This window comes from Coffea eugenioides, chromosome 2 (assembly GCF_003713205.1).
Source record: "Coffea eugenioides isolate CCC68of chromosome 2, Ceug_1.0, whole genome shotgun sequence".
Taxonomy (NCBI): Eukaryota; Viridiplantae; Streptophyta; class Magnoliopsida; order Gentianales; family Rubiaceae; genus Coffea; species Coffea eugenioides.
The window spans coordinates 25,223,086-25,293,677 of NC_040036.1; the positions used below are offsets into that span (position 1 = coordinate 25,223,086).

The following is a 70,592-nucleotide window of genomic DNA, read 5'->3' on the forward strand; positions in this document are numbered from 1 at the left end:
GTTATTCATCCTAGCATCTGTACACTTGTTTTTTAGATGCATATTCAGCTGCTCTTGTTTTCTATTTTCTACTCCTAACCATTCAGAATCTTCATCAATATTTTTATCATAATCATTATCATCTGAATTTTGATCATAATCCGTGTCTTTTCCTGAGAACTCCCCCAAATCAGAGCCTGAACTAGGCATATATTCATCATCACTTTCATCCTCTTCATCTTCTAACACAAAGTCCCTATCCTCAATGTCAGACCCCCATTGTGATGATAGTAGATCATTAAGGGAAACCTCTACATACAAATCAACCACCCTACCACAGTCAAAATGATCAGTACAATATGCATGCAATTCTCTATCATGTCTTAACAAATGAAATCTGTGTTCCTCGATTAGGATATGGTACTTTTTGTCACCAACAACTTGAAGTTGATTTTCTAGCATTCTATCCATTTCAAATAGACTAATGCCTGTGGCCTCTACATGATCAAAAATCCATAATTCTCCTCCCTCATAATGCACATCAGGTTCGGTTTCAATTTTTCCCCATATATAACACTTCATAGTCACTTCAGTGCTTTCACTATCTGAATTTAGGGACAACAAAATAAAACAAACACAATAAACAACTACCATAAGTGACAAATTAGATTATATAAGCAGGTAATTTGCACTCAATCTGCTTCAAGACACTTCAATAATACATCTCCTGCCATATAAAAGCAGGGAGACTTACAGACATAAAAGCACCACAAAAGCATGTTACGAAATCAGATTCAAACCAACATTGTCTATCATGACAACCCACACCAGAGAGACATACAGAACCCCATTAAATGGTAGACAAGTTTTTTTATGGCTTTGCCAGATTACTTAAAAATCCAAAATTGAAGACATTCTTGTCTCCCAAGTGAAAATATTGTCTCCTAAGTGAAAATATCACCTTTGATAATCACATTCTTACAATATAAGCATAAATCAGTTGCATGCATAATGCTACCAGAGTCACACAACACATACCGTAATCTGGTGGTGGTGCTCCATTCATTTCTTTTGGTCTTAGAGCCATTTCCTTCCAGATTCACAAACAACTCCACTATCACCGAGTTCTTCGAGATTTTTCTTCCGATCTGCTGGTTTTATGCACAAAACTTAATCTGGTTTTTTGTTCTCGTTTCTAGAGCCTGAAGAGAAGAAGGGGGACAATTAGTGTGTTTTGTCTTTGCTAATTAGGAATGGGGGCACCGGGAAGCAGGAAATAGTTTTTTATGAGTTTTCCCGCTTCACAAAATGGAAAAAGGATTTTAAGTACGGGCACATGCTCTCACGTGACTTATTTCCGTCAAAAAATGATGAAAACCCGTCAATTGTCCACTTTTGAGCAAAATTGAATAGATTGGGGACTACATTTGTTATGTGCAATCGATTGGGGACTAGTTTCGCGCGTTGGTGATAAATTGGGGACCAAAACTCCAATTCGCCCTAAACTTTATACATGTCCAAAAAGTTCCCTGATAGCGTTGACCCAGTGCAAGATGCGCTATGCATGGACCATGGTATCTGCTGCTCACAGTTTTGAGCACATGATACAAAAGAGGGTCATTAATTATAAAACCTGAATTTGGACGGTTTGAAAAAACTCCCTTTGATTACATCCAAATCAAGCACGTAAGCTCTTTTTTAACAGCTGACAATTCACGAAAAGAATTGAAAGCAAACTTATGTAGGGCACTAAAATTTGAGTGAACATATTATCCTTAAATTAATCCTACTTTGAACCCCTTTTTTTGTTTGATTTTTCTGAGCAAATCGTTCTTTGAACTTATATGGCAGTCATACTAGAATAAGAGAGTCACAAATTTGCTGTTATATGTAAACTATGAGTTTATTTTGAACGTCAGTTAGAATGAGTTTATGGTACAAAAGAAAATGTACAAGGGGAAAGATCAATCCAATCATTACCACATAAATTAAGTTAGGAACAAGATTATTGGGATTTCTTGGATTGAGAACTTGAAACTTTACGCTAACAATATCCTCTATTAAACACACGCGCACACTATTTAAGGGAAATCCACAGCCCAACCCAAAAGGCATGCTGACTTAAGTCAGGCCACACTGAGGACCTTAAATAGTACACACACACACCACTCTCAATCGATGTGGGATAGAGGAAACGGGGGAGGGAAAACACCAAGACTATTGCCAAATAATTAAGCTGAAGCCACTTGCCAAATAATTACACCAAAGCCAGCAAGATGTTTATCAAGTAAAGCTCTCTTCCTGTGATATTCCATTCCTGGCGACAACTTGCCGCAGGCATCGATGGCGCTGCTTAGCATTCATTCTTGGTCAAACCAAACCATAGGCGTTCAAACAATATAATCTATAGCTAACGCCAACGTTTTAAGATCACTGGGAGAATTAATTAATTTCAATGACATCTACAGCAACGGATATGCACTACAGCTGTTGAGTCACAATTAATGGTAAATTGAGTACAGACAAAATAAATGCAGGAATTAATTGAACATTTGAGATCTCAGAATTTAGAGATTTTGGATTTAAATCATCTCCTTTCTTCATTTTTTTTAATTCCATTCCTTTCCTGCTAAAAAAAAAAGGAAATTAATTGAATATCAGTATCATTTCTTCTGAAGCCGATAAACTACCATGTAACTTTTGATTCTTTTATCTTAAATGAATTTTTTCATATCTTATATTAGTATTGCATTTATCTTGTGTATACATACATACATACATAAGTACGTACCGATTAAAATTTCAAAATTTTTTCGATAAAACTTTAAAAAAATTTTCTAGTATAAATGCCTATTCTAACGCTAGGACATGTATGGATGTGCATGTGAATCCCAACGACTAACTTGCCAGACATGACATATTTGGTCCATTCGATCAAGATAAGCATCAATTTCAAACAGATCAGATTGCTTAGTTACCAATGTACTTGTACTTAAATCATGGTTTCTGCTGCTGCTGGAGCCCTATTCTCATCAGCTTCCTGGAAGCTCCACGCGCATGTGCATGGACCGGATATTTAAAACCCAAAACGTAAAGAAAATAGTGTAGTAAACTTTAAGCTATGACTACACGAGCATGAGTTGTGAGACTTCTATATAAATTCTCAAGTCTTCTCACATTTTCCCATCACGAAAACCATTGAATCAAATCGTGCTGGATTTTTTTTTAAAAAAAAAACATGGCAAAAATTAGCTTCTCTTTCCTTCTCCTCCTCTCTGCTATCTCCATTGCAGCTGCAATCGAGCTGACTTCAAATCGAGGCTCTGGTTTCAGGGATTTCATCGAGCAAGAATGCCGAGGCACCCGATATTTCGAGCTATGCGTTCATTGCCTTTCAATTTTTGCGCATTCCACTACACAAACACCAGAGCAATTAGCCCAAGTTGCATTGAAGGTGAGCTTGGTGAGGGCAAGATATGCAAGAGCTTATATAACCAAAGTTGCTCAAGATTTGAGGCTAAAGAAGACCAAAGATTACCAAGCCGTGCATGATTGCCTAGAGCAAATCAATGATGGTGTGGATCAGCTCACGAATTCGGTTAAGGAGTTGGGAAGAATGTCTATAGCTACTGAAACTGATTTCTTTTGGCATCAAAGCAACGTTAATAGCTGGATGAGCACTGCAGTCACAGAAGCACTAACGTGCATGGATGGGATCTCAGGGCATGCAATGGGAAGTAAAGTGAAATCTACCATTAGAGCGAAGGTCTTGAACGTGGCACAGGTTACTACCAATGCTCTAGATTTTTTTAACCGATATGTGTCAAGACATCGAGCCTCTCAATCTCATAACCCCAATCCCTGAGTATAGAAACTCCCCCCTATCTTTTTTTTTTTTTTGGGTTATGTTTTTCTGAGTCCAAAGTCCCTGCCTTTTTTTTTTTTGGTTTTGTATTTTAACTCAGATACGTGTAAGGTGAAAGACATCTGTGAATACCAAATTTTGTACAAGAAATGGAATTATAGAGGTTCTATTTTTTCTTGTAATTGATTAAGGGAATTCTACTTAATTATTTTACATCTTCGTGTCATCATGTTCTTTAGAACTTTTATTATAAGTGGTATTAGAAAATTATCCTTCGAGGTTTCTTTTTCTTCCAATTTGGAGGTAACAGTCTCAACTCGACAAAGCCTTAATAGTTTATGATGGCAACACAATTTACTGCTAAACTTATATGTGGAGTTGAATTGGATCAAAGGAATCAATAGAACCAGTCAATTATTCGTACTATTTTCCTGTCCACGTGATTACCGAAACTAACTACGAAATTCAAGTGAATTTGAGATCGTTGTCAAAGATGTTTGCGAAGGAAACTTAGATCAGCAGCAGATGGTTATGAAAGCTGCAATTTCTTAATTCACCTTTTTATAATTTCGAAACTGTAAAAGATCGAAAAATTAAAGTTAAGCTTTGTAAATTCACACTGATACTGGAAGCATGCCTGCTTAGTGCGTGAAGGCGAAAACTAAGAAGACCACTCAATAGTTTGATGCCACATTTAGATTCCGTTTGTTTGGTTTCAGATCATGAAAGGGAGTTGCATAGTCTAGCTACAAGAACAATATTAATCTAGAGACTTCCATATGAGACGCATAAATTCCTGGTGCCCTTCGCACCCTATCAGGTTACGAGTTACGACACCAATATTTCTCTCTTTTCCACCCCACCCCTTTCCTTGAAGGCGAATCATCATGTTTCCTGATAGTGTTTTACATGCTTGTTCATAAATAATAATGCGCATGCAAACGATATTTTGATTTGAAAGAAGTCATCATCAGATCATTTCTCTTCTCCCATCATTCTTACCCTCCTTTTTTTTTTCTCATAGTCCGTGGAGCTTAGTCTTCGTACCACTGGCTGAAGGTACCGACAACCAATACAGCTAGGTTATAGTCAACCGCAAAAAATTCAATCTTTTGAATACAAACCTCATTAATTATCTGGGGCTTATGCCGATCACATGAGTAGGATTTTCACTGCCTTATTCATCATGTTCATTACTACCTTAGTTGGGGCCGTTCGGTGATATATATCATGGTTTTTCTGGATCATCGTCAAGCCATCATGGCTTGAAATCTCTCCAAAACATGTGCTCTCTAGACAGTTAGTCTTGGTGGAAAGCTGTTGGTTTCTTGCATTATGTGTTTTTATATGCTCCAAATTTGTACAAGCGACAGCTGTTTGCTTAGCTTTAGTTGGGATATTCCGCTAGTATTTTTCTTCAAAGTTGATGGAAGTAGTTTAAGAGTTTAGCTGGAAGTAGTAGTATATTTTATATAGCAGGCTCTCTCTCTCTCTATACTCTTGTGTACATTCACAGCGATCTTACATTATGCCTTGATATGTCAATCAGTAAGAAGATCTGCTATTTTAGTGCTTAATTACTTTCACCCTCGGCAGTTGATAAATAGGTATGAAAGGAAAGAACAGGTATCTAAGATTTTCTTTAATGATTTTTAGTGGCAATTGATAGTGTGAGAAAACTCTGCAACAATGGAAATCAAACTAGGAAGTAAAGAAGTGCTACTCAAAATTCTCATAAATATTGACTCACAAGCTAATAGCTCCACAGCATTTGCAAATATTACCACGTTTCCCCTTCGTTTGCGTTCCTCAAGTGCCACTAGAACCTTACTGACATCAGTATCCCGACACAGGAAAAATGTCATTATGTCAAAAAGTGCTAGTGAAGTTTACATATCAATTGGCAATTCTAAATGCTATTAAAAGCCAAAATTTCTTGTAGTCTTTATCTCCAATTTTTGCAAATTATAACCTTAATTAATTCACACTTATTTGGGATGAGACATTGACCTAATGATCAAGGTTGAGACCCCAACATTAAATCTCTTGAAAACTAAGCTTTACAAAATGTGAGTTTACCCTAATTATATGTTAGTTTACATATAATCTGCCACAGCTCCCTTTTTCAGTTATAACATCCTTGAGCCGGTGGAAGCAGTCTAGACCCGCCTCTGCTAACTGCTGAAGTGCTCACTAGTACTAGACAAGCATCTTCGCATGGTTCATTCTTGTGGACTATTACAAGTATGTTAGTTTTCTATGTATCTGTGTGAGTACAGATAATACAATATCAACAGCATATAATACCATAGGCAGCTACGTTATATGCCAGGAGATGGACCAACTCTAAAGTACGTCATTTTTTCTTTCCCTTTTTCTTGACGATGCAACAATCTATACTGCTCGTCTTACGAGGGAGAGGGAGTTCAACTGGAGCTTGTATGAAGGTTGTGTTGCAGAAGCTCTACCAAATTAAGGTACGTATAACGAGTAAATTATTGTACCTAAAATTGCAAAATAGTAATTCCCAGGAAATATTTGGTGAGGCGCACTGCCTACTTAAGTACCAATTTTCTAGACAGAAGCACCTATATATGCAATTAATTGCACCATAACTCACTACAAATATAGCTACTAAATAGACAATAAAATAGATCACCAGAATTTAACGAGATTCGGCTAATTTACCTACGTTCTCAAACACCATTGACAACTTAATATTTCACTAAAAGAAATATTACAAAGAGAGAGAAGGAAGCAAGTTATAATTTTCTTGATTGGTATATTTTATCCTATCAAAGGATCCTTCTATTTATAGTTTACAAATGAGAGAATTCCTAACAAAACTAACGATGTGGGATGTAGAGTTTGTGCACGATTGTCAACAATTGTAGCTTTACACAATTGACAATTGTGGCTATTGAACTAATAAGTCAACAAATTTTCACCTTGGCAAATTCTCTACATCTTCAATGCTTCACTCTTCTCCCAACATTCGATGGTGTCTTCAAATGCGCTGTCAAGCGTCAATCTTCAAGTTGTGCATAACATTTATTAAATTCAAATAATGTTGGAATTTGATATTTGTTGTGCACAACTTGAAGATTGGCGCTTGACAGCACATTTGAAGACACCACCGCATGTTGGGAGGAGAGTGAAGCATTGAAGATGTAGATATTTTGCCAAGGTGGAGATTTGTTGACTTATTGGCTCAATAGCTACAATTGTCAATGGTGCAAAGCTACAATTGTTGACAATCGTCAACAAACTCTACATCTCACATCATTAATTTTGTTAGGAATTCTCTCATTTGTAAACTATAAATAGAAGGATCCTTTGATAGAATAAAATATACCTACAAATATAGCTACTAAATAGACAATAAAATAAATCACCAGAATTTAATGAGGTTCGGCTAATTTGCCTACGTTCTCGGATACCACTAACAACTTAATATTTCACTAGAAGAAATATTACAAAGAAAGAGAAGGAAGCAATTGTTGCGGAAGTTCTACCAAATTAAGGTATAACGAGTAAATTATTGTATCTAAAATTGCAAAATGGTAATTCCCAAAAAATATTTGGTGAGGTACACTGGCCTGCTTAAGTACCAATTTTCTAAACAGAATCACCTATATATGCAATTAATTGCACAATAACTCACTACAAATATACTTACAAATATAGCTACTAAATAGACAATAACGAGTCGCATTTTTTATCCGAGTAATTCGATTGAACTTAATAAAGAAGGACGTATATGTCATTTCACAATTCAAAAAAATAAAAAATAAAAATTATAGATTTTTATTGTGGTTAAACTCGTGCAAGTTCGGCTCGTTTATGATAAACGAGTCGAACTCGAACTCGAACTCAAGTCATATGTCTCATTTGGCAATCTGACTTCGAAGTTCGAACATATTTTAAAACTTGTCGGCCTAGTCGAGCGGAGCTTGAGTGTGATTCGAGTTAAGCTCGGCAATCAAATTCTAGGCTCGATTGACAGCACTACCTTTGAACGAGACAAGTACCCTTTGGCGCCGGTTGAATTTGGAGAAGTCACGTATGCCAAATTATGTGCTCGGCCCATACTGATAGGAGGCAAATTAATACGGACATGAGAAGGCATCATAGTTGAGTTGTGTCCTGGTGGATCCGGGGATATAGAATCGGAGCAGCAGTGCTAGCGGGAAATTATATACAAATCAAATCACATTTCAGATTTTCTCTTTTCTTCAGTTGCTCGTTCTGAGATTAGAATTCAATTGTCTCTCCCTCCCAAGAAAGAAAAAGAAAGGAAAAAAAAAGAGAGAGAAGTAAAGAGAGAATGGCGGGGGCGACTAAGGTAGCAATCGAAGATGTAGTGAAGCAAGTGGTAAGTGAAGACGATGACGAACGAGATACTTGCCACATCGTTATGCAGAGATACTTCCTCCAAGAATGGAAGATCGTTAAGTCCCTTCTCGACGGCATCGTTGCTGCCGGACGCGTCTCCGACTTCTCCTCTGTTCGCAAGATCCGATCCATTGTAAATGCTCAATGCTCAATGCTCACCTTCACCTCACACTCATCCACACACTTGATTCATATTATTAGAATCGAATTAGATTTTTTTTTTGGATGGAATCAGCTGAAGTATTCAAAGACAATCTGATATGGGAAATGGATGTAAGAAAGTTTTTTTTTTTTCTTTTTTGGGTCTCGCAATTTTTGGGATAATAACTTGGGGCAATAAAGTGGGAATCTTTCGTTGAGATTCTCTAATGGAATGATTGTCATTGGTACAAAGATTATTACTTGGGCAAAATTTGTAAGTTTCGAAAATGTAGATTAATACTTATCGACTAGGTCCTGCTATCCTAGTTGGATAGATGGTCAAGTGCTGCTCTCTAATTGATAACGGGTGATTAACTAGTATACATAATTACTTATGCACGTCTATCCTTCTTACAGCTTGTTTTTGGAGGAGATTGTCATTTGCGATTACAGCTAATTTCTGTTTCAGCTGAATAATTGTATTGCTGCGTTCTTTGCTGCAAGTAGCCAACTTTCAGAAGCACCCCAGAGCTGCTTCTGGAAACAGCTCTTAGTTTTTTTGAACATTTAAAGGAAAAATGTGGTTTCATTTTGTTTTCCGCAGATTTTCTGTAAACTTCTTAGTCTATTAACCAATGGACAGGATGTCTTCACATATTGTACCATAGTTATGATTATAAGTAAAGTGCTTTCTACAAGATTACATGAACTTGTTTGGGAGAAGGGGTAATATTCAATGTGAAGATTCTTAAGATGGTTAGGATAAGGCGGTGAAGAGGATGTTCTAGGACTATCTGAATAAATGTGTTAGAATTTCAGTTTCTCAAAAATTTGTTACTATATGCTTCATATGTTTTGTACACATAAGGAGAAGCTTCTAGTATGGAGTTTGTCGATTGAATTATAGGAACTGTGGTGTACAATCAGTGATAAACTCTGTCAGAAAATTTACTCATCTATTGGCTACTCCAGTTTGCGGGAAAATCAGTACTCTGTCATCTTATGTCTATTTAAATTTTTTTGAAGCTCTTGTAGTGCATGGGTGTAGCTATTCCTTGACATTCTCAGAATGTGCGCTTTTGCAGCTGGACAAGTATCAGGAACAAAGTCAACTGGTAGAGCCTTATCTGGAGCACATTGTTCCTCCCATAATGTTTATTATTCGCTCTCAAACCGCTGAACTAGGGGTGGCATCAGAGGGAATTCTTGATGTGATCAAACCTTTATCCATCATAATTTATTCCGTCGTAACAGTCTGTGGTTATAAGGCTGTCATCAAGTTCTTCCCACACCAGGTTTCTGATTTAGAACTTGCAGTCAGTCTCTTGGAGAAATGTCACAACACTGATTCTGGAACATCACTGAGGGAAGAAAGTACAGGAGAGATGGAGGCAAAATGCGTGATTCTACTCTGGCTTTCAATTCTTGTGCTGATTCCTTTCGATTTATCATCTGTTGATACTAGTATGGTCGATGGTAATAATGTTGACAGAGGAGAGCTGCCTCCCCTTGTACAAAGGATTATAGGGTTTGCAAAAGATTATTTGTCAAGTTCAGGTCCAATGCGTACAATCGCTGGATTATTGCTCTCAAGGCTTTTGACTCGCCCTGATATGTCAAAGGCTTTTTCCAGGTCTCTTTCTTATTTATAGTATCTCCACCCACTTGTGTCTTAATTAAATGAAATGGTTTAGGCTGCTCATTAGATCAAGTAATTACCATTGCAGAGCTCTTGATTTATGCCTCTCTTGAACTCTGTAAACAAAAGGATTATAGAACTTGGATGAATTTTTTTTTTAATATTTATCAGGTTAAAGGCATTTAGTATCTGAGATTAAGAAAGCTGCACAAATGGCAAACACTCTTAAAGATGTTATACTGGTTGATAGTGGACATGGCAAAGGCTATAGTTAACCTTTTATCCCCTTTTTTGACTTAAAGGTTTATTGAACACTAAAATAGATCTAATTATTTAATCTTCTAGACTAAACGAGGACAGTAAATGATTATAGTGAGGTTTACCAGTTTATCTGTTTAATTTGGTGTTTTGAAGAGATTTGTTTCATCTTAGATTCAATCAACTTTCTACAACTTTGTTGCTTTTCTTAGTTATTCATTTTTTCAAATTAATTAAGTTGGTATTCTTTCTTTGTTTCTTTTCTTTTCTGTTTTTATTTTATTTATTTATGTATTTATTTATTTGTTTGCAGCTTTACTAATTGGACCCATGAAGTTCTATCTTCTCAGACAAACGATGTTACTGATCATTTCCGATTATTAGGTGCAGGAGAAGCTTTGGCTGCCATTTTTAAGGTCTACTTTTGGTTCTCTTTGTCACTATTCTGCAAATAAATGATTTCTGGTTTAAATTGGGAATAAAAAAGGATGTTTTTAAAAGTGTAACTGATGTTAGCTTTTTGGCATTGATGTTTCATATGTATATAATTTCCATTTGATTTTGTTTATGTCAGCTAGATGTATTAATGCTATTTTGGTTTTGGATTTATCTTACATCAAATCCTTGGTTGTGGTTCATGTCCTTTTTTCCCTTTTTTTTTGGGGAGGTGGGGCTGTTGGTAAGAAGGGGTTGGAGGAGGCTAAATTTTAGCTTGTCATTGGCTCCTTTCAACTTAGTATCTGCATCTAAGATGTTGTCCATTTTTTGGCTAAAAGTCAGCTTTGTGTTGTCCCCCTTTACATGGCATGCATGTTTCAAGGCCTCATTCAATCTTCTTATTACCAAAGCAAGGTACTAAAAAATTGGACTTAACTTCACTAACAAGTAGAAAGTGAATCAATGCATAACTGGGGAAAACACCTGAAGAACTAAATTATTTGTTTTCACTAATACATCTATCTCAACAGGAACTTGGACGTTAATTTTCCATAGTATCCTTGTTTGTTAATAACTGTTTGTATTTTTGAGTCTTGGGAGTCCTATTTTCAGAACTTTTTTGAATATGCAGACTGGCAGCCCTAAACTGCTACTTGAAGTGGTTCCAACTGTTTGGAGTGACACATCAGCTTTGATGAAGTCGAACACTGCAGTTCGTAGTCCTTTACTTCGCAAATTCTTAGTGAAGCTATCTCAGCGGATTGCACTTGCTTGCCTGCCTAACCGTCCACCATCATGGCACTATGTGGTTAGATATGCTTCATTAGTTTTAAAATCAATCTATTTACATCTTACAGTTTCTTCCTTATGATTGTCTTTGAGTTTATGGTGTCACCTCCAACTTTTCTTTCCATATATTCCATTCTCGATGTCCAGAATTGTTAACCTTTTCAAACAATCTATGAAACCTATTCTCATCGCTTTCTTGAATTGCCTCCCATCCTTTGATTAGTAAAAGATGAAATACTTCAAATAAATGTATCCCATATTAAGATTGCTATGTGGTAAGGGATCAGAATGCCTGATAATGTGTTGAACTATTCAGGGGTGGCTTCTTGCACAAGTCATTGATGTGACAAGGCATTCTGCTTCTGTTTTTTGTCATTGACTACTTCATCATTCTTCCAAAAATGACATCTATGGTGGATCTTTAGAGGCTTTAATGGTTTTGGGAGCTTTAGATCTTTTGTCTTGGTTTTTTTTTGGTTCTCTATTTATGCTAGTATTCTGCTCTCTCTGTTGAAAACAAGCTATTATTTTTAAAAAAATTCTAAAGTTTCTGTGTAGAAGAATCATGTTTTAACTAAGACATGTTTTGTGTGTAGGGTAGAACTAGCACTCTTGGAGAGCATATCCCTTCAGGTGTCCCCAAAAGTGATCAAGGCAATGATTCTTCAAAGATTTTTTCTAACTCTTGCGACCAAGATGAATGCTGCCCTCAAGAGGAAGATATGGATGTTCCAGAAATAGTGGAAGAGATTATTGAACTACTGCTTTCAGGACTGAGAGACACGGTATGTTTGCAGGGTGAGATTCTACCATAATCTAACAATTCTTTAAGAGCTATCTCCAGCAGTTTGTTTGATGATGACCTATAATTCAGGCAGCGGCTGAGACTGCTGCACTGAGGCAGCTGTTTTCTGCCTTCTCACTCATTTCCTGAGAAGCTGTAAACACCATTTAAGTATTTTCCAATCATGAGGTCCTTTTGTTGCCACCCAAGTACTGGCAATGTGAAGGGCTTGCAACTCCTGTTTATATCCTATATTCTCTTTGCTTGTAATGTTCCTTGCAAAGATTGTTGTAACATGCATTTGAAACCGAAGTTTGTGTCAAAAGTTTATTATGCTTGACCCCTTACGCTAAAGTAGCTGTTCTTTTTCCAAAGTGAACAGTAGATGACTTGAGCTGAGTTTTCAGACTCCCTATGTAGCTTATGTACCAGCATTGAATGATGTATTTCAAGCAGACAGTCATGAATGACAACCTATTGGGTTTTTGAGTGGTTGATATGTGCTAATTGTTTTAGTGGCTGGGATTCTGTAATTGGATGTATGACCAAGCTTCTTTCACACCTTAGTATTTTCTCACCTTGTACACGTGGTTGTGGTAAAAACTAGAATGAGCAGAGTGGATTCATGGTTGACATTAAAAGTAGAAACACCGAGTGAAGGTTGTCTGGCCTGCTAGATAGATTCCTGGTATTTCTCTCATACTTGTGACAATTGTGAGCTTGTTTAGATTTGATATGGTAAGTCGGCAAATGTTGTTTTCTGTTACAAATTAGGGCATTTGCAAGGTTTGATGGCAGCTTCTAGAATCAAAGGTTCACTTCTTTCAATGCATTGTGTCGTATCTTGAAAGCATGCTTAACAATTGTGACTGCTGAGTAATAAGCATCTAAATGAATTTTGAGATAAATTGTTGGGAAATTTCCAAAGAATCAAGTTCTTGATGAATAATGTTTTTATATGAAGGCCCCAAAAAAAAGTATTGAATATGAAGTCTTGTGAGTTAATGTATCCATTGAAATGCTCCGTAAATTTGTTATCTGTTACAAGTCATAGAAATTGGATCCATTCTCTTGCTTCAAAATTTTGCTGTGTTTTGTTTATCAATTTTCCTTTAGTAGATTGCACAAAGCATTTCAAGATGTTGACAAACAGGTAACATTTATGGATAAAGTAAGCCTTGTGATTTCTGTTTTCAATGATGATGTGAATGAGTAAATCTCCAAACCATATTACCAGCCAAAAGTGCCAGCTATTAGCATGTTGGAAACTCATAGTTACTAAGGACAACAACATTGGTTTTGCATGAGAGTTATAGCTTGACCAGTTTCATGCGTTTGCCTTGTTAGTTGGCCTAGATGGTCAAACCAAGAGCTGGTTATTCAGCATCCTACAAAAGGAGTTAGTAAACTTCCTTTACCTTCAGGTCTACGGGCCCAATAGTGGGACTGGTTGCCTGCCCACAAACTGAGAAGGTTAAGTGCTGAATAAATTCCTAGGTGCAAATGTTAGGAACTTAATTTGCACCTGATGGTTAAATTGATAACATGTATAAATAGGTATACAACATTTTATTATAATGTGTTAATAGGATTACTTTTTTCTAGTCTATTACAAGCGAACCTGATAAAAGGATTTCACTGGTGGTTGCATGGTAATTATCCCGGCTTGCGTGTGTAAAGAAATTTTTCCCTAATGATGTGTTTGAGATTTATTTAATGCTTTTATGAATACTAAGGAGCAACAACATAAATGGTTTGCATTTGTGGGCTAAGGCTGTCAGGCGTTGCTTATTACTTTGGTATAAAGGTTTTACACCTTTTACTTTATCCTTTGATATTCATGGCTTAGAGCTTCATGATATTCTTGACTATTGCCTTTGAGAAATAAGCCATTTTATACTCTGTAACAGGGTATATTTTTTTAATCTCTTGGCTTCTCATGTACACAAGCCTTAAGTTTGTGCTCCTTTATTCAATTTATTAGTGCTTTTATGTGGTTAAGTTTTCTGCAATTTAAACATTCACATTATTTATATACAGAAATTACTTATCCTTAGTTTCTTCCAATCGTTTGTGTAAGTCAGCTCTCATCAAGTGACAGTTTTGACATTGGTGACTTTTTATGATTTTTATGATGTAGGATACTGTTGTGCGCTGGTCTGCTGCGAAAGGTATTGGTCGCATTACTTCACACTTAACTTGCACACTTGCAGATGAAGTCCTTGCATCTATACTGGAGCTATTTTCACCTGGCGAGGTAAGCTGATGCAGTGTTATTTAGTCTGTTCATCCACAATTTAATAAGTAGGAGCAGTTTTTCAAATATATTTTGACAATACTAAAGTGAAATTGTAATGTAAATATAAATTAAAGGAAAAGTATAGATATGTCAACTAAAAGTTTGACTTCATTAAGGCTTTGTTTGGATGGAAAGTGTATCCCTAGGTTATTTGAAGTGAAGCAAATAGTTTGCTTTACTTTCGGTGCTTGTGTAACAAATTGTTGGGCATTCTCATGGTAAAGAGTATGATCCTTGATGGCTTTCTATAAAATCTTGAAATTCTGAAAGACACAATGTATAGCAATTTTCTTTTTCTTTAGGAAATTAACCATTCTGGTAATGTATGAAACAATGGATAACAATTATTAAGTTTGTGCTTGAGTGCTTACCTCCTGGTAATGTATGAAACTAAGCAAACTTTGCTTCAGTTAATCTCTTACTTTTATATGTTATACTGTGTCCTCATTTGGTAGGGCGATGGTTCCTGGCACGGTGGTTGCTTGGCCATGGCTGAATTGGCACGAAGAGGATTACTTTTGCCCATCAATTTTTGTAAAGTTGTGCCAGTTGTTGTGAAGGTTTGCAGCTTCTGTCATCTCATATTTTTCTCTTATTGCTTTTTATCAAGATTGTGAAGTTGTTTTTTTGCATTTAACTTATAATCTTGTCCATTGTAACTATTGTCCCTATTTGTAGTCCATTGCTGTTAAAGGAGGATAAAGAACTACTCTCTCTGTCCCACTTTGATAGTAAGCTAGATTTATTCTTCCAACAAAGTTAACTTTTCTTAAACTATGTGAAAAAAAAAAACCAAACCTATCAAAGTGGGATGGAAGGAGTATATTGAAAATGCCTTATTCGTCTAAAGAGGAAAAAATGAAGCTGTTTGTGCTTCATTAAATTTGCAAGGAGGAAATAAACAGCTCAGTTATATTTGTGGTTATGTTATATTATTTTTTTAAAAAACCCAATATTGCTAAGTGTTATCCCTTCTTCTGCCCCATGTAGATAGCTAAGTGTTTATCAGCTGGAAGCTGTATGACCATTGTCGTCCATGTCAGGTTATGTGAGAATATTGCTTAGCGTTTGTGATTATGTACCGCTTTCTCATGAATATGGGTCTTGCCACTTTCTTTATTTGTTATTCTCTTGCCTCCTTTTTTTTTGTTGTTTGTTGGGGGGGGGGGGGGGGTGTGTGGGGGGTGTTGGGGCCTGGCTTTACGGCCTGGCTTTACGGAGGGGAGGGTGGAATGTGGTTGCCAATTTAGTAAATATGGCCCTGCATCTGAATTTCTTGGCGCCCTTCAGGAGGCTACTTTTGTGCATTTTTATGCAATATGTATATTTTAAGCCTTTAAGGTGTAGAATGATGAGAAACAAAAAAAATTCCCGAAGCAGTCATTGGAAAATTAGTGACTACACCTGAAAACAAATGAAAATAGAGCCTGAAAGAATCCTCATTGCAAAGAATTTTGAATCTTTTAAATTGGATTAATTGTGTTTATTTGTTTGGAAGTTTGGAAATTGAGCATGAAGAACAAACTGTAAGTGTGTGCTTGTGTGTGTGTGAGAGAGAGAGAGAGAGAGAGATAGAGAGAGAGAGTCAAGGAAAAAGAGAAATGGAAATAGGCCAGCAGAAGGTGCTGAGAGCAATTCTTTTGGGGTTTTGGAAGTGTGTGGGCCAGGGTTTGGGGGATTGGAACAGAGGAAGAAAGATATTTTGTTTGATTATTAGATTTACAGAGGTTGTCATCTCTGCTGACAAATTTTCATGCTGTCAAAGTTGAACCGTGTAACCTATTTGTTGGTGAGATTTTATGTCAATCTGATAACATTCTATGCTATTATAGACAGTTCGACCCTTTTGATTTTAAGTCAACAATCAGACACTTAGTAGTCCAAAATGATTATTTTGAAGAAGCATATGCCTGAAATTTACCCTCTGCTCAATGCGCTTCAGTATGACATGTTTTCTACGGCATTAATTATTCTTAATGATTTGACCTCAGAGTTTATTTTACTTGAATTTTTCTTCTTCTAATTCATGCTTTGACACTTTAATCTTGCTACGCTCAATTCAGACCATACTCACTGAATTATTGTTTTGGAAGAATTCTACTTTAGTGCAACCTTTACACCATTTACAAGATCTTATTGGGGGCTTGTGAAACCATCATGTGCTATGTTCCTACTATTCCTGTCCCTGGTCTCTTGTTTTTCCTTTTTGTCTAAAGTGTATGACTTTCCCCAGGAACTTGGAGTGGTTGTGCTATATTAAATGATTAATGTCATTGATAAAAATACTGTGTAACAGGCATTACATTACGACATTCGAAGAGGTCCACACAGTGTTGGATCCCATGTACGTGATGCTGCTGCATATGTTTGTTGGGCATTTGGCCGCTCATATTATCACACAGATATGAGAAGTGTACTTGAACAGCTGGCTTCCCACCTCTTAACCATAGCTTGCTATGACCGTGAGGTGCTCAAATCATGATACTGTTTTCTGCTTTTCTACTGTATTTATGTTTGTCCTAAAAAGATACTTATTCATTTACTAAAGATGGTAAATTTATGATTCTATTAAAAGGTTAACTGCAGAAGAGCAGCAGCAGCTGCTTTTCAGGAGAATGTAGGGAGACAAGGGAATTTTCCCCATGGCATTGATATTGTGAATACAGCTGATTACTTTGCACTCTCTTCAAGGGTAAACTCCTATCTCCATGTTGCTGTCTGCATTGCTGAGTACGATGACTATCTTCACCCTTTTGTGGATGAATTGCGGCATAGAAAGATCTGTCATTGGGTATGCTATATCTTTCTCCATATCAAAAGTTGGTCTTCAACTATCATTTGCCCTATTTCTTTATTCTAAAAGTTAAATCATGAAAGTTCTTATCTGTAGGCCTCTTGTATGTTTTTATTAGATTCCAAGCTTTAAAAGATTAGGACAAATATAGTAACTTATTTTGATCAGAGCTATATAATCAACAACCTAGAAAATTTTCTTCAGATCTTCTCCTAATGTTTCCTTGTGCTGCTGAGTTCATCACAATTTTGTAAAATCAGCCAAAAATCTCATCCTGATCGCAATATATTTTTATTGGATAGGCCTTTGGATAGAGTTCAATCTAGGCATTTAAAGCAAATCCTTATTGTAGGGAGTGGGCCAAATGCCTTCCAAAAGAACAGTTTAATATCATTTTTTATTTCCCAAATTAGTCTTGCATTGAAAACTAGAGGACATGTTCAGTGTTAGTTGCCTTGTTTTTTCACTAAACTAACTGACATTCCAGTCTCCTCCATTTGAGCACACTCATTGGTTTTGCCTCGATCACTAGTGCTAAGTTTCTTATTTAAGTATTTCATCTTCTTTGACTCCATTTTGTTCTCCTGAGTACATTGACCAAAATGAAAATTAAGCAAAGTGGAAAGGAGAAGCCTTAGTCCTACAACAGTGTCTTATTCTACTTGTCTAAGTGGGACAAGATAGGGATTTTGCAGATTTCCTGTAATTTCCTGATAGTGCTATTGTCCATATCGAAAATTACTGACAACTAAGTTGTCTGTTTATTTTTTTGTGAACTTGAATCTTGTTTGAAGAACTTAATAGCTGTTTTGTGCCTCATATTGTTGCTTGGCTGGATATTCCATAGAAGCTCAATTTATCATTGCTATATACAGGACAAAGGTTTGAGAGAGCTTGCAACAAATGCTCTTTCTGCCCTTGTAAGATACAAGCCTGATTATTTTGCGGGTGTCATTGTTGAGAAATTAATTCCTTGCACCTTGTCATCTGATTTATGCATGCGGCATGGTGCAACTTTAGCAGTTGGAGAAGTTATTTTGGCTTTACACAAGTGTGGCTATCTTCTTTCAACAGGTTGGTTCTCATCTGCTGATTTGAACCTCACTTTGTCTAATTGGTTCTTCGCTTTGTCTAATCGGTTCTTATCAAGTGTTACTTCATAGTTTTCTTAATGCAGTTTTCTTTAAATTTTTTGACTTGCCTTCAAGTACTTTTGGTGTTGGTTTCTTTAACAATTTACTTCAATGCCCATATCTAGTTAAAGTTATGAAGAAAAATTTGTTCAAAGAGTTGATTTGTCTCAATAAATATGTGTATCAATACCGAGAAGTTAGTGGCTGATCAGCGATGAACGGTTTATTGTCATTTCTCCTTTTAGACTTTGATTCGACAGACTAATAAATAGCCAAACTTAACTGATACTTGTCTCATTTGTACTCAAAAGTTGAGAAGCATCAGGGGTTATGTTAATTAAGAATTAGTAGGAGATATGGACGTTCCATGGCTATCTGGGGATTTGTCACACTATCTTTATAAGTGATACCATCATTTACATTGCTTAAACGATTGCATGAGAACTTCAGATCTGTTAGTTCATAGGTGAATTAGTTGGTTTTTTACCTTAGATGATGGGATAAATTTCTCCTAAATCTTTTTAATTACGTAGAGCTTGTAGTTTGTCTTTAGTGTGTTTGTGCTCACAAAGTTATACCATAAAATTGCTGACCCTGCTTCATTAATATGATGCAGATAAGCAAAAGCAAATTGCTGGTATAGTTCCTGCAATTGAGAAAGCGCGTCTTTATCGTGGGAAAGGTGGAGAAATAATGCGCTCTGCTGTTTCACGCTTCATTGAGTGCATTTCCTTGGCTCATATACAGTTGACAGAGAAAATAAAGCGAAGTTTTCTTGATACTCTTAATGAGAATCTGAGACATCCTAATTCTCAAATACAGGTTTTGCAACTTGTGGAAGTATTTTCAGTGGTTTTACGAAAAGTTAATTTCCTGTATGAACTCTCTTCATTGTGATGTATAGCATGCTGCTGTTGAAGCCCTGAAGCGCTTCGTCTGTGCTTACCTTGTTGGATTGGGAAATAAAAGCATTTATGACATTTTGCCGAGATACCTTGAACAATTAAGTGATGCTAATGTGGCTGCAAGACGAGGATCTGCACTTGCACTAGGTGTTTTGCCTTCAGACATTCTTGCTAGTCAATGGAAAGTTGTACTTTTGAAGCTCTGTAGCTGTTGCGAAATTGAGGTAGAGATTACTTATGTTGCCTCAACTACAGAAAATCTATAGAAAGCCATACCTGTGATTGAACAATTCTTGATGTGCAGAATAATCCTGAAGATCGGGATGCTGAGTCACGGGTGAATGCTGTCAAAGCACTTGTCTCAGTTTGTGAAACTTTAACTCAGGAAATTGAGCATTCTAGTTTCTTCTCTAGTGAAGATGCTGTTTCTTTTCTTTTATTTGTGAAAAATGAAGTTATGCAGAGTCTGTTTAAAGCTCTAGATGATTACTCTGTGGACAATAGAGGTGATGTAGGCTCTTGGGTTCGTGAGGCTGCCATTGTTGGCATTGAAAAGTGTACATATATTCTATGTCGTAGAAGTTCCTTGGTCTCTACAAGTCAATTACAAGAAAGTAAATCCATTCCAGAATGGCAGAACGAAGATAATATTCCAGATGATGGGGTCCAATCATATTTTGATGCAAGTCTTTCAACTAGTTTGGTTGGTGGCCTTGTTAAGCAAGCGGTGGAGAAGATGGATAAGATAAGGGAATTAGCTGCTAAGGTTCTTCAAAGGATTTTGTATAGCAATACGGTACCAGTTCCATTTATAGCTTGCCAAGAGAAATTAAAAGATATAATTCCTGAAAAAGCCGATTCAGAATGGGGGGTAAGTAAAGCAAGTTATTTTGAAAAATTCAACTTCAATATATTTTGCCAAACATGCCATTTTATTTTTATTTGCAGGAACCAGCTTTCTTATATCCTCGGTTTATTCAGTTACTTCAGCTCAGTTGTTACAGTAAATATGTGATATCAGGGTTGGTTATTTCTATTGGTGGACTGCAAGATTCTTTGAGAAAGGTGTCACTGAGTGCTCTGTTGGATTATCTTCAAGGGAAAGAAGCAAAGGATAGGGAGTCGAGTCTCGCCTCTGATATTCTTTGGGTTCTTCAGAATTACAAAAGATGCGACAGAGTCACAGTACCAACTTTAAAGGTACTTAGGGGGTTAAGGTTCTCAAAAAATGATGGTTATATTTTGGTTTATGTCAGTGTTGGAATGGTCAATTTACTTTCTGAATTATGTAAAAGCATCTTCTAATAGTTTGTGTACAAACATGGCTCTCAATACTTGAACAAGAAAATAAACATTCTCAGATTAAAAAAAAAATAGATGCCTAAAATAATTCTCAGGTAGGAGTGCAATGAAACAGATGTGGACCTCTTAGTTGGAAGGCTGGTATATTTAGAATCATCTGCACTTCTATTTTTTTTCTTCTTCAAGAAGTAAGAGTAAATAAAGCTTTTGTATGATAGGCATGCTTGTATGGAGTCAATAACTTTTGTATGATTCAATTGTAACTGCTATTGAACCATGAATTTAATTTTATGCTAAACAGAAGAACATCATTTGTTAAAGAAAAGAATATGAATAATTTATTCTTTTATTCATTCTGGTGCTAGAAAACACTCATCCTCATGTTCTGTTGATGTCCTGAGAAAAGTGGAGTTGTTTTCTTTTCTTTCTGCAGCTTATGGTTAGAATCTGGAAGTTTTTGTTACCGTTATGTTTTAAATTTTTAAAAAACTTGAAGAAATTGAAGAATGAGACATTTTGTTTGTTATACCTGGATCTGAGGTAGTCTACCTTCATTTCATCATCCTGTCCCATGGTGGTATTGCTGGTTATAAATCATGGATGAGTGATCCCTTTAGTAGGCTCAATTGCTATGCTGATAAATGTGTTGCTGTTTTAATTGTTATTTAAAGTGCGATGAGTTTCGTACTGCAGGCATTAAAAGAGAGTATTTAGCCCTTATTCCCCATAAGACACAGTTGACATCTCAATTATTCAAATTTTCATTTCCTTTAGAAAATTGCTTTTCTTAGCTCTAAATCTGTATTAACTCCATTTTGTGTGTTTGAGCGGTCAATCTTTTGCACTCATGATTCATTTGGCTGTTTTCTTATCTCATAATTTCTCATTTTTCATGTTTATAATTTTTCTTTTCAGACTATTGAGATTCTTTTCAGCAAAAAGGTGTTCTTAAACATGGAGGTCAGTTGATTCTCCATAGTGAAATGACATAGCTTTTGGTACTTCATTTGTAAATATACTTTATTTCTCCCTTCTCCCTAATAAAATGGCTTTCTTCCTAATAATCTTTTAGGCATATACTCCAATCTTTTGTGCTGGCATTCTGGATTCCATCACAGTAGAGTTGAAAGGATCTAAGGATTTTTCGAAGTTATACTCTGGGATTGCAATTCTTGGATATATTGCTTCGCTTTCAGATCTCATTAATAAGTGGGCCTTCACGCATCTTCTGACTTTTCTTAGCCATAGATACCCCAAGGTATACAGCACTAGAAGGTTCTTAAGAAATGGTTCTTAAGAAATGGTCTATGATGTAGAATTCTCCTACTGTTTTTCCCAGTGTTGATGTGATTTCTTCTGTGGCTGTTTATTCATGCACTGTAATCACCTTGTGTGTGCAGATTCGTAAGGCTACTGCAGAACAAGTGTATCTTGTCCTCCTGCAAAATGGGAGTTTGGTAGCAGACATAAATTTGGAGAAAGCACTTGATATTATTTCAGAAACCTGTTGGGAAGGTGACTTTGATGAAGTAAAACGTAAAAAGTTAGAACTCTGTGATATGGCAGATGTTGAAGCTGGTCAGCTTCCTAAAGCTACCAGTGAACAAAACAACACTGTACAAAGGCGTGAAACACTTGATGAAAACGCGTCATATTCCTCATTAGTTGAATCAGTTGGGTTTTAGATAATTCAGTCAAAACCATTTGAGGAAGGAGAAAGATGGTAGGGGTGTTTATTATGTAAGAAAGATGCTGCGAGGAATTGAAATCTATTGCGTGTCTTTTCTTTTTCAGTATGTGAGTGCTCATCCGATCAGCCACCTTTTATTTCAAGAATTCTTGCTATTGCTAGGACTTTGCATCAGTCTAATTGCAGCTTGACCTGCAACTCTGTCATCTTGGCATATTTAATTTCCTCGTGTTCGAAATGACCTTGGCTTGGGTACCACTTTCTGAAAATAGGCTTCAACGGGCTGTTATTGAGGCTGTCGCCGCAGATGGTGTGAGAGCTGTTATTGAGGTAACAAAAACTTTCATGCTGGTGCGTTAGGCAAGATTCTGAGACTGCAGTAGCGCGGATGGCAATTTGGCTGGCAGAGCCTTCTGTTGTGTTAGGTTTCGAAGGACAAGCTGATGCTCTTAATGTGATCTATATACTTCATCGGTCATATTGCTGAACAAAATTAAGGGCTATATTGTATGGCTAGAGGTTAGCAAAGTGTAAATAACTGCACACAGGAGTAATGGGAGTGCATTATAACAACGTAATTATCGAATCAGCATCTTTGAGCTTTCTAAATCACATTATAAATCTACATAGACTGTATTATTAGCACACAGTCATTTAACTCCTAAGCAAACCAATATTAAAAGCGGACGCTAGCAGATTCTTAAGAAAAAGAGAACTTAGATCTTTGAGTGGCTTGTAGGTGCTTTCTACAGCCAGATACATTTCGAACTACAAACCTTCTTATCAAAATTTTCAATCCAATAGATTACAAATGCAAGTCAATTTGATAAAGTCGTGTAGAAAATCCAGCAAAAAGGTATGATATTCCCCCGACAATGCGAAGCGGGTACCACTGGCTTCTTGTCAAAGCTCTAAAGCACAAAAATAGGTTGAGATTGATCTGGCTGGATGATATCGGTTATGAATGTATCCAGGGGAACACGTTGGGGGATGTTGGCAAGCGTGCTGTGAGAACTTCAACCCCCGTCTCCGTCACCTGCAAAATTGCACTTCATTATATTGTGCATCACTCGTTGAAATTATATTATCCCAAAAAAAAAAAGGGTTAATCAGATGCACGACTTTTCGTTGCACTTGGCATACATCAGTTTCCAAGCAAAGAAACCATGCTAGAATGATAATCCTAGAAAACTAAGTTGTTCTGTTGCAGGGATGTTAGTAAACACCACAAATGCCTTGCAACTTTTGTAAACTTTGAAGACTTCTTAGGAGGTGAACCTTGGGTCTAGTCTATTGCCACTAAATTAACTTTAGCAGTGATTCACAGAGGTGGCAAGGTACTTAAGGAATACAGTCAAGGTGGAAATGCATTGAAATTATGGATGGAAGTAGCAATACATGCATGAGATATTGTCCCTCTTGAAGGAGTCTAAATTCTCATGTGGTGTACGAACTCATTGCATCACTAAAATGGACCAATTTCATCAGCTCCCAAGTATATGAAAGAATATCCAAAGACCAGTAGCAAACAAATCAGTGTTAATGTGTTCAACACTAACAGAATCTCACCAAAAGAGTGTGTTCAAACTGAGCACTGCATTTTCCATCTACAGTAACAGCTGTCCATCCATCAGGCCACATCCGGTCACGCCAAACACCTGTCAGTGGGAAGTAGCTCAATATATAACATTGAGAAAACCTAAACCTATACATATCGGTTGTGATATCATGTGAATGAAACTAGTACCTGCATTGATCATTGGTTCTATAGTAAAGGTCTGGCCAGCCTTCATTATACCAACTGCTTTATTTCCTGCTCGGAGTTAAAGGGCAAAACCAGAGAAATGGAAATTCAACAGCAACGGCAATCAATCCTTTCTATCTTCTATAATTTATCCATTTACTACCATTCAGATTCACTGTACCCAAAGACAGATTTCATGGAGAAGGCATATTTCAAACCTAAAACTGGGAACCAGAAAGTTTCAAGTGAAAAAGATTTCATAATGTCAAGCAGCTTTTCTCAAGGATACTAGCATAATGCGGAATATTTGGTGCACAATGGAATAGCTCTCCAATACCATGACCACAATAAGATTTGACCTGTTTTACATGCCAGAAACGTAAAAAATTTTAAAAAAAATGAAATTGAAGAAATATTTTAAATTCTTTAAGCAAGACGTGGGGAAAAAGGCACTAGCAGTTTACCACAGAGAAGCCTGACATCAAAGCGTGTCGATTGATGACCTCTCCAACTTCACGAAATCGTACCCCAGGTTTGACTAGAAGTAACAATACAAAGTAGTTTAAAAAAAAAATGATACTCACTGAATCTACAACTTAACTTCCCAAGAAAGTTGGAATCTTGTAAGCGACAGCATTCCAAAACCGAAAGTAATATCAGAACCTTGTGGACAGATGCAAATTGAAACATGCAAAACCGGGATGAAACAAAGCACATGCAATATTACTTCTAAATAAATCACAACTTTGTATCTCTCCTTTAAATTAACAATATTTTTCCAGATGGAAGAATTTTTTTTGCAAAGAAATGAGATGCATCAGAAAGGAAAGAGTACACGTCACAGATAGAAGGAAAAGAGGGAAGGAAACTGCATAATAAGGCTACTAGAAATGTCAAGTGATGGTAAAGTTCAGCGCTGATCTCTAAGAAACAGTTCTGGGGCTGTCAGGAGATAGAATACAACTTTGATGTACAAAGATCTCAAAGCAACACCCACCAATAGATATTGCCTTCTCCAAACACTCATATGTACATTGCACGAGCCGCTGAGATGCTTCATCAACGTTGCCCACAAAGAATGTTTCATTGAGATCACCTGCATACTCAGCATAACAGACCAGTTAATCTTGTAAGTTTATAGTAATCAGATTAACACAACAAAAAAATCAATAGTACCAAGAGTTTACCATGGACCCCTTTATAGTACACAGTTACATCTACATTTACAATGTCGCCATCCTCTAATTTCCTGAGAAGATTAAGTATATAGCATAATGTATAGAGGCTCAACCCAACTTTCAGAGAGGCTTAGATATAAAATATAACAGATTGTTACTAGATCCTCCTTTCAGACTGTATTACATAATAAAAAGCAACATGATCCCAAATTATATATATATATATATATATATATAAGCAAGCATGAAGCACCTCATAAAATGGAACATAAACTAAAGAAAGTAAGACAAAAATGCAATGATCAGCAGCATTCTTTTACCTGCCTTCTGATATTGTGGAATGAACAGAAAAAAGAATTTCATATGAAAAACTAATTGTGCAGAGAGAACATAGTCACACAATTTTAATCGATATGTTAAATTCAGAAGTCAAAAGACATGGTTAGGATCAGCAAAAGGACATCAAAAGAATGTACGATGTTTAACAGAAAAACAGAAGCGACTACCATGAATATGCTTGGTTTCAAGCAGGAGGTACCTTGCATCCGGAATTCCATGGCAGATTACCTCATTAACTGACCTGTGACCACAAGGCAGAAAAATGTCGAAAATGCAGGATGATAACAAGGAAGCATGAATGTACCGTGCACAATGTGGAAGTACCTACGTGCAGCAAGATTTTGGGAAGAAATGATAGTTCAGAGGCGATGGATATCCACCTGCAGTGGATAAAACTGAAAGTGTCAAGAAGGTCACAGATAGTTGCCATGTGCAATATCATATGAAAGAACCAAGAATAAGAAACATAAAAATTGCTACAAGTCAAACAACAAGATAGGACCACCTGTGCAATAATAATTATAGTACCTAACAAGAAAAGAGAAAAGAGAGGGAGTGGTAACATCTAAGAAGGGGTAAGAATTTCAAGAAAATTTTACTATCATAAGAAGGATCTCAGACTATCTACATCACTGAGAAAACTAAAATGACTAATCCTAATGTACAATTTCAGACTTGTTTGCCTCTCATATCAATAGTTTATCTAGATAACCACCAATCAAAAGAAACAGGTAAGTTTTCTAACAAGATGTCTGCCTTGCTCAAATGTGGTAGAAATACATGCCAGTGATCTAAGTCCAAAAATTGGCTTGAAGCTAACAATGCAAAAATGTCTTCCAAACTAAAACAAGGCAGAGAAACAAGTTGGATTGTTCGCCAACACACATCTGGAAAAATAAGTAGCCCAGATGACAAATTTACAGTGTACCGACAAATTCAAGTTCTCAATATAAAAATTCTTCTCAAAACACAAACATGAGTGTACAAAGGCACATGAGAGAGAAGGAAAAAGCAATAAATTTGAATAGCATCCTAAAGGAAAAACACCTGCAGAAACAGTAGCTTCATGAACCACCGCATCAATTTCATCAGTAGTTATGCCAGGTCGAATAACACGGGCAGCTGCATCCAAAACTTCTCTTGCAATCTGCGGGTCACAAACAATACTCATAACCAATTCAAAAAACTTGTGTGTTCAACTAGCATCTATAGTAAGGTTAACGTCAAATTTTATCTTTGTCATAAAAGACTGAAGTTCTTCCACGAGGATAAATACATAGAAAATAAGATAGCAAGTTAAGCAAAATATGAAAATTGCATGGAAGTCAAGATGAATCCCCCCCCCTCCCAAAAAAAAAAAAATTTTTTCTCAGTCTCAATCAAGTGTAAGATAATTTACTTTTCTTCATCAGTTCCAGACTACCTTCTTCCTTGACCGAGATAACATAAAACATCATATTCATATTTCTCTCTCTAACTTCAGATAATGTTTTCCATGATCAATTCCTTGCTTTGTCCATTTTTTTGTTCTAAAGAGCCATTGTGCCTCTTGCTTTTTAAAAAAAAAAATTTGAGGAATGGGATTTAAGAAGTGGCGAGGGGGAAGGGGGATCAGAACCCAGGACTTCTAAGTCGTGAAGCCTCAACCTCAGCCACTAGACCAAGGCCTCTTTGGCTTACTGTGCCTCTTGCTTCTTAATGCAGATTATTTATAAACAGAGACATAAATTCTGCGGCATGTACTTGGTTGATGTGATTCACAACTTATAACATAATAAAGATTGATATCTCAAACCACCAAATAGAACAATGTACCAAGTTAAACAAAAAGACAATTACTTACTCGACAAGTTTCTCGCATTCTCTCAATTTGGTCGGGAGTCTTGATCTTCAAATTACGTGTATTTGCAAAACATAAACAAAACTAAGTCACAACTCTCTCTTGTGCAGAAATTTGAGACTAAAATGTTTAGCTTCAATCAGAGGATACCTCAACAGTGTGCTGCAGGTCACTATTTGGCTCAACCTTTGGGATTCCCTGCCATGTTAAACATACGAAGTTAAGCAAACTCAAGAATTATAGCATGAAGTTCCAATGCAAAGTTAAAATTACAGTCCACGAGCCTAACTGAAATAAAGGATTACAATTTCCATATAACAACCAAGGAGATAAATTAGTAATGAAACCAACTGATCATTAAAATCACATTCATTCAAATAAAAAAACTCTGCAGAATTTCTGCTCTATACTTCAAAACCTATAAGACAAAAACAACATTTGAATTGGAAAGTGGCACACTCACATCACTCGCCCAATCAGGTTGTTCAATGTGAGCAGGAACTTCACGCTTTTTTGATATAGGATACGGCCTTAGTGTCCTGAGCCAAAACAGAAGAGATAATTCAAAAGAACATCCCCAATATTGAGTCCCTAGTTAATCCATAGCTCTCATTCTAACACTTTTTCTTTACATGAAAGGATTACAATATTCCAAAATTTTTGGCAAACCTGAATCTCAAGCAAAAATTACAATGACTTACGAGAGAAGTTGCTATCACAACATACTTAATTGCACTTGCATAAAACACATAGAAAAGGAGAAATTTTTCCTCCAAGATCCCAACTCTTTATTCATTGGAAACAATTTATGAAAAATCATCACTAGGAAAGGCAACTTCTTTAGCAAGAGGATGAGAAGAATTGGCCACACCAAGAGTCAAAATTGAGTAAAATACCCTATCCAATCAAAGTTTGGCATTTTCAGTGTACGAGCCTGTCCTTTCTTCAAGCAATAAAGCCAACTGCTTGCAGGAGAGGTAGCATCTTGCTCATTGCCAGGTGAAAGTTCCAATAATTTCGCCTTCAAGTGAATTGATTTATGAGAACCCCAGGATGCCTTGAAACAGTCCTGTGTGCTAGTAACAAATGCATCTCCGTCAAGGTAAAATATAAGCCATGCCAAAATATTAAATGTTTGAATACATTCAGGCATACATACATGTTTCAGCGGCACTTTTATTGTCAAATTTATAAAACTAAAGAGTAGCTGTTTTCAGAAGTCTTCCTTCCTTTTTTTTTTTGTTTCAGCTCTATCTTTGCTAATTGACTCTTTCAGGAAGTTAAAACCCAGAAACATGAATATACAATTCACAGGTCAGAATTACAAACCAGAAAGCAGCACCTTCACGAGGAAGCTTTAGCTCTACACATTTGGGGCACCTGCAAGGGAAAATCCCACTGCTTATTATCTATGAACCACCAAGACAATCATCAATTTAGTGTAATATACACATGGCCCATATAAGATTACTTCAGTAAGGAAAAAAGAAAACGCATGAGTTTCTTCACCTTTTCACCATTTTTAAACAAAAATGCTTTTACAGCGATGTGAATCATTGTACAATTTTGAATTTGTACGGCAGAATGAGTAATGATAGTGTAAACAATTTAAGAAAGTATATAGGATAAAGATCACTAACTGAAGATGAGCTGGCTTGCCACATTTAGCACAGCACAAGGCTGCAGTTTCAACAGCATCTGCTCCTCCACCCGCCATCAAAAAAAATCTGATTTTTCACAAATTATCAATCAGATTTTTGAATATTTTTCAATCAGATTTATATGGGTTCGAAAAAGATTGCATCTTTTTCGGTTGTTGTATATGAATAACTGACCTGGAATCTGGGTTCTGATCGTTTCCAGTAGGAAGATTTAGGAATTTAACGGAGGGAGGGTTGAGCTAGGGTTTTGAGCTCCGTTTTGAAGTTTGTAGAAAAAGGAAATTTAGTAGCAGAATAGCAACAAAACGTTTTTTTAAAAAAAAAAAGAAAAGAAAAGAAAAGTAGTTGAACAGGGCCTCTCTTTTCTCTTTCTAATTCGGGTGTGGAAATTTTTACCATATACATATTAGGATTAATTTCAATAAGGCCCGCCTCAAAGAATGGCCTTTTACTCCATTGTTTTAGGAGAATTTTCACTTGTTGGACCCTCGCTGTATGAAATTATTATTTCATCCTAATTTTGTCCCTTTTGTTCAAAATATTAGGACATTTGATAGCTTATCTTATATGAAAAAAAAAAAAAGAGACTAAAGCGCATTTCCCCCCTCCATTCTGGTTAATGGGCTGCAAAAGGAGGGAAAGAAACAACTAACATGAAAGAGCGGAGGATTTTATGGGTGAACAAACCTCATTGTTATTTAACATTCTACTCTTACTAATATGCTACTACCAATTAGTAAGGATGCTTTTGCGAAACAATTAAACAGTCAAAATGTCACACCTGAATCATAATATCGAAACAATTTATTGCATTTATTAGATTGACGTCTCAATTCTCGTGCAAAGATGATCGCCTGCCTGCCTCTCGTTTACAGATTGTGATTCTTGAAGCAATAATAAGGGGCAGTTTTCACTTTTGTTTTTCCACGATTCATTGATTCGTTATATACTACTCAGTTAGGTGAAATGAAAACTGCAGGAAGGAGAGATTTTAGTTCGGTTGAGGATTTTGATTTTTAGGCTAATGAAATCCAATTAAACTAGCCACGTTCCGAGTGGAATATACAGTTCTAACTGCCAAAATACAAGTTAAACTAGTAGGAGGCATATTGTCAAAGCTCTCAAAATTCAAACATCAAGCGAAGATGGTACTCCGGTGGCAGAAAGCCACAGGTCCCCCTGGATGAAATTTCTTACAGAAAACCAACTAGCCTCACGGGGATCGTACATTGGATGAAATCCAGGCCATTTCACCCTGTTTGCAGTAGAAGCTCCACGTCCTGTGTTCATATACTCCCCATAATACAGTGTTGAAAGAGCAAAATTTCCAGCCCATTCGCTCCATCCCCGTGGATGAACTAAGCCACCCAAGTCCGTCTTAAGAAATACGGTTCTTGAATATTGCTTCCACGGCCGACCAAGGTAACTATTGAACCTCCCCGTAAAGGGGCTGAAATCAGAGGATGGTGCAACTCGACAGTTTATTATTGAAATCCCCGTATTCTGATCAGGGTGATCCCTCCCTTGTGCAGTTATCATGTTAGACTGGTCATCCATTGGCCTACGCACGAAAATGTCGCAATTTTGGAAGACAGCTGATGCATCACCAAAGATGAAGTCGATGGTCCCATGTATCTGGCAATCGCGATAGAATTGTCTTAGCGAATGAACCAAGAGGGTGTCTTGGTAACCTTTGAAACTGCAGCGATAGAAGACCGCGAGGTCTGAGCCTACCCTAAGTGCCACGGCCTGCCTTTTTTGAGGTCCTGCTGTGTTCTCAAACGTTATGTCTCTTGCCCAAAAGCCGTTTCCAGAAATACCTACGTGCAGAAAGGGTGATCATTCAATATTTCTGAAGCTGACATACAACTATGTCAGACATTTTACGTATTATCTTAATGGAAAATCGAACATCTTTAGCTGGATCAGCTTTTAATTTATCTGGCAAATTCAGAATCTGGTTAGTAAAGTCTTCATGGGAATAGTGAACATTAAGAAGAATAATAGTTTTCAAGCTTACCAAAGGTAGCAGAGCTCAAGGTACTTGCACCATCAACGACATTTTGATTGCCGGTGACAATTGTTTTGTCGATACCATCCCCAACAAACATGACATTCTCCAAATTTCTCGGGATCTCCACCTTCTCATGGTATAACCCCGATTTCACGTATACTACTGCTCTTCCTGGCCTATTATGTTCTACCAAGAGCAGCCACTGCCTCCTTTATCGTCTTAAAGTTTCCTGATCCATCTTGCGCAACTACAATATCAGCCTTCGACGTTGCTGGACTCCATGATGCTAATAGCCCCCAATATTGATCAGTGCCCCGTTTTCTTGGAATCCCTGAATAAAAAATTAGTTAGCAAAAAGGATTATAGCGAGCATCCCCTGCTTAGTGTAACTTTTAATGAAAGGAGCGATATTTCCACTCAGAAACAGTAAATATTTCACCAATACATTTTGTTCGCACGTTACTTTTTAAGTGATCATGCCCTGTTTTCGTGTTTGTTAGGTAATTTTACATGAATATAGACACTCACTAACCATTCTGCCAAGACAGGTACTAGACGGATAAGTTGCACTAATTACCAGAAGCTGACCATGCTAATAGCCCGTAGCCCGAATATTGATCAGTGCCCCGTTTTCTTGGAATCCCTGAATAAAAAATTAGTTAAAGCAAAAAGGATTATAGCGAGCATCCCCTGCTTAGTGTAACTTTTAATGAAAGGAGCGATATTTCCACTCAGAAACAGTAAATATTTCACCAATACATTTTGTTCGCACGTTACTTTTTAAGTGATCATGCCCTGTTTTCGTGTTTGTTAGGTAATTTTACATGAATATAGACACTCACTAACCATTCTGCCAAGACAGGTACTAGACGGATAAGTTGCACAAAAGGCCTAATTACTCTGAGAAGCTAGCTTACCATGCCTTATTGACCTTCCAAAATTGCCTCGTAGCTTTACCGAAGCCAAAGCTGCGTGAAGCAACAGAGTTAAGTTTTGTGCTGCCTGCGTATCAAAAGACAAACCCTTCTCCTCCAAGCCATCCAAACAACTTCTGTGGCTAGCCAAGGCCGCACTCAACCAGGTGACTGCATCAGCTTGGCTGTAATTCTTGCTAGACAATTCTAACCATGCAAGCAATGGCTCAGACTCCTCATAAAGCTTCAAGCAATCAGCAATAGCAATATCACCAAATCGTGAGCCATGATCCAAGTGATCATGATATCTTCTCAAGCTTTGAGCCCAGTTAACGGCTTGCAAAATGCCAAACCTGGCCGCTCGGACTGCCTCAAGTTCTTGCTCGCAGGAGATATAGCTTGGTACTGCAAAGACAATGAAAAGGAAGATCGCAAACCCTGAAGTCATTTTGAAAAAGCAGACGGCGGTGAAGTTTGGAGATGTTGGTTTCCCACTATACAAGGCACTTTGGAGAATTCTTAGATATAAGCGGTGCCGCAGCATGTATCACTGAGATGGAATATTTTTCTGATCCGTCCTCCTGAGTGAAACTTATTTTTGTGTCATAGTAACCGTTAATCATTTAGAGGTGCATAAATAGGCCTACTACTAGCTGCCAATATAGGTTGATACATTCTGATTCTCCTACTCCTCATGACACCTAAATGTATTGCACAATATATATATGGCACTCATGGTCATGTATATGTCAGTTCAGAGTTATTTCATATATATTGTTTCCTTTGCTCTTTGTTTTTCTGTTTTAAATTTTGGCAAGGATTCTTTATATTTCTGCAAGGATTATACTTTTCTCAGGCTTCTTGGCATAAGTACCCTTTTCTATATTTTCCATTTTTCTTTTTTGAGGAACTTGGGATTAATGTCTTTCAAGGAGTTATTTAAGATGATTAATTGACCAACCTTTTTTTCCATTTGGGTGATTGCAATTTACATGCGTTACTTAACCGATTTACTGGTGGATATTAGTAAAATGAGTTAAAGATTTTTAGTAAGGGAGAAATAAAACCAAATTATCAAATAACTAGTGACAAATCAAACTAGCATTAAATAAAACAAAAAACAAATCCATTGCCGTTTTATCAAAAAAAAGGTGGATGATTATATATAACCGTTGGCTCGTTATGGATTAGATGTTTTTAAAAAACTTTATTGTAGCATTCTATTTATAAAAAAAAAAAACCTTTTCTATCATAAATGGTCCATTTGAATTGTGTGTTTTGGGATGTTTTAAAAATTTATAATTTTATTAGGGTATTTTTTTAAGAATTTGTTAAACATTACCTACCACGACCATCCACCAACCTTACCCTCTTCCCTTCTCTACTGCCGCCACCTCCCTCTCCTTCCTTTTTCTCCCCTCTCCTCCGCTTCTCGAGAAAGAAGGAGAGGAGAGGAAAGAAAGAGGAGGAAGGGGATGGCAGTGGTGGAGGAGGGAACAGGGGAAGGGGTGGTGGTGTGTGATGAGTGGTGAACTAGTAGATTGAAAAAAATAGAGGGTTAGATTTATTTTACTTATTTATTTTTTGTTTATGTGTATTTGAGATTGTATGTATTTAAAGCGTTTTTAGAATATTTTTAAAGTGTGTTATTGCAGGTTTCAACAATAAAAACTATTTTGTGAATAACTTGTCAATCCAAGCAGAGCGACGTGTCAAAGATACTCTAACTTTAAAGCCCCGTTTGGGGTTGTGATACTTTTGGTAAGATATCATTTTAGGTGCTAAAAGTACTTTTAAAGTGTTTGGTGAAAATCATCTCATAAAATTAAGAGGAAAGCTTTTAGTGTTAAAAGTACTTTTAACAAAAACTCAAATTTGGTGCTTCTAAAGTAGCTTTTGTGATTTTTAAAAAAAAAATTCAAATTTAATCATTTTATCATATATTATAAACCAAATAGAGGAATAAACACTTATAAAAATTTTTAAATTACACATTATCCAATACAATAAGTATTTATTGAATTATGACTCCAAACAATATATTTGAAAGCACTTAAGTAGTCAATAAGTATTTTTATTAAAAACTCTACTAGGGAAGTACGTTTCAGTAAACTATCGCAGCTCCAAATGGACCCTAAATCATTTTTTATCGTCAGCGCTCAAGGTCACATGACGACAAAGGATTAGCCCACGGCTGCAGGCAAGGATTAAGCATGTCCAACATAGGACCCGTAGGTCTGCTGGTTGTGTAGAACATGCTGCAGGCAAGCCCAGGGATGGTTGTGAGACCTAAGGGAGTGACATCTGTCAGATAAGTGAAGATCCACAGATTTGGGCCTTTGGGCTTTGACGTCAAATTTATTTTACAGTGGCCTAACGACACTTTTGGGTCTTTAGCTAAGTACGGAGTTGCATTTTGGGACTTTTGTTTTAAATGTGCTATAATCGGGTTGTGTACTTAGTTTGGGTGTCAAGGATAGAAAAGAAATGTTAAGTTATGACAGGAAAAGAAAAGAAGAGGAAAGGAAGGAAGAGATTTTAATGTTGTTTAGAAGTTTAGAAATGAAATGAAATGATTTGGAACATATATGCCATTAAAATTTTGTTCAGTGACAATCTAGGTACAAAATTAGTATTTTAAAAAAATTTATCAAGCTTCTGCTACCTTTCCTTAGCTTTCCGCCCATATTTGGGAAAACTTCCTTCAATGATAGTTACAAAACTCTCCTTCCAAACCAGTTGGTTTCTCTTCTCTTTTCCTTACTCTCCTTACAAAAATCTCCCAAGTAACATAAACCTTTCTCTTTTCCAAATGAGTTGTTGGTGTCAATTTTGTAGCTTAAAGATTTTTTGAGTCAATTTATGTTATATCTATTTTTCTTCTTATAAGTAAAATCATTTGTTTTATCATAATTACCTTTTCGTTCTGCATTTTTTTAGTAGGAAAATGGTAGAATTTAAGAAGCAGTGAAGGAGAAGAGCGAGAATTTCTAAATTTAGCCATTAAATTATTAATGCCTCTTCGGATTGATAAAATTGTTTACACTATTAAGATCAATATATGTTAAAAATCTATTGGATTTGTGTCTGAATTGAATAATATATACAGCAAGATCCATATTTGATCCTTTTTTATTTGGTCAGACCACCCGGTATCCGGAGCCACTGCTCCAACTAATCCGGATTCGGCCCGGGTTGCGCCCGCAGAGTCCGACTCTTGCTCGGGGGCAAGATCCATATTTGATCCTTATGCTTAAGCAAATTTGCATCGAATTTGAGTAATCAAAATTAGGAAAACACTTGTATAGGTTAAAGTTATAAACCATACTGTGGTACGTTGAAGCCTACACAAGTGTTTGCATCAAGATTATGCATGTATCCGGATCCAGATAAGGTTGCACATATGCCTGAAAAAAGAAGCTAATACCCAAGACAGCCTTATCCGGTTCTTGGATTGCGGGGAGCTCTGAGGCGCAACTGGTATTTTGTGTACTAAAGAAAGGTCAGCTGGGCACACAACTCGTTGTTCGGGAAATTGCATCCACATTACAGTTTGAGGAAAAAAAAAAAGTCTTCCACCACGATGGATAATGCTGCGCGATTAGTAATGAAAAAATGAATTTAGTTGCTAGCTATCATTAGAAAGAATCGGTCAGCAAGAATCTTTGCACGGTTGTGCGTGAGTTAGTCAAGTGTTAGGATCCAGCATGGAAATCGTAGACCAATTTCCACGTATAACCTGTCCTGAATCTTACAAAATCTAACAAGGAAAAAGACCCGAGAACAAAAAAAAATTAAAAAATCATTGACTTCAATTTTTGTTTCAAGTCATAAATTAACTGGCTATATAATTGTGTTTCTTTTTAGTTGGTTTTGGTTTTTTTTTTTGCGGTTTAAGACTTATGCCATCAATAAAAACAAAAAAAAAAAAGAAGAAAATTGGAAGTTTCTCATTCGAAAACTTCAACCAGTATCAATCAAGCCTTATCCAACCTTTTAAACATCCATCCATGGAACAAAAAAAAGGGAAACCCAAAGATACCTAAATGCTTTTTCTTATGAAACTATAAGCTCTTTGTTTTGACTTATATAATTTGAATAAAAACTTTCATATAAGATGTGTGTGTGTATATATATGAAAATGAATGTTTTTTAACGGATGCTCAGTGAACACACAGTAGTACACCTAAATATCACATAAGTTGTTATGTAATTTGTACATTCGCACTTATTATACTCCGGCATTTAAATACTCGATCTCTCAAATTATTATTATTATTATTTCAAAAAAAGGTGCAAATACGAAAGTCGGTGGGCTTCATTGAAGTAATCATTCATTGTCCATTGTGGATAAATAAACAATTTAGTACAAGTTACATTCTTTGCCTCCATTTTGAAAGGCTTAAAAAGATCCCTATTGCATGGTCAGCCCATAAAAATAAATGAAATTGAGGCGTTGTACCGAAGTCTTAGAATTAGAACCACTTAAATTCTACTTATTATTGTCTTATCCAGCCAAATTTGTGGTGTCCCCATGCGTATGTTAATATTGTTACATATAATTTATCAAATTCTGCCCTGTGTATATATTCTTTTAAAAGGAGGATTCCTTCTTCATCTTCATCTTCATCTTCATCTTCATCTGCAGTGCATGCATACGTACACTTCTCTTATACCCTTGCCCTGAAAAATAATAATAATACTTGATATCGTTAGATAAACCCTTTACAAAATTATCTCAATGATACATTTCATAATCAGGAAACATTCAATTAAGACAGTATTGAACAAAGGGATTAAAAGAAAGACCATCCAAATCCATTACTATATAAATTTTCTATATAAAGCTTATCATTCCATTTTCTTTTATCTGAGCTTTAGAGAAGCCTCATGAATTGTGCAAGAATTGGACGAATTGTTTAAATTAATTTGCAACTTCCTCTTAAGTGCTAATTATCGATTGATCAGTGATACTGATACACGGGCCAACTTAAATCCAAAAGAAAGAAAAATTAATAGACGTGATCATAGAAAGAGAAGAAATTTAAGTGGGGGGAAGTCAGACACGATATGTATTTCAGGAACCAAGTCAATGAACATGGCAAAAAAAAAAAAAATTACATGAAGGAAGCTTCATAAGTTCACACGTACCGGCCCAAGTTGCCTCTAGCTAGCGCATCACATCCTAATTAAGGTGTGGCTTAGAAAAATTTCGTCCAGCAATGTTTCAGAATTTCTTGTTTTTCTAATTTTTTATTTTTTAGGCGTCATTAAGTCGGTGGTGACTATTGAGAATACATATTATTTTTTTTTATTTCTCAACTAATCATAGGTTGATTGTTCATGTGTGTATAAATTTATATTTTTTTTGGTGACTATTGAGAATATATTACCACACAACACGTTTGGTTGACTTGTTTAAATTTTTCCTTCTCAATTATCAAGTCAACTAACTTATATACGTATCTGCAGTTGCTACTCTTGATCATAACTAGTGAATTCCCCGGAACAACTAAACAGATCACATTGCTTAGAAGTGCAGTCGGGTCTATTTTGATAATTTAATTCATCACTTAAATTTAATAGATTTAAATATTAATATGTTCAATTTCGTTTGATAATAAAAAATAGAACATCTGAATTAATTAAGTAACACTAAATTTCTTGGGTAAAACATGATCCTAAAAATAAGTGATAATCTATTCACTTATTATTTAATGTGATATAAACTCAAATGTATCAAATTTGATACCTAATTATTTTATAACTTAATGGATTCAAATTTTAATTTTATCAAACGCGCCCTAAGTCTTTAGCTCAACATTTGGTCAAATAAGATACAGATAAGCATTTTCCCACATGAACCTAAAATGTAATTGGTCCTTCTGGTCTACACTTCTATATAAGCTAGCTAACCAAGTTAATCCCGCTATGTACACCAGGCAATCTACTCTCTCAGCCAAAAAAAAAAAAAGACATTGTTCTTTTTGCTCGACTTGATCAATTTATCCACAATCTTTATCGACAATTAAGCAATGGGATTCTCCATTGTAATGCTCCTATTACTGTTCTTTGCTTTTCCGGCTATTTCTAGCTATTCTCTGCCTACAATTAAATCTTGGTGTGCCCAAACTCCTTACCCACAGCCTTGTGAGTACTACTTAACTAAAAACCCAAAATACGGCATTCCAATCAAAGGCAAGTCGGATTTTCTTAAACTGTCCTTGCAACTTGCTTTGGACCATTCCACGCAGTCCAAAACAAACGCCATTTCATTAGGCTCAAAATGCCGTAATGAACGTGAAAAGACTGCATGGAACGACTGTGTAACCCTTTACGAAGACATCCAATTGAAACTCAACCAAACTGTCGATCCAAGCGGCAAATTCACCTCGGAGGATGTCCAGACATGGCTAAGCGCAGCTTCGACCAATCTCGAGACATGCAAACAAGGATTTGTTGACCTAGGAGCCTCCGACAATGCGATGCCCTCGTTGTACGATGATGTGCTGGGTAATCTCATTAGCAACGCTTTAGCAACGAACAAAGGGTATTACGGCGGTGCAAGCTATAAAGATGGATTCCCCGGTTGGGTATCGCCCGGTGATCGTAAGCTCTTGCAATCGTCCGCACAGGCTGCTCAAGCAAATATTGTGGTGGCACAGGATGGCTCAGGAAACTACAGAACTGTGAAAGATGCTGTCGTGGCAGCATCGAAGAGAAGTGGAAATGGAAGGTTCGTGATTTACGTAAAGGCAGGTACGTACTCGGAGACGGTTTCGATTGGATCGAAGAATATCATGTTGGTGGGAGATGGAATAGGGAAGACAATAATCACAGGAAGGAAGAGTGTTGGAGGAGGGGGCTCTACCACTTACAGCTCGGCAACTGTTGGTAAGTGATGCGAACCCATTATAGGGAACTAAAATTTCTTTCGTCATAAGCCAAAAATGTGGAACCAACCAATAAATAATTAACACTAGCTACTAATTTATGAAAAATGTTTAGTTTGAAACTTGGTTAATTTATACCTAAAGAAGAATTACAACAGCAATCTCAGATTTGAATATTCGAGACTGCTCAAAGCTTGAAAAGCTTACCTGCCTAAGTATGAATTTTTTAACATTTGGGACCTTTCAGGACTTTAGAACAGTTTATGGCTACAATTAGTCATATCTCTGCCTCAAAAATTATTGACTACGCATATTTTATTCTGTATACAGAATTAATCTCAGACATCAAAAGGGTTTGCTAAGCGCAAGTTTGAATCTCAGTTTATTTTATTTTATCTTTGGATTTCAATTTTCAGGAATTACTGGAGATGGCTTTCTTGCTCGGGGCATCACGTTCCGGAACACGGCTGGAGCTAAAAGTCAACAGGCAGTGGCTTTTCGGTCTGCCTCGGATCTCTCAGCATATTATCAATGCAGTTTTGAAGGGTATCAAGACACTCTCTATGCATACAGTCAAAGACAATTTTACAGCGAATGTGACATCTATGGAACAGTAGACTTCATATTTGGAAATGCAGCAGTCGTGTTCCAAAACTGTAACCTGTTTGCACGAAACACTCCTACCCATACCAACACCTTAACCGCCCAAGGTAGAACTGATCCTAACCAGAACACTGGAATATCCATCTACAATTGCAAGGTTACTGCAGATTCTGACTTGAAACCAGTTCAGAGCTCAGTCAAGACATATCTTGGAAGACCGTGGAAGCAATATTCAAGAACCGTGTTCATGAAGACGTTTCTTGATAGCTTAATTGCTCCGGCTGGTTGGTTGCCTTGGAGTGGGAGTTTTGCTCTGAGCACACTTTACTACGGAGAGTACATGAATACAGGTCCTGGTTCATCGACAGCTAACAGGGTTAAATGGCCTGGTTATCACGTCATGAGTACTGCTGATGCATCTACGTTCACCGTCAGAAACTTCATCTCTGGCAATTCTTGGATTCCTGCCACTAACGTGCCTTTTACCTCGAACCTTTAATTTTATCTTCAGTTTTCATCTCAATAATTTTTCAGTATAAGTATTTGTATTTATCATTTAAATAACCAATTTGCATACTTATGTATAATTATTTGTATTTAAAATTAATATTTTAAATAGACCAATCACTCTTATTATTTTGCAGACCACAATCATTTGGGCTACATCCCCTTAGGATAGAAACAAAGACTAACCAGAGTCACTAAAATAAATATACTGCTAAGTGGGGTTACAATTCCACATTACATCTAACTATGAAAGCAACCGCGATCCCTCACGGACACCAACTACTAAACCAGCTGTTATAGAAGTATCTAATACTAGTTTAACTAAGACACCTTAATAAATAAAATTAGGAATAATTTCCAAAACCGCCCCTGAGATTTCTGAATATTTCATTGGCCTCCCTCCTGGTTTCAAAAATTACACTAACCTCTCATGAGATTAATTATCTTGTAACATTTAGACCCAATCGATAATTAAAAGGTGATATTAGGAAAAAAAAAGATACTATGATTTCATCATTACTCCTCATCTATTACAATATTTAATTAATTTAATACCAACCCACACATTTAAAAAAACACTGAAATTTGCTATTTATCATTAGATTACATATAGTATAAAAAAATAGTATATCATGTTATTTTTTTGCTTAATAAAAGATCCAAATTACTCTTTAATTATATACCTATTGTAAAACATGATCAATAACAAATAAGCAAAAAATTTTACATCCAAAATATTATAGCAAACAAACTTTAACATCGTAAATATTATTGTCAATATATTAAGATTAGTTGTTGAGAATTTTATTGTATTAAAATTCATTATTTGTAATATTTTGGTTACAGATTTTTTTGATTATTTGTTGTTGATCATGTTTGGCTATAAATTTGTAACTGAAAAGAGTAATTTAAATTTTGCATTAAATAAAATATATAGAAGGATATACTATTTTTTATGTCATATGTGATTTAATTCCTGATGATAAATAGCTAATTCTAATATTTTCTTTAATATTTAGGAATGTATTAGATTAATTAAACAATTTAGTAGATGAGGGGTAATAATGGAATCATATTATTTTCTCTCTCCTAATATCACTTTTTAATTATAAGTTCAACCTAAATGTTATAAGATAATAAACCTAAAGGGAGGGTAGTGTAATTTTTAAAATCTGGAGAGAGGCCAATGAAATATTCACAAACCTCAGGGGAGGTTTTTGAAATTATCCCATAAAATTATGAATTGGCTTGATTTAATACTACTGTTAACACTTCTTACGATAGATAATTTCTCCGTGGGGTAATTGCACTTTGCTCCCTGAATTTGGGGACCACTTGCACTTTGCCCCTGGTACAAACAGTAGACCTTTGTTATATATCTCCGTTTCACAAATTAGATAAAAAGATGAAACAGCCCTTCAATTGAGTTTTCTTTGTTTAAAATGCCACGTCTGTGCCGCAATTTCTTTGTTAAAACATCATTCCTTGAAATTCACATATCCCCTTTTAAGCAAATACCGTAGTCACTCGCAATCCAAATGTCTTATCCTAACAGATGCAACGCTGACTATAATCCATCTGATGTAGAAACTCGGCTCTACACAGGTCAAGAATTTAGAGAACAATTGGTGCCAATTAATTCTGGAAAAATTGTTATTGCGTTTTAATTGGCGCCAATTATTTGTAAAATTTGTTGCTGAATAATGGTAAGCACAAATTATAAATCCCTTTCATACATCTGTTTCAAGTTGATAGCTTCGTCTATAAAAAATTCCGTAATCGACCTAGCCTGGAAGTGTCAAATCCATTTGCCTTTGGTCTCAGGCCAAGTTTTTCAGGTTAGCCACTCATTTAGTTTTATTTAGTTCAATGACAAAGACGTACTAATAGAGAGAGAGAGAGGAAGGCAAAATACATTCTATGTACAATCTATATATAATGTCTAATGGCAATTGATTAAGATACAAGTGATCTAGTCGATGTGTAGTCATTTACATACCTGGTGAAATGGAAGATTACACAGATCCAAAAAGAAGAGATGAAAGGAAGATCCAAAAAGAAACTTATTGAATTAGTTGCACGTCTCGTTCACCATGCTGTTTCCGACAAAGGCTAATTCAACAGTATTCATCTAACCAAAGAAATTCTTTACTTGACACTGAAGTCTCCAAGAAGACAAAATATTATCCTTTTTGGTAAGTAAGAATGAATTTGTTGTCCTGAACTTAATTTCATTTTGGTACTAAAATTTGAGTATTTTCAGACACATTTCTTTCAAGTTCACGAGGGTCTAAGTTTGTGAAAAGTGGAAGGGTTCTGGCCCATAAGTTTTATAGCATCAACCTATTCATGAGGGTATAAGTTTGTGAAAAGTGGAAGGATGCTGGCCTCTAAATTTTACAGCAACAACCTAACCAAAATTGACTAATAGTAGCAAGAAAACAGTACTAATTGACAAGAAAAGGTACCTAAACAGAAAGGTCAGAGTTCATCGGAGTTGATGAATATTTTACATTTCTACCGAGTTGTACTATAACCAAAAAAAAAAAAAAGAAACAGAAATGTCCTATTAAAATTTCAGTGAATAATTTCCAAATTAGATAAATCGTTCGACTTTCCACTAACTTGATGGTGAGATGCTTGGTTTAGCCCCTTTGTCTAGTAAACTCTTTTACTTCAAATTTGTATTTCTTTCAATCAATTGAGGGACACTTGCTTTTGCAACGAAGCAACGAAGTTTCTGTTTGCATTCTGCAGCACGCAGAACACGTTGTCCCCGGCCAAACCCACATCCCCAAAAAAAAAAAACACCAACCAAAAAGAAAAGAAAAAAAGATTATACTGGCTGAAAGAAAAAGAGAAAATAAGTATGACAAGATTCGTTTTTGTATGAAAGAATAAGGAGCAGTAAGGCGCGTTGATTGGGTGAAAGATAGAAGAGAAAGTAACATTCCCGACCATCTCTTCTGTTTGGCTGAGTAATTAACGCGCCCCGTTTAAGTGTTGCAACAGCAAATGTACATCTGTTGCAGTGCATTTTCTTGCAGTCAAGTACCTTTGCCTTCTTTTTCTCTCTTCTCACCTCCCTCGTGAATTTGTGGCCAATAATTAGCTTTTTGAAATTTAAAGAGTAAAATACACTTTACTTTCCTATGATTTAGTAATTTTTCACCTAATTCTCATGCAATTTCAAAAATTATATATAACCCCCTCATAATTTGAACTAAAATGTCAAAATGACGAAAATGATCCTCTGCAACGGATCCCATGGAAATGTCGATACAATCCTTGTTTAAAAACTAAAATGGTTGAAGTGATCAAAATATATAAACATAATATGCATTATACTTTAATCCCTTATGATTTTATTTTTACCACATAATCCCCTTATAGTTTTTAAAATATACACATAACCCCCTTATAGTTAATGACTAATTTTTAACTTTATATAGGGGTACTTTTAATATTTTAGTTGACTCGATTATGGAATGCAAATTCTATCATTCTGATACTTTAGTTCAAATCATGAAGGGGATATGTATAACTTTTAAAATCGCAAGAAGATTATGTGGAAAAGTGCTAAACCACAATGAGACAAAACGTAATTTATCCAAATTCAATCATGCAATTTTGAAGTCCTTGGTTTGACTTTTAAATCCTCCTCTTTCTCGATTCTCCTTGTTGTCACCCATATTATTTTCCTTCTTCACTATTCTATTTGCCTCGTTTGTCTTCTTTTTCTCTCTTCTTACCTCCCTCATGAATTTGTGGCCAATTATTACCTTTTTGAAATTTAAATTAGGGATATTTAAATTAGGACTTAGTCAGGTGACTTTGAAGTCCTTGGTTCAACTCTTAAATCCTCCCCTTTCTCTCATTTTCTTGTAAAGTTTGGAGTTTCCTTCAGCAAAAAATGTGAAAAGAAAATTCTGTTGAATGTAAGCATTCACAAGAAATGTACAAAAAAAAAAAAAAATCATGGAAGCATCAAAGATGTATAAATTCTAATTGAGGGACGCAAACGCTCACCTATTTGTACGTTTTGTGACATTGTTTGTACATTAAATGTAAGGTCCAGTACAAATTGCAAAGTCATAACTAATACATAGAAGAGTTAAAGTACTCCACTGATCACTTGTTCGTCACAAATCAGCTCGTGTGAAAGTCCGGATAGCATCATTAATTCATTATGCGCCTTTTATGAAAACCTTTTCTCTAAAACGGCATGTGAACTTCTAGAAATAATAGAAAGAACCATTGTAGTCAGTTGCTAAACTTACATTAAGCTAGGTACTCTGGCAAGTTGTTAATATGGTTTGGAGGCATTATAGCGACATGCCAAAAAGAGAAGACGGGCTGGTCAATGTAACGGCAGTCGCAATAAATAATACTGTAAGGAAGTGTTTAACTTGTAACAGGGTAATAATCCTGGAATTTTCTGGATTGTCTTAAAAAAGGGTAATATATGATCATTGATCCCTGCGATCTAGTCCAGTAAGAATCCATGCAACTTGGTACAAGGAAACCAGACTGTGACACACTAGAAAATCTTAAAATGGTTCAGTATAATTTCACCAAAATTAAGGAAAATGTACAACTAAAAAGTTGTTCAACTCAAGTGTTCTCCTCCTCCTCTTTTTTTTTTCTTTTTTTTTTAACCCTCTCACCTCTCCCCCACACCATTCTCACCTTGAACGGGTAATAGGGAATACTCTAATAACCCTCTCCTGACCACTGAGCCGACCCTAGTGATTAAGTACTTTTCTCCTTAATTACTAACAATTTAAGCATGAAGCCAACTGACATTCATTGCTACTCTTCTCAACCTCAGTTTAGTATTAAGTCGTCTTGGCATAAATTAATCATGCAATTAAGGCTCTCAATTGACCAATTTAAACTGTATGTACAATTGTCGCCACTTAATCTCCTCAACCTCTCCTTTATATACCTATAGCTCACCATTTCCGTCGCCAGATCCATCACTAATTAAGGCTTGTAATGGAACTCTCGCTTGTAATCGTGATTTTAGTATCTTTAGCTGCTCCAGCCATTTCTGGATATCCTCTTGCAGTAATAAAACCATGGTGCGCCCAAACTCTTCACCCAGAGCTGTGTGAGCATTTCTTCACCCGCACCTCAAAATTTGGCGATAATCCAGTCCATAACAAGTCTGAATTTCTTAGTATGTCTCTCCAAATTATTCTTGATCGTGCCATCAATGCAACAGAAAATGCTATAAGATTGGAACCAAAATGTCGAGACAAAAGAGAGAAGGCTGCGTGGAGGGATTGTGTAAATTTTTATAAAGAAACACTTAATGTGCTCAACAAAATGGGTGACCCCAAAAGATTCACTCCATCTAACGCACAAAAATGGCTCAGTACAACTCTGACCAATCTTCAAACTTGCGAACAAGGATTTCTTGACTTTAATATCACATTGATGCCTTCGATTTTAGACGTTGTATTAAAGAATTTGACTATCAATGCCTTAGCTTTGAATTCTGGGGCATGTGGTGATCATAATAACAGTTGGAATAATTATGATCAGCATGGATTTCCGACTTGGATAACAACTAGTGAGCGAAGGCTATTGCAATCTTGGAATCCGACTGGTTGGGCTAATTTGGTGGTTGCAAAAGACGGATCGGGGGATTATACAACAGTGCAAGATGCAATCAATGCAGCATCGCAGAGACCTGAGACAGACAGGTTTGTAATTTATGTGAAGGCTGGCATATACAAAGAGTATCTACAAATTGAATCAAGTAATATTTTCATGGTGGGAGATGGCATTGGACAGACGATTATCACAGGAAACAGGTTTAACGGCGATCAAGATGGCACCATTACTACAGCAACGTCAGCCACAGTTAGTAAGTCCAATAAATCCGTTGTTAAAAATTCTTTGTTCATTTTCGTTTACTAATTGAATGCCTCCAAACGGGCCTAAAAGGATTATTGGAACAAGAAGAGTTCTTGCATCAAGTTGGAAATTGCATATCAGCCCATAAATTTTCAATAACTAAAGTTAGCATGTCGTATGTGTATAAAATCATTTAGTTTACATACCTTATCAGAACTAGAATTTTGCACCCAAAATTTAAGATAGTACTTATAAAATTTTTTGGGGTGAGCCAGGATATATGGACCATAATCTAACATGCAAATGCAATCACATCACTTGTTAATATTCAATCTTTTAGTTATCTTTAACTATTGACTAAATCGAAATTATATTTCAAAGTGGAAGAGAAAAATTAAGCAAGCTAATGACTAATGAGCTTGAACATAGTTCGGAGTCCAATTCTTTCCTATTTAAACCTATGTTGACATTATCAAGAATGCTGAATGGAACTCTTTTCTTGTGATTTCCATTTCAGCTGTTAAAGGGGAACGTTTTGTTGCCCGTTTTATGACATTCAGAAATACAGCTGGGCCTGAAAATGGCCAAGCAGTGGCTTTTTATTCAGCTTCCGATTATTCGACCATTTATCAGTGCAGTTTTGAGGGGTTTCAAGACACCCTTTACGTTTATGATGGTAGGCAATTTTTCAGGGAATGTCATATCTACGGTACAGTAGATTTTATAATGGGAGATGCTACTGTTGTGTTCCAAAGGTGCACCATTCATGCCAGAAAACCTCTGGGCAATCAAAATACAATCACAGCTCAGAGTAGAGATCATTATCTCAAATGTAGTGGAATGTCATTTCACAACTGCTTTGTTGTAATGGCTCCTGATCTAGAACCCTTCGTAGATTCAGTCAAGACTTACCTTGGAAGGCCATGGAGGGCTTATGCTCGAGTTGTATTCTTGTCATCATTTCTTGATAGGTTAATTCACCCTCAAGGTTGGTTACGTTGGGAATGCCGTCTAGACAAATTGTACTATGGGGAGTACCTAAACGAAGGCCCTGGTTCATCAACTGATCAAAGGGTTCGATGGCCTGGATACCATGTAATTACTGACTATAATGAGGCTTCAGCATTTACCGTTAGACAATTTATCTCAGGAGATTATTGGTTGCCAGAGGCCCTAGTACCTTATGATCCTGACATTTAGTTTTTGCTTCAAGGCAAGAATTTTACATATCTGAAGCAGCTTGATTGTATTATCAAAATATGCTTTGCTGTTTTCGAAACAAATGTAAGAATTTAATGGTAATACGAGCATTTGGTATAATGACTTCATACAACAGAAGAATTTCTTTCTCACCTTTTTTTTTTTACCCAAGGGAAGCCGAAGGTTTAATTGAAAGCAGAAATTACTTAGCTTTTTGGTAATCAATTTGTCATGTAAATTTCGCAACGTTGTAAATTTGTTAATCTTCCACTATAGTTATAATTTCAATTAACCTTAGTTGTCATCCATGTTTCTTAATTTACAAAGGAAAAAAGTCTCAATGACCCTCAAACTATTAGCCAGGTAAACTTTTAGCCTCCTAACAATTAAGAGTAAATTTTGATCCCTGATCTATCGAAAGTGCAAAATGTTGAACTTTCTGTTAAGTTCAGTAGTTAAGACCTATGGAAACAACACCACGTGAGATGTACGCCCAAATATGAAGAGCATTTTAATCCACTTAATAGTCTTCTACTCAATACAAGAGGGCTTTTTCCTAAACAAAGAGCTATAGGAAGAAAATTTTCCATTGTAGCTGAAGAGCTTCTCCCCCAAAAAATGCGAGGACTCGCCCTTTTCCCTTGTGTTGGTGTGAGAAAGTGATGAGGGTCATAACTTCGTGGACCTCAAGGAATCTTGGGCGCAGATCTGCAGTGTGCTCGGATAATGGTTGTAGATTTTGGCATTGGATCAATGAGGAGATGTGCTGCTGGTCAGCGGAGATTATACCTGGCCTTCTTAGAAGGATTAATACAACTAAACATCAAATAAATGGATATTGTCTTGACATTGCAAAGATCATGATCCACATCTCCATCAATATACCATATATATTGTCCCTAATTAATTCTCCCCCATTATGCAAACGAATAGTAAACCATTCAGAATCAAGCTTTGCAATAGTAATTTTAGTTTCAGGTAAACATAATGCTTAAAAGAGAAAGAATAAATTATCACACAAATTACCAGTCATTTATTCGTATTAGGCCAAAATAGAGACCCCATACCCATGCACTTGTCAATTTTTCAACCACAAATAAACTACTATTTGAGCAAATCCCTTTTTATTGGACATGGTCAATTTACAATAAACAATGTAACCACACCTGCTTCTATAAATTTCTACTGAGAAGACCCACGTCTGGGACCACCCATCTTCCTGACAATACCATTTCCCAAATATGCCCTTTTAAGCCATCATTCTTGACACTTTGGCATGCATATACATATTTCTAAAACAAAAATCGATTCAAAGGGCTGAACAACTTATCGTAAACGAGAAAGAGATCGAAGTACACATCTAGCTTCCTTATTTGCCGCTTCATTTCTCATCAACGTCCACTTCCATGCCGTTGGAGCTCGGTGAATTGCAAAAGCTTCAATCCTCTTGCGGTAGAGAGAGAGAGAGAGGGAGAGAGAGAGAGAATGGTAAAAGGCAACAGTTAGGTCAAATTGATTTTTACTTTCTTTTACCGAGTGGAAGATAATTTGTCATGGACTAAAATGCCCTTCATATTTCGATGTGCGTCTTACATGATATTGATTTCTGTCGATCTTAACTGTTGAACTAGACAAAAAGTCCAACGGTTTAGGGGTTTAATTATCCACTCAAAATATTATCCACTTAGTCTAATTAAATTTCGATAGATTGGGAGCTAAAAATTTGCTCTTAATTATTGAGGGGCCAAAAGGTCACCCGACGAATAGTCGGAGGGCTACCGGAACTTTTTCCCATTTACAAAATACAGCCATTTGTTCCAAGCACACTTTCAGCTCGCGTTTGTCTGATGGAAATAATACTACTTTCATACGAAAGTTCAAACTTGCAAAGGAATGCATTTCAATCCTCTTGAGAAGCACTGCTATAAATACTAAAAGTGGATAGTGAACCGATCATAGTGAGCTTCCAAAAAATTAGAGAAAAACAGAACATACGGAAATACTTGAGCTTACTAAAAGGCAATCCAAACGCCGACCAACCAATAAACAAAAAAGGAGGAAGGAAAAAGAGAAAAGAAATACTCAGATTGTCACCCACCAGGATAAAATCAAATTTAATTAGACTAAGTGGACATCAAAATATTATCCACCCAACCGATGGAGGTTTTATTGCCCATGAAATTAAAAGTTACAACCATTCTAGACCATGATATGCAAAGGTTCTATTAGACAATTCAATTCAACTCTTAAATTTAAAAAGTTCAAATCTTAATATATTCAGATGTGTTTAATAGAAAAAAATAGAACGATAGAAAATTTTAATTAATTAAGCCACACTTAATTTTTTAGGTAAAATTTATTTCAAAAAATAAGTGATAACCTATTCACTTATTACTTAATGCAAAATATACTAAAATATTAAAATTTTAATACTTACAATTCAATAACTTAATAAATTCAGACTTTAGATTTCATTTTAGTATTCAAATTTCAATTTTATCAAACGCATCCTAAGTCATCTAAGTATATATATATACACATTCCATATTCAAAAAAATCAACAAGGATCATACATTGGCATCCTCGTTTGGAATGAAGCTCTTACTTTTAACACTAGGATTAATTTCTTTCGTTTCTCCGGCTATTTCCTGCAGTCCTCAATTTGCTGGATGATATGGTCGGTTAGATAGTAGTAAATTTAACTGGAAAAGAAAACTAAATCAAAACCTTTATCTCGTTTGGTGGGTGAAATTGAAAAAATTTTACGAATGAGAGATAAGTGATAAATTTGGTTAGTTTCTATGGCCAAAATGAATTACCCAAACACAATGTGGTCATAAAGGAGTCAATAATCCTTTTTCCTCTCTTTCTCTTTTCCTTTTTCATCAATCATATTTAGGAAATTATAGTAAGTTGGAAGTTCTCTGGGCCTTCACAATTCATTCCGTAAACCATGGGCGGCATTATCCCCGTACGATCCATGTCAATTCCAATAATCTCCATGATAGATAAGCGATGTTACTTTGCTTTTATTTCTAGAAGGTAATCAATTTCAGACACGCAAATAAACCAATATTTAAGCACACAAAATTACACACGCACTTAGAGGTGATTAATTGTGTAATCAATATTTAATGCAGGGTGTACTAGTCTGGTTCGATGACAGTTTAGTCCCCTTCACGTTCTCCAATAACTCCTTTGGGTTCATCATCGCTTAATATAGAGCAGGAGCAGAATTAGTCTAGAAATAATCGTGTCGACAATCGAAAAAAATTTAAAGGTGATAAAATTGTGTAATCAACATGTAATGCTTGACTATGCAAATGACGCCCGTGTGCCACGCTAACAAACATTACAATGATTAGTCGTGTCTAAGATTTCTGTGGTTGATAAATCTTGTAATTGATTAATGAATGTTTTTAGTTATGCATTATATAATCTACCCAACCTAAGGCTTACCCAGAAGAATGTCAACGATGCTCACTCCCAGGTTAGGTCAATAGTTTATTGATGGCATGTTTTGTCTGGGCAGCTAGCTAGTGATCTTTGATAAATCTGGTTTGAGTAGATATACATCAAGAGGTAAGATGATGATAATATCTATAATAGCCTTTTCCAAAAATAGGCTGCAAAAAAAAAAAAAAGATGTTCAAAAGTTCAAAAAAAAAAAAAAAAATCCATGCTCACCCCTAAAAAGTAAAACCCCTCCAACCAATATCCTAGAAATGATAAAGAAAGCAAGAAAGTATTATGGTTTTAAAATTGAAACTTGCAAATCGAAGGGCATTCTTTATTGCCATGATATGGTAGATCCACATCATTGCTCATACTTCAGATCAGATCCTTGCTGTGTTTAGCACCAAATTAGCATGTTTATCTACCACATCCAAAATAAAATTTTTTTTTGTCAAGAATAAACAACGAAAAAAAAAAAGAATCAAGCCATCAATCGGTTGCAGAACTAATGCAATGTCCATGAATTAATATCTATTACGTAAAATATTGGCAGAATTTGAGGACCAATCAGACCATTGCACCCGCTTGTGGAAACAACAAGGAAACCAGTTTCTTCAAACTTATCTTGTACCTTGTTTTCTTGGCTGTTCTTCGTTAGACCGCATTCTGTCGTTCCAAAAGCTAATCCATATACGAGATCATTAAATAATATACATCTACTTCTAGCAATTATTCCAAACATCCTCATACCAAAAGAAAAAAAACAAAAAGAATTATCTACTTATACCATCCTCTTAAATCCACCTCTTATTAAGAGCTGTTTTTCTGGATGCAGAGAACAGCAGAACTCAAGGAAAGGAAGTAATTCAACAGCAAAATGCTAAGGTGTCCATGAATGATATGGCAGGTGTAATGTGAAAGAGAAAACCACCAAAGTAGACGGGACAGCTACTTGAATTTGAATCCAGTTGCAGCTAAACTCAGATATTGATTATACTAGTCACAAAGCAGACACTGGTGTCAAATTTCACGGTAACGACATTTCAAGTCTTCAATTACTAGCATAAAGTCAAATATCAGATTGCAAGGTCATGAGCCCTAATGTTGTTTTTCAATCTTTAAGGCAATTAATGGCAATTTTTAAGTCTGAAAGCATACATTAGATTCAGTTGAGCATTTGCGTGCTCGTAGGGGTGTGAGACTATATCCCATCATCAAGCCATCACTCCATTTGTATCTGAATACTTGTCTTTTTCAAATTACTCGTAGGGGTGATTGTTTGGTTTTCAGTTATGTACATCTGACACGTACCATGAATTATATTGTTGACAACAGGGTGTTATGTATTGAAACGCAAATGTCTATGATCAATTTTTTTGACATTTAGGAGTCTAAATCATCAAAGCCTCCAACCTAATTACAGAGGAAAAAAGGAAAAGCAAAGAAGAAAAAGCAAAGGTCCATTTACTTTTGATTTCGTCTTTTACTTTTCATAACAATATAACATCAAGAATAATCATCATCTATAACTAACAGATAAGGATGGAGTCCTTTTTTGCCCACAAGCTTTTGGATAAGTAATCAATTGATGATGGTCAGAGTCTAAGAATGATGGCCAGAATCGAGGCTGTGTTGTAGTTGAGCAATACAGCACGTGGATGAACCAAATTACGCATGGCTCTAACTCCACGTGTGCTTATTTGAGCCCAATTCCTTATCATTCTGGAGTCAAAATCTCTAAGCTTCGGAATTTTCTTACATTCGTAAACAATTTTCTCACACTTTCATTTCATTCTAGAGTTTGATCGACTTATGTCATAGACTTGGGAAGTTTCCCAAGCAGCGTCGAGAAATCTGAAAACTGTATCCTCAACAACATGATTGTGACATTGGCCGAAATATAGCTTAACTTTAGGTGCAAACAGGAAAAATGCTGCAAGAAGCAAAGGTGCTTTATGCATGGAATTGTCGTCGCCTAAAGGCTAACAGAACGCGTAAAATCTATTCTAGAAAGTATTTCTGATTCTAAACTCACAGCCAATATGTAGATAAAGTTTAGTTTCTAAAATGAAAAAAGAAATGCAGTTTCTTAATACAGATGAAGAAAAGTATAAGGATGTATTTCTCCTTACGCAAGCTATCCTTCACTTGGTGGAACTGTGAAGTATGGCTGATCTTCAATATCTATACTTGTTTAATATTGTTAAGGGGACTTCTTTTTTTATTATTTTTTTGAACTTCATGCTCTACAAAAAAAATAAATGCAAATTTTACCAATTAAAATAAATGCTCTATATATCTTAGAATTTGATTGGCCAATGAAAATCTTTTTATAAGGTACCCGTATGCCAGGAAAGATAAAGAAGGCAAAAAGTGCGCAATTAAAAAAAATGTTATGAAATGTGAAGCACCAATGATATTTGAACTGTCGCCCCCAAAAGAAAAAGTTATGGAAATTTCAACGTCCAATGTTAGGAGTGGTTTTCTGAGATGCCGAACAGCTAACTCCAGCCAGCAGTTCGCAAAAACCAAGTACAAATTGGTTTCTTCCTCTGGCTTTGGGTTGAAAATTTTTGCCGCTCGGGTTAGTTTGGTTAATCAAACACTTGCCATTTGATTTGGTTAACACAAGTAGATGATAGTAGCACACTGTTCATCTGATGGAAAAGTTGCTCAGCCCATGCCCCGCGTCTGACTAAACAGGCCGTTCTTCGAGGCATTTCCAAATGACAGTAAATCGTAGTTGCATGCTTTTGTCAATGCTGAAGATTCCATCATAATCAACCTAATCTCAGGAAAAAAAAATGATTAAGAAAACTTAATAATCCGTGCATAAACAATTAATACAGGTATGTTAGGCCTGCTCTATTTGGGTTCTTGATGGCTCTTTTCATGGATCAGCATGCAAGTTTGTTAGATACGTGAAAAAGTTTAATTCGCATCGTTGACAATTTTATGGCTAAAGTTGCTTTCCTCATTTCTTGACCGAGTTTTAGCTAGTCCCTTTATCTTTAATTTTTTTTTTTTTAAGAATGTTATTTTGATACAATCAAACTACTTACTAATAATATATTGCAATTCATAATTTTCAATCAAGAAATATTTCCCTACCAAGTATCGGTATTGGTGTTGTAGAACATATATTCTTCTGTTCTGTACAATCTACCTAATCTCAACAGAAAAATGATAGTTTTCACTTTCAATCGGACCTGTTTTATTTGGGTTCTTAGTCACTCTCTTTATAAATTGCCAATTGCCGTGCAAGTTCGCTACATATGCGGAAAAATTTAATTAGCACTGTTGATGATTGTATGACTAAGTTGCTCTCTTGATTTCTTGACCGAGTTTTAGTTAAGTCTTTTTATCTTTAACTTTTCAAGGATGTTAATTAATTCGATTCAATCAAACTACTTACAGATTGCAGTACATAATATTTGATCAATTAACACATCGATCGCCACCACGTATTATATACTGTTGCAAAACATTACTTATTCAATCAATTATTTGAGCTTTAGGTTACAAAAAATTAAACAACCAAGAGCAAATGTGAAGGTGATCAAGGACGTGGAACCAGTAGTGTTTCCTCGGAGCACTTAATTACGGTGCACATATATCCATGTTTGTATGCAACCATTCTGTTCAATAAGTAGTAATTATTTTCTAATGATGAGAATATGAGGTTAAACGCGTTGCGTGCTGAATTTAATTTGCTCATTCTGGATTATCATCAAGTCAACGAAGATGGTACAAAACTCAAAAACTAGCTGCTGTATTCATGATTAGATTTAGTCTACGCAGGCAAAGACAGAAAATTCAGAATATTGAATTGCTTTGCTACTTGTCAATTAAGTAATCAAAGGAATGAAGAAGGTGCATCCCTGCCCCACATCCGATGTTTGAATTAGACCGCCCAAATGTTGCTTGCTTGCACTTCTATAAATAGTAACGCAATGCTGATCCTTAACGCCACACAAGCTAGCTAATTACAAAGCCCTCGCTTTCCTTATTCTTCCAATTTCACCATCCTGATCAAGTCCAGCCTTTTGTGACATGTTCACAAAACTAGCAATGGCGTACCCTTTGGCAATTTTCCTGTTCGTGACTGTTTTTGTTTCTCCGGCCATCTCTAGACAACTTCCTCCATCAACAATAAAATCATGGTGTGCACAAACCCCATATCCACAACCGTGTGAGTATTTCTTGTCCCACAGCCCTAAATACGGTCATGGCTATCCCATAAAAGGCAAGTCCGATTTTCTGAAGATGTCACTCAATCTTGCCTTAGAACGTGCCCTGCATGGCCGGGAAAACACATACAACCTTGGCTCAAAATGTCAAAACCAGCGCGAAAAGGCTGCATGGGCAGATTGTCTAGAGCTTTACGAAAGCACCATTGTCAAGATTAACAAAACTGTTGATCCTTACACCAAGTGCAGTGCAGTTGATGCGCAAACTTGGCTTAGCACAGCACTCACCAATCTTGAGACATGCAAGCAAGGGTTCACTGAGCTTGGACGCGGTGCTGATTTTCTTGTGCCCTTGATGTCAAATAGTAACGTTAGCTGTTTGATTAGTAACACTTTGTCCCTAAACAAAGTGGGATATAACGAGCCAAGCTACAAGGAGGGGTTCCCAACTTGGGTGAAACCTGGTGACAGGAAACTCTTGCAGTCTTCATCTCCAAAGCCAAATGTTGTGGTAGCCCAAGATGGTTCGGGCAACTTTAAGACGGTCGCTCAAGCTATAGCTGCTGCCGCGAAGCGATCGGGAAATGGGAGGTATGTGATACACATAAAGGCAGGAACATATAAGGAAAATGTGGAGATTGGAACTAAGTTGAAGAATATCATGTTGGTTGGTGATGGTATTGGAAAAACCATTATCACCGGAAGCAAGAGCGTTGACGGTGGTAGCACCACTTTCAAATCTGCAACAGTTGGTAAGTTAAGCTAGCCAAACAAAGCAATTTTTGTTTCATATTCTACACCTACAACAGACTTTAGTTTTCTCTAATGCACAAAACTGGTAATAGAGCAACCACAACACGAACTTGCCTGTTAGGTAATAAGCAGTCCTAAAGGAAAATCTCGAACTAGAGGATTTTTCTTTGCATGCATGGCAGACCTATAAGGTGACTATAGATGGTAGACAATATTTTTAATAATCAGAGTATGCTTGGGGCTGTGAAGGTTTATTGTCTGCTAAACTATTTTCTCTTCTTTTTTTTCTCTTTTGAGTTTTTCTGTGAGGACGAAGAAATACAACTGTTGTTTAATTTATTTTTTCAGAGAGAGAGAGAGAGCACACAATAAAATAAAAGGTGTTATTCAATAATCATGACAACCACAGAGTATAAGCTTAAGTTGTGTTGGGTTCTGGGAAAGGGTACAGAATAGCATTTCTTCGAGGAGAAGGCAGAGAAAATGGAAGTTTTGAATTTATGAATGTTAAGAACGAGTCTCAGTAAGAAAGTTCAACTTCGATGAAAATGTTAGCTTGATAGGAGATTTCTAGAATTAAAAGACTTGTTTGAGCTAGGTGGATAACATTGGACATAATGCACATAAAGTCTACGTCCTTGAATTATGAACTCTGAAGTCTCTATCGACTCGTATTTGTCATAACATCTATTCTAATTAATCCTCTTTTGAAGGCTGTCCTGAATGTCATCCTATAATGATAGCTGACTTAGTTTAGAATTTTATTGCAGTACTCATTTTGATAAAGGTGTAATGGAACTGACAAAATATTCTTGTCTACCTAAATTTCAGCCGTTGTCGGCGATGGATTCATTGCTCGTGGGATTTCATTTAGGAACACAGCGGGACCTCAAAATCACCAAGCGGTGGCTCTTCGATCTGGTTCCGATCTCTCTGTATTTTACCAATGCAGCTTTGAAGGCTATCAAGACACCCTTTATGTCCACTCGGAAAGACAATTTTACAGGGAATGTGATATCTACGGAACTGTTGATTTTATATTTGGAAATGCTGCTGTCGTCTTCCAAAACTGTAACATCTATGCAAGAAATCCTCCGAACAAGACAAACACTATCACCGCACAAGGTAGAACCGACCCTAACCAAAACACTGGAATATCCATTCTCAATTCCAGAGTTACCGCAGCTTCTGACTTGAAACCAGTTCAAAGCTCGGTCAAGACATATCTTGGAAGACCATGGAAAGAATATTCAAGGACTGTGTTCATGAAAACATTTCTTGATGGTTTAATTAATCCAGATGGTTGGATGCCCTGGAGTGGTAATTTTGCTCTCAATACGTTGTACTATGGAGAATATGCTAACACAGGCCCTGGTTCATCCACTGCAAAAAGGGTAAACTGGAAGGGGTATCACGTGATAACTAGTGCAACAGAGGCTTCTAAATTCACAGTCGGAAACTTCATTGCTGGCAGTTCTTGGTTGCCTGCCACCAATGTGCCCTTCACATCTGGCCTCTAATTCAATTCTTCCTCTATACCCGAAAGTTCAATTCTTTATTTTGTTTTTAGCATGGACATAACGTCCACTTTCTATTCCTGGAAAGGTCCGGAAAACTACGGAATAGGATTTTAGTTTGAGGAATTGGTATTATCACAGTAGTACATGTGTATCTTTACCTAGTTAAGTTGCCAATTATTTCATGCTTCTTGTAATAAAAATAATGATTGTGCTTGTATATCAAGTCAATTATGGAAAATATACCAATCTTTCTGGATACGAGACACTAGTGATGCTGGATATATTATACTATTACCGTCATTGATCCAATCAAAGTATGAAATTTCAAGTTGATGGTCATTAACTAGGATTCCGATGACTTCTTCAAGACTTAGCCACCCTAAGTCTTTTTTTTTTTCCCCTTTGCTTTTCTAGTCTTTTTTTTTTTGCCCTTTGGCCTTTAACCACACGGGGTTGACCGTTGCATTCGTCAACATTTGCCATGACAGCGACAGTCAGACTTTTATTTCGGCAAGTACATAATAAATATATTTTTCTTGTCTTTCTTTTAAAGTACTTTTCTTGTCTTTTTTACTTTTTTGGTGCATTTCTTGTCTTATTCAAGCACATAAAAGATGGATCAGCAGTGAAATTAGATTCTTGTACCATGGATACGATAGAGTTATTCAACAATTAGGCGAACGAGTAAAGTTCTTAAACAAAACCAAAAGTCAAACTAATCTCTTTCATTAACACGCTAGGGAGGATCAGGGGGAGTGTCAAAGTCTGGCCACTGCCTCTAATCGTAACCTTATTACTATATCTCATACAAATACGAAATGGATTGAGTAATTTAAAGTATTTGTGTTCAAATCTGCTTTTAATTAAATGCCAAGAATGAAGAGCTTGAGAAAATAGAGAAGGTCAAAGAACTTAATGAAGGTTAAAAGTGAAATAAATGGACATTCTTCTGGTTATATAGCGTGCTGATTTTAATTGGTGAGGTGTATTATTAGGAGCTGGGGTAGGCAATCCTGCTAAATCACCTGGTCAATCGAAACGCGACAACCAACTTACCTCCAAATCCAAAGTCTACATTTATGCGCAACGGATTTTCTGTCACACACCCTATGTCATTTTCTGTTCCATTTTTTATTATATTGATATTTATCCTTCATAAACATTATGTTTTAATCCTTTTTGCTTCCTTAAGATCCAATAATTATTAATTCAGTAATACACAAAATTTAACAAACTCAAAAAATCAAAATGCATAAAAAAATGAGATTTTTTATGAATTTTCTGCTGTATTTTTTAATTTTCTATTATATATTGCTTTTTTGAAGCTTTTGTATTTTTTTTTTTTACTGAATTAATAGTTATTGAATCTTAAGGAAACAAAAAAGAACTAAAACATGATGTTTTTTAAGGAAAAATAGCAATATAATAAAAAGTGGCACAGGGTGTGGGACAGAAGATCCGTTGCGATATTTATGGTATTTTTTTATTGTAAAAAAAAGGTGGATAAGTATTTCAATCTAACTAGTATATCTGTCAAAATCAATTCTATTCCCTAAAATTCTTAACAAACATAAAAAAGATGAAACAAAGAGAGAAAAAAAAAGTAATAATTAAAATATTTTATTATTTTAATATCTCGAGGAATGTTAAACTAGTAGAAAAGACTTCTTCTTGGCTTGGCTTGCACTCGACTAACTTTATCCTTTCCTGCATCCTAATATGCATACCTTCATTCGACTAACTTCTTCTTGGCTAAATCACCTGGTTAACTTTTTTTTTTTTCTTTGGTAAGTTGGTTTTCTTTTCCACTGGTTTCTTTAATGGTTTTATTCTATAGTTTTGTGGAAGAATTTCAAGGTAGTGAGAAAGATGCAAAGAGATGAAAACAAAGAGCGAAGTTCAACATATTCCATTTGATGCATTCTTAAATTTTGATTCTCTTTTCCCCATAAACAAAACAAAGATGAATTGTCAAACCTTGCTGTGGTCCTACCTCCCTCTCTCATTCTTTACTCTTTTTTTTTTCTTTTTACAAGTTTTATATATGGATTCAGGTGGAACTCTCAATCTAACAAGTTTTAAGTCGGACTTTTCCTAAATGGGCTGATATGATCTGGAGATCCAAAACACTAAACAGGCCGATATTGTTGGGACTAGGGGAAATCGGGGTCACCTCTCATTTCCCTATCTTCAGATTCCTCGATCCTTAAGGGCCTGTTTTTGGCAAGCTTTGCAACACTCCACCGATGCTATGTGTTTCTATTACATTCTTTTTTCTCTTTTTTTTTTATTTGCCACAAATGCAATTAAATCACTAATAGAAGTAGATGTGATGAGGTATTCAGAAAATTGATATGATGTTTCCTACTTAAAAAAAGAAAAAAGAAAAAAAAAATCGGACGTGAAGCCACGTGGAGATTGTCTTTGTTAGTTCCTTGTTTTGTTCTGTATATGATTGTACCAGATAGGGCGGGACAGGGTCTTTGGGTTGGCCCAACGCTTTTGCCTTCCCCAATCCCATTCATCTTTTGATCCCAATACTTACTGGATTTGATGAAAGCTGGATAACGCATTCGGGAGCTATCCAACCAAAAAAGTGAAAGAAACAAAACGATGGGATTGGGGAACAAACATTGTGAAGTGTTTTTTCTATGGAGAGTTCGAGCCGAATCCTTACCCTTGATGAAGATAAGACTCATAGTAGTGGTGCATGCAACTTTAGAATATATGGTACTTAGTTATACCACAACCAAGATGAAGATGGGGTACAAGAATCCTTTTTCCTGCATTACCATTGGGTATTGGTTTTTAAACGGGTCAAGGAAAGGCCTAAAAGCTAAAGGGCAAAATGTTGTCACAACTGACAAGAATCCTTAGAGAACATAAGCGCTCTTGTCCAGATCCAGCAGCGTGGCCAACTTTGCAATTCTTGGAATAGAGGTCCTTCATTAATCTGCAAATATTTGAATCCATCCAATAATCAGAAGAATACTAACGTTAGGCTATGCTAAGTAGCACTACCCACTAATAATGTAATCGAAAGATTGAATTCGAAATAATAACCCCTTTTTTTTTATAGAAATAGAAGTCATAATTATTAATAAATTGGTTGAAAATCGTCCAATGCGATTTGCTCAGTTAAATCTAATGATTTTCCAATCAAATACATATATTTGTGTGTGTGAGAGAGAGAGAGAGAGAGACATGTTTATTAAAAACACATTAGAAAAGAAATGGGATGATTATTAAGTACTATATATTGTTTGAAAGAGGAACTTACGGACAGCCGTTCGGCAAAACGAAATAAGAACAATGAGTACGGCAAAGCCCGCTACGCTTCCCACGATGATTGCTACTGTTTTTCCTACTTCGTCATCGTTGCCATGGGAAGAATCTATTTTCATTTGTAAACACCAAAAAAACAAAGGGGTTTCATGGAGCAGAGCTGTCCAAAATATCCGAATTTAGAAAGCAAACTGGACGACTTCCTAAAGAAAATATATTCCTAGATTTTAACAACTAAGGCCAATAATTCTTCCTAGGCAAGTATGATTTTTATTGCGTGCATATCTGTAAGTTAATGCAACACCAATCAACTACACTGATTAAAGGCAAATGTAGGCACTAGAAATTCAAGTCGATGATAATATGGTGACACCCCATTTCCAGCAATGAAATGACCAGATTTTGTTCCAAATTTTTCGAACATAAAAAGATAAAGACTAAGGCTGGACTGCTAATTCCCAAATCATGATTTTATTCAAAGCAAATATACTTTTTATTGGACTACTGCAATATAGTCCTAGATTTTAACAATTGAAGCTTTATAGTTTTTGCCATGCAAGCAAAACTTATATTGGATGCTGGAAGAGACTAATTTTGACTAAAGAGTATCACTGTCAGCATTGCACTATTATAGAATACCGGTACCTTCCTTTTGGATACTTATTCTTCACATCTCGTATTGGCTTTCAATTAACTAAAATGCAATGCACTTGATTGCACTAACTGGAAATTTGACTTGATGATAAAAAGTCGACACCCCTTTTCCAGCAAAGAAATGACATTAAACTTGATTAGGAAAAGTAGTAAGTAGAATATGGCAAAGCTCATCATTAGACCCAAAACAACAGAATAGGTAAACTATTTGAAAGCTTAGAAAAGAGAAAAGAATATATGTAGACCCTGTGCTTTAACTAAAAGTTGGATTCTCATTATCTGCAGCACTCCCAATTGTCTTGAGATCGAAATAAAGTAGTCAAGCTGCTTAAAGTAGCACTTACTAGGTCATGAAATTTTAAATCGCCCATACTGCAGACATGAATGGAAGTAGGCATCATATCAAGAACCTAGTTAGGAATCGCGGTAACTGGGAGTATATGATTAGGGTTATGCTACTGCTAAAGTAAAACTAATCAAGCAAAAGCCAAAAAAAGAAAGGAGCTGTAAACCTGAGGAATCGTAATATCCAGATGCCCAATACCTAGCATAGCATTGTGCTAAAAAGACATCTGCAGCCTCAGATGATCCACACAAACTCTTCAATTGCACAACAGCATCAGCTAAACAAGAAGAACAGTCTGCCTCACTCAAGTCACCTATGCACTGTGCATAGCCTTCAACTAAGCCCGAAGTACTCACCCTAAAACTTATAGAACCCTGCATATTAGCAAGAACAGCATCTCTTCTCCTCAAGAACTCTGCATCACTGCTTGCACTTTTGCCACACTTCTTGTACCTAAGACTTGTATCCGGGTTACCGAGAAAATCTATGTGCTCATATCTGAGAAAGCAGCCATCAAGTTGCAAAATAGCTCCGTAAGTGTAAGGACAAACCAGATTAATTTGGTTAACCGCACTTGCCATGCATGTTGCACAATCCTTTGTTTCCAAATCACCCCTACACTGGTATAAACCATATATCGAGGCTTCAGCTGGTGCTGAGCTATCATTCCCGAGAGCAAAGCTGTTGTAAAGAGACTGAGAGGCTGAGTTTACTGCTGAAGATAGTAAAGTGTTGAGGTAGGTTACGTAGGGAGAATTTGGCTGGTACTTTCCTTCAGAGCAGTCTGAATAGATGAAAATATTAGCTTTGACATGGTGGCTTTGGTTAGACAGAACCAAGAGAAGAAAGAAAGAAGAGAGCCTGAGAGCTAAGGTGGTGAATTGAGGTTTGTGTTGTTGAAGGCTTCTCGGCATTTTTGATTGCTTCTGTTTTTAGTCAATTATACATTTCACTTGTTTTGTGTTGATGGTTTGTTTTGGTGGTCACAGAAAAGGTATTGATGCTCTAAGCTTGGCATTCTTCAATATTCCCTTTTAATTCTTTTGATAAAGGCACCAATTGGTTTTCATGGGCATAGTCTTTTGTCCCTGTATCCATCCTTGACCACGAATTAGATTCTTTCATAAATTTAGTCAAGTGGACAAAAAGGAAGATTAACCTGAATGTGTAATCAAAGTACTTAAGTGCCTTAATCATCATTCTGTGCACCTTTAGAGTTCCCTTTATGAAGTTAATAAAAAAAATTTATTTAGTGACCTAATAACGTACACTCTAATGAACCAATGATACTTGTAAAGTTCTGTCATGTTTTCCATAAAAGCTCCAAGGATATTGCAAAAGCGTTTGCTCGATTCCAAAAGAGATGGCACCATCTTACATCTAAGCTAGAAAAGAGTTATGGATTATGACTCTCTTTCGAAATTCGTGTACATCCACCATCAATAACTAGTAGTTTACGTCTTAGTTGCTCCCTGTGCCAATTCCCTTGACAGGCAAAGAAGTTAAATAGGTTAAAAGAGCCAGATAATAATAATGTCCACAGGGATTCGAGATTACGCAGAAACCGCAAGGGAGAAATCAAATGACACGACATTAGTTACTACTTGCACTACGTTATGGTAACAAAGCATAGGACAAGGGGCACAAACCGTTTGTGCCCGTTGTATTCATTTTTCACAGCGCGTAACTTTCATTGCACACGATGTAACTTACTTTGCACACGACGTAATTTTACAACACTTTTTTGTGGACCCCACACATGGCGTGAAAATCGAATTACATGGTGTAATCTGAACCACACAAATTTTTGAGGCCACATCGTGGCCGTGAACCTTCAGGAACGATTGTCACTGGCGTAACCTTCAGGAACTGACAACCGTTCCTGCCCCATTTCCCAAAGCATATCATTGAGAATCAATCATACTCTTTTGACCCACTGGAATTTCCAAGGAACAGGTTCGACATCTTTTAGCAAACTTTTGCTGAAAGGACATGTTTCACATTACTTGGAAACTAATGATTGTTATGAATTTGAGTGCTGCAGGAACGACATGCTTGAAGCCGAGACTTTAAATTAAACAACATGGAACGCTTTAGCAAACGGTTCGAGTCGACTCATTAGGTGCTCGACTTGAATTTTATCTCAAATTCGAGATTGATTGAAGTATTCAATTGAATTTGTATATATTCGGCTTGATAAGGCATGAATAATTTTTTACATATTTTTATTTTTAAAAAATTATACATTAATTAATTTATTTGTAAATTTTACACATGTATTATTGGTAAAATATTATTAAAAATTTAACTAAAATTCCTAGCTTTAGAATTGAATTCAAGCATATTGAATTGAACTCAATTTTAAATTTTAAACTCATATAAGATTCGAGATCGAGTCCAAAATTCAAGTCGAACTCCGTAGTATAAAAGTTCAATTCATTTACAACCTAATTAAACCTGCAAATCAATCGAATTCAAAAAAAAAAAAGATGTTGAATTGGATGACAGAGGATACTAATATGTGAAGAAACGGTCCAAAATTGTCTCGTGGATGAGGAAGAATTTCAGGGCCGCCCAAAACTATTAAAAAACCGAGGAGTGAGATGTGATCCATTATTCAATACCACTAATTTGAGGCTCAAGTCAGGTTCGAGGCCCAAAAGAGAAAGGTCTTGAAAATGGCGACGGTGTTAGTCTGCGTAAGGCCTCCCAGATGATATATTGGCCTTAAGGGCCAGAACGGAGTAGACTTGATTATACCCGATCATCCAGTGTCCGAACGACCCAATTTGTTACTGGATGGTAAGCAGGAAATATGCTTCTTGCTTGGAACATCCCCAGGTCAGGATGATTATAAAAATTTGATCAGGCATCAACCTATTCTCAAATCCCCACACTCAGTGGCGAAACCAAGACCCAAGATCAGTGGGGACAAAGATAGAAATGTATAGCAAAAGTTACGTCGATAATGCATTAAAATCACAGTTATACGAAGATATAATTTTCAATTACTACATATTTTACGATGAAAAATATGATAACAAAGCGATACTAAAACGCTTTGTGAATAATTTGGTTCAAAAATTTATAGATTTTTTCTCACAATTTTGCAACGTGATTTTGAATTTTAAAATACAAGATAAAAGACATGTGAACTTGTTTTAGATTTCTAAAGGGGCAAGTTGAGGGAAGTTTTCTTTATAATTTTGTAATTATTCAAGTGTTGATGGGGGATCTGAATAAATTATTATCCAAATGTTGATTTCTATTGTCTCTTTCTTTGAGAGTCCCTCCTCTCTCTAAGAGAGTTTTCTCCCCCGTAGTGGGTGGCCTTTTCCTTTCACTCTTTCCAAAATAACTAATAGACATTCTCCATTCAAGTTTCCACTTTCAGCAATCTTTCATTTCAAGTATTTCCTATTATAGTTTGGCGCCATTTTTCTGATCTAAATTAGGAATTTCTATTTTGGGAGCCTGGGATCGAACTCTGAGCTAGATCTGAAATTTTGCAGGAATCAATGCATTCAAAGTCTTCCAAAGTTTGTTCCAGGTTATATCTCTCAATTGTTGAGTCAAGTGTCTGTCTCTCGTCGTTTCTTCTGTTTGTTTGTGGTGTAGGTACTTGGCGAGGAAAGCATAGAGTGGCAGCTCCATTCTGCTCAGCTGAGGTAAGATCAATTAGCTTGGAGCGGTTAAGGTCTGTGGTTTCTGCGAAGGATGGATAATCTTGAGGAGGTGATGAGGAGATTTACTCTCTCAAACTCTGAGAGACAGGGCGTATGGCTGGAGGAGGAGGAGTTCACAAAAGGTGTGGAGGAATGCAGTCTGAGTCTGATGGGGAAAGTCTGGGGAGAGAAGAAAGCGAATACAAATGGTGTTATGAGCTTCGCGGAGAATATGTGGCTCCATCCCAAAAACCTGAAGGTGACGGAGATCCAGACTAACCTGTTTCAATTTTCGTTCGCTCAAAAATTAGATCTGGAGCGAGCTTTGAATGGGAGGCCATGGATCTATGATGGACAGCCGCTAATACTGTTGAAGTGGAGGGAAGGCATTGAGGATGATTTGGAAGTGTTTGATAAGGGGAGGATATGGGTACAGGTATGCAATCTACCCCTTCACTGGATTAATAGAGAGGTGGGGAGGAAGATATGGGAATTTTCAGTGATGTTTTTGAGATAATCATGGAGGCAAAGAGGGGAAACATATGAAATTACTTGTGGAATTTGATCTAACTAAACCTCTCCCTAGAGGCACTATGGTTAAGTCTAATGGCAAGTTGAGATGGGTAGAATTTAGGTATGAAAAATGCTCGGATTTTTGCTTTTGTTGTGGGATCATTGGCCACAATGAGAAGAATTGTGGTTTGAAAGGTTCTGCAATGAAAGAGGAACAACAATATGGTAACTGGCTAAGGGCAAGTTTCCCTAGGAGTCCTAATAGAAAGAGTAGTAGTGAGAAAGAGCAAAATCCGAGTAGTAACAACCACAAGGAGTCCACCTCGTGTCACAGTAATAATAATGGACCTCCAAGCTTATTTCTGACATATACTGAGGATTTCCATATAGTGGAGGGGAATACCTTAGGGACAACAGTAGGTACTGTGGGGTTGAGGGAGGAGAGTGAGGGTAAGGAAAACTTGCAGGGAACTGAGGGTAGTAAAGGGATGAAAGAGAAGGAAGTGCAAGGGAGTGTAGAGGAGGGTAAGGGAGCAAGTTAAGAGGGAAGTTATTACAATAGGGAAGGTTCAGGAAGTAGGGGAGGGAAAGACTGAAGAGATAAGATTAGAACAAAATTCAGTGGGGGTGATGTATGATCAAGGTTGGATGGATTGTGAGACAGAAAAAAGGATGGAGCAACTTATAGCAGTTGAAGTGAAGGAGGTCAGGATGGAGGTAACAGACAAATGGGAGATAAGGTGTGGGAGGTTGAGTGCTAATCATCATATTGCAGAGAAAGGCAAGGGAAGGAACTGTAAGGGGTGGAAGAGGGTAGTGCAAGAAGTGGGGAGAAGGGAACCTCTGAGAGATGTGTCAAATGCGAAGCTCATGGTTGAATCATGGAAGAGGAAAGGTTCTGAGACTAATGTAGGGAGGGACAGTTTAATTGAGCCTGGCGGTAACTGGAAAAGGAACAAGAGGTCTGACCCGGAGGTGTGTTTTATGAAAGTTTCTGAGGTGGTGGAGCCTTCCCTAAATGGGGCTCCCAAGCCTCAATGAGAGCTCTGGTGTAGAATTGTCGAGGTGTTGAAAGCCTCTTGACAGTTCCCTTACTCAAGGAGGTTGTGTTACTCCACTTCCCCTCTTTATTTTTTCTGTCAGAAACAAAAAAAAAAAAGTGTCCTGAATAATGTTAAGCAAAAAATCAAGTTTGACAACCTCTTTGTTATGGATCCTGTGGGTATGGCTGGTAGTCTGGCAGTGATGTGGAAGGATGAGGTGATTGTCAAAAAGGTACTATTTACTAGTTTAATTGTTGATTGTTAATAGGGGTCATAAATTTAGAATGATGGTGTGTGTGCATTTATGCTAATCCAGATGACAGTATTAGGAAAACACAATGGGATGTGATTACTAGAAGGAGTCAGATATGGGGTGAGGCTTGGGCCATAATGGGATATATGAATGATATAGTCTCTAATGGAGAAAAGTGGGGTGGCAGGGAAAGAGCAGATATCAGTTTTGAAAACTTTAGAGATTTCATTAATACCAATGAACTAGTGGACATTGGCTATGAGGGAAAACCTTGGACATGGAGTAATAGGTGGGACAATGAGGGAGAGATCAGAGAACGTTTAGATAGAGTATTGGGGTCTGGGAGTTGGTGTAATAGTTTTAGGAATGCAAGATGCAGGCATCTAGAGACCGAAGCTTCTGACCATTCTATGTTATTGGTAGATACAAAACCTGCAATGGGGAAGAGGTGGAAGAAGAGGTTTGTGTTTGATAGGAATTGGCTTCAACATAAGGAGGTGGGGAATATAGTTAAGTCAGCCTGGAACACTAGTTGTATAGGGTTGAGATTCTTCAAGTTTCAGTTTAAAATCAAGCAGTGTAGAGTGGCCTTACTGAGATGGAACAAGCAGAAGGAGAGCAATTTTGGAAAAATCATCTTACAGACTAAAAAAGAGATGAAAGTACTAAGGGATAGTAATGTAAGTGGAAAAGGGGTCAGACTGGCATTGTTGAAGAAAAAACTGGTTGCAGCTTATATGGATAAAGAGGTCTATTGGAGTCAAAAAGTAAAACAGAAATGGTTAATAGAAGGAGATAAGAACACCAAATTCTATCATGTTTGTGTGGCTCGAAAAAGGAAAAGAAATAGGATTGGTCTTATCAAGAAAAGAGATGGGGATTGGTGTAAGGATGAGGAGGAGACTGGCACAGAAATAATCCAATATTTCAAAGACATTTTTACTGTTGAGGCTCCTCAGGGTATTGATGCCATCCTAAATGAAATTCCACAGTCCATAACTAGTGTGATGAACAAACAGCTTATCTTACCTGTGACTGAGCAGGAGGTTCACAGAGCTGTCTTCTGTATGCATCCAAACAAGTCACTTGATCCTGATGGTATGACACCTATCTTTTTTCAAAAGTTTTGGTGTAACATTAAGCTAGATTTGATTAATGCTGTTCAGAGTTTCTTTCATTCTGGCAATTTACTAAGAGCTGTTAGTGAGACCTTGATCTGTCTGATTCCTAAAGTTGACTCTCCTGTTGATATGACTTTGTTTAGACCTATTAGTCTATGTAATGTACTATACAAAGTTATTTTCAAAATTCTGGTCCATAGGTTAAGAAATGTTATCAGTTGCTGCATCAGTCCTTTTCAGTCTGCTTTTGTTCATGGTAGACAAATTCTAGATAACATACTTGTGGCTCATGAATGCATTCATTTCCTTAACAAAAGATCTGGTAAGGAGGGATTTATGTTTATCAAATTAGATATGTCTAAAACTTATGATAGGGTAGAATGAATTTTTCTAGAAAAATTAATGTTGAGAATGGGGTTCTGTCAGCAGTGGATAGGATGGATTATGGAATGTGTTTCTAGTGTTTCCTATGCAGTCAGTGTTAATGGGGAGAAGAATGGGTTTATCAAACCATCTAGGGGGCTAAGATAGGGAGACGTCTTGTCTCCTTTCTTGTTCCTTATTTATGCAGACGGCTTCTCAGTTCTGCTCAATCAAGCAGTCAGACAGGGAAAACTAACTGATCTCCAATTGTCTTCTGGTGGTCCTAGATTATCTCATCTCTTTTTTGCAGATGACTCATTAATATTCTGTAAGGCCAAGGAAGAGAAGGCAGTGCAGTTGATGGAGGTTCTAAGGCAATATGGTGATGCTTCAGAACAACTCATCAATATTGAGAAATCATCAATTTTCTTTAGCAAAAATGTCCCAACAGGGGAGAGGTTGAAGGTGCTTGAGAGAGTGGGAGGGATGAAGGAGGTTAAACAGAGCAGGTACTTGGGTCTACCTTTGGTAATTGGTATATAAAAAACACAAGTATTTAACTTTGTTAAGGAAAAGGTGATTAGACGGATATCAGGATGGAAAGAGAAGTTGCTCAGTATGGCTGGAAAAAAAATGCTACTGAAATCTGTGGTCATGGCTCTTCCAGCATATGTGATGTCATGTTGCAAGCTTCCTAAGGAACTTTGTAGGGGTATTGGGAAAGAGATGGCTAAGTTTTAGTGGGGAAGCATGGGTGAGGAGAGGAAGATGCACTGGTTAGGATGGAGTAAGCTATCTGAATTTAAACAGAATGGGGGATTGGGCTTTAGAGATTTAGAAAATTTCAATCTAGTATTTCTGGTCAAGCAGCTATGGAGAATATTCACTAGGCCAAATTTGCTGGTAAGCAAGATCCTTTAAGCCAAATACTTCAAAGAAACCTCGATCTGGAAGATGAAGAGGAAACACACTGATTCCTGGTGTTGGAAAAGTATTTTAAGTGCGAGGTCATTGTTGGAAGAGGGGGTGAGGAAGAGAGTGGGAGATGGAAAGACTATAGACATCTGGAAGAATAGATGGGTTCCTAGGGTGGCAGGAGGGAAGGTGGGCACACAACAGGATACTGACCTGGGATTGTGTAGAGTTAGTGAGCTGATTAAAAATGGGAGTTGGAATGAGGAGTCATTGGGGAGGGTGTTTGCTAAAGAGGATAGGGAGAGGATTTTGCATATTTCCTTGAGCCTGCAGGATACCAAGGACAGACTCTTCTGGGTACACACTGCCTCTGGGGAATACACAGTCAAGTCTGGATACAGGTCTGCTCAGGAGAGAAAGGTAGGGAGGAGGGTGAGAGATAGGCATGAGGAATCTGGAAGAAGAAATGAGGTAAATGCAAGAGGATGGAAAGTCTTATGGCAACTTAATATGAAGCACAAACTGAAGCATTTTATTTGGAAATGTATGAAGGGTATCCTGCCAGTCAATAAAAACATCAAGGATAAGAGCATGCAAGGCAATCCACTGTGTAAATGCTGTGGCTTCTTCTCAGAGTCGACTGAACATATGTTGTTTCTATGTAGTCATGCAGAGTCTATTTGGAAAGTGGCTCCAATTCAGTGGGATGGATTGGAGAATTTGAGAGGGAAGTTTTGGTTGTGGTGGTTTGAGCTGGTGGAGGCAACAGCTATGGAGAAGGGGGAGGAGCATATTATTTTCACAGTCAACCTGCTATGGCAAATCTGGAAAGATAGGAATGAGATAAACTTCAATGGGAAGGGTAGAGGTCCCGCAGTAGTGGTAAACAAAGCATTAACAGAATAGATGGAGTACCAGGAGATTCAGGGAGAGGGAAGAGAGGGAGTTAAGGCAAAGGGCAGGAAAGCAAGAAAGATGGGCTGCTCCTGATAAAGGGTGGATCAAGCTGAATACTGATGCCGCATTGAATCAGCAAACAAATAAAGCTGGCTGGGGTATTGTTCCTGGGGACTGGAAGGGGAAGCTGGTTGCTACATGGGCGTGTCCTTCCTTTACATGTTCAGTACCAATACTTGAGGAGGCATTGGCAATCAGAACTACAATGGTTAAAGCAGCTTTGGAAGGTTGGGAAAGAATTATTATAGAATCAGATTGTAAGGCTGTAATAGATAAAATAGAGAAGGATACGGATGATGTGGTTATATCCACAGTCTTGCAGGATATTAAGCTACTAAAACATAACTTTGAAGAATGTTGTTTCTCCTTTGTTCGTAGGGAGTTCAACT

The 70,592-nt window shown here is 36.6% G+C and overlaps 7 protein-coding genes across 10 annotated transcripts; 4 read left to right on the forward strand and 3 right to left on the reverse strand.

The window, feature by feature from the left end:
- Nucleotides 1–8,006: 8,006 nt before the first annotated feature.
- On the forward strand, nt 8,007–22,514 carry LOC113760879 (tubulin-folding cofactor D). Of its 2 annotated transcripts, XM_027303624.1 has the most exons (17): nt 8,007–8,372; nt 9,466–10,013; nt 10,591–10,693; nt 11,347–11,523; nt 12,101–12,289; nt 14,429–14,545; nt 15,043–15,147; nt 16,884–17,054; nt 17,163–17,378; nt 18,257–18,455; nt 19,131–19,336; nt 19,419–19,643; nt 19,724–20,290; nt 20,368–20,619; nt 21,637–21,681; nt 21,794–21,979; nt 22,122–22,514. In XM_027303624.1, exons 1-17 carry the CDS (start codon nt 8,172–8,174, stop codon nt 22,404–22,406), a joined length of 3,792 nt encoding a protein of 1,263 aa, XP_027159425.1. In that variant the 5' UTR covers nt 8,007–8,171; the 3' UTR covers nt 22,407–22,514. The 2 variants fall into 2 exon arrangements, with proteins under 2 accessions (XP_027159425.1, XP_027159426.1); XM_027303625.1 differs by lacking the exons at nt 21,637–21,681; nt 21,794–21,979; nt 22,122–22,514 and having other exon boundaries at nt 20,441–20,560.
- A 426-nt stretch (nt 22,515–22,940) lies between these two features.
- Nucleotides 22,941–29,486, reverse strand: LOC113760880 (methionine aminopeptidase 1A). 2 transcript variants are annotated; one of them, XM_027303626.1, is made up of 17 exons: nt 29,348–29,486; nt 29,153–29,239; nt 28,842–28,892; nt 28,409–28,588; nt 27,976–28,051; nt 27,663–27,710; nt 27,516–27,560; nt 26,720–26,819; nt 26,001–26,052; nt 25,872–25,913; nt 25,343–25,404; nt 25,153–25,251; nt 24,620–24,693; nt 24,445–24,514; nt 24,159–24,224; nt 23,981–24,069; nt 22,941–23,447 (listed from the first exon to the last, which is right to left on the reverse strand). In XM_027303626.1, exons 2-17 carry the CDS (start codon nt 29,227–29,229, stop codon nt 23,370–23,372), a joined length of 1,209 nt encoding a protein of 402 aa, XP_027159427.1. In that variant the 5' UTR covers nt 29,230–29,239; nt 29,348–29,486; the 3' UTR covers nt 22,941–23,369. The 2 variants fall into 2 exon arrangements, with proteins under 2 accessions (XP_027159427.1, XP_027159428.1); XM_027303627.1 differs by lacking the exon at nt 25,343–25,404 and having other exon boundaries at nt 25,840–25,913.
- Nucleotides 29,487–30,301: 815 nt separating this feature from the next.
- LOC113759321 (pectinesterase) lies at nt 30,302–32,645 on the reverse strand. Its single transcript, XM_027301887.1, is given in 4 exon segments — nt 30,302–30,993; nt 31,194–31,369; nt 31,371–31,518; nt 32,105–32,645. Coding segments are annotated over 4 exon segments (1,557 nt in total).
- Nucleotides 32,646–38,136: 5,491 nt separating this feature from the next.
- Nucleotides 38,137–40,096, forward strand: LOC113759322 (pectinesterase 2-like). The gene is made up of 2 exons (XM_027301888.1): nt 38,137–38,995; nt 39,411–40,096. The coding sequence occupies exons 1-2, from the start codon at nt 38,137–38,139 to the stop codon at nt 40,094–40,096; spliced, it is 1,545 nt and encodes a 514-aa protein (XP_027157689.1).
- Nucleotides 40,097–45,102: 5,006 nt separating this feature from the next.
- Nucleotides 45,103–47,169, forward strand: LOC113759323 (probable pectinesterase/pectinesterase inhibitor 17). Its single transcript, XM_027301889.1, has 2 exons — nt 45,103–45,979; nt 46,487–47,169. The coding sequence occupies exons 1-2, from the start codon at nt 45,103–45,105 to the stop codon at nt 47,167–47,169; spliced, it is 1,560 nt and encodes a 519-aa protein (XP_027157690.1).
- A 7,451-nt stretch (nt 47,170–54,620) lies between these two features.
- LOC113760629 (pectinesterase 2-like) lies at nt 54,621–57,344 on the forward strand. The gene is made up of 2 exons (XM_027303286.1): nt 54,621–55,567; nt 56,400–57,344. Exons 1-2 carry the CDS (start codon nt 54,679–54,681, stop codon nt 57,086–57,088), a joined length of 1,578 nt encoding a protein of 525 aa, XP_027159087.1. The 5' UTR covers nt 54,621–54,678; the 3' UTR covers nt 57,089–57,344.
- A 2,416-nt stretch (nt 57,345–59,760) lies between these two features.
- Nucleotides 59,761–62,333, reverse strand: LOC113763117 (cysteine-rich repeat secretory protein 15). Of its 2 annotated transcripts, XM_027306844.1 has the most exons (3): nt 61,540–62,333; nt 60,369–60,482; nt 59,761–60,041 (listed from the first exon to the last, which is right to left on the reverse strand). In XM_027306844.1, the coding sequence occupies exons 1-3, from the start codon at nt 62,285–62,287 to the stop codon at nt 60,037–60,039; spliced, it is 867 nt and encodes a 288-aa protein (XP_027162645.1). In that variant the 5' UTR covers nt 62,288–62,333; the 3' UTR covers nt 59,761–60,036. The 2 variants fall into 2 exon arrangements, with proteins under 2 accessions (XP_027162645.1, XP_027162646.1); XM_027306845.1 differs by lacking the exon at nt 60,369–60,482.
- Between the last annotated feature and the right edge of the window lie 8,259 nt (nt 62,334–70,592).

Excerpts from the sequence above, each read along its gene's own strand:
- LOC113760879 (XM_027303624.1), top strand. The coding sequence starts at position 8,172 with ATGGCGGGGGCGACTAAGGTAGCAATCGAAGATGTAGTGAAGCAAGTG. Across the intron at positions 15,148-16,883 it reads TTGTGCCAGTTGTTGTGAAG|GCATTACATTACGACATTCG; the intron begins GTTTGCAGCTTC and ends ACTGTGTAACAG. Across the intron at positions 20,291-20,367 it reads AAGCCGATTCAGAATGGGGG|GAACCAGCTTTCTTATATCC; the intron begins GTAAGTAAAGCA and ends TTTTATTTGCAG.
- LOC113760880 (XM_027303626.1), bottom strand. The coding sequence starts at position 29,229 with ATGGCGGGTGGAGGAGCAGATGCTGTTGAAACTGCAGCCTTGTGCTGT. Across the intron at positions 28,589-28,841 it reads CGTGAAGGTGCTGCTTTCTG|CACACAGGACTGTTTCAAGG; the intron begins GTTTGTAATTCT and ends ATTTGTTACTAG. Across the intron at positions 24,694-25,152 it reads GGAGAAGGCAATATCTATTG|TCAAACCTGGGGTACGATTT; the intron begins GTGGGTGTTGCT and ends TGTTACTTCTAG.
- LOC113759322 (XM_027301888.1), top strand. The coding sequence starts at position 38,137 with ATGGGATTCTCCATTGTAATGCTCCTATTACTGTTCTTTGCTTTTCCG. Across the intron at positions 38,996-39,410 it reads TTACAGCTCGGCAACTGTTG|GAATTACTGGAGATGGCTTT; the intron begins GTAAGTGATGCG and ends TTCAATTTTCAG.
- LOC113759323 (XM_027301889.1), top strand. The coding sequence starts at position 45,103 with ATGGAACTCTCGCTTGTAATCGTGATTTTAGTATCTTTAGCTGCTCCA. Across the intron at positions 45,980-46,486 it reads AGCAACGTCAGCCACAGTTA|CTGTTAAAGGGGAACGTTTT; the intron begins GTAAGTCCAATA and ends TTTCCATTTCAG.
- LOC113760629 (XM_027303286.1), top strand. The coding sequence starts at position 54,679 with ATGTTCACAAAACTAGCAATGGCGTACCCTTTGGCAATTTTCCTGTTC. Across the intron at positions 55,568-56,399 it reads TTTCAAATCTGCAACAGTTG|CCGTTGTCGGCGATGGATTC; the intron begins GTAAGTTAAGCT and ends CCTAAATTTCAG.
- LOC113763117 (XM_027306844.1), bottom strand. The coding sequence starts at position 62,287 with ATGCCGAGAAGCCTTCAACAACACAAACCTCAATTCACCACCTTAGCT. Across the intron at positions 60,483-61,539 it reads TGGATATTACGATTCCTCAG|ATTCTTCCCATGGCAACGAT; the intron begins GTTTACAGCTCC and ends AAATGAAAATAG.